The following is a 61922-nucleotide window of genomic DNA, read 5'->3' on the forward strand; positions in this document are numbered from 1 at the left end:
ATAGAACTTTTTTTTTCTAAAACTTCTTTGATTAAGCCCATATTAAAACTTGGGACTTAAGTTTCTCCAAGATTTTGTTGTCAATTAGACGTAATATTCTTCTTTCAACCATGCTCTGTATAAATATACAAACTTTATAATTACAATTCAAGTTCTTTAAATCTTTCTTGATTTAGTATTAATAGATAAGAAACAACAAACATATGAAGATTATAAATACTTGGTCAAAGGAAGAAAAAATAATACTCAAAGATATTATAATAAAAGATCAACATCAAGCAGCAATACTATCATCACGATATAATTTATAGTTATGGAAGTGATATTATAAATGGGAAGCTTTACAACATCATAATCAACCAATTTCCAATTACATATAATTCTTTAAACATTAAAATTCTAAAATCTTTCATCCTTTGCATAGGATGGATTCAAATGTTATATTTGGATTAATCATAATGTCTGAACATGAGGTTAAAAAAATAGATATTGGTATTGTGTTTGAAATTAAAATAAACCTTGTCTATAAATTACACTGGCATTTCATATAATTACACTCAAAGAGACTTTATAGTAATAATTAAAATCTTAAATATATAGCTTAAAAAATTAGTATAAATACTAATTATTAAATATTAAAATAAATTTATTCTAAATTAGGTGATAGCGACTCCCAAAAATATTAGATACTGTGAGTGCTTGGAATATGGAAAGGGCATACAGAAAATATGCATATCAATTAGCCCAAAAACCCTAGCTTATATACAAGAGCGAGTGGTCCAAATTGAAATCAATCTGACAATTACTAAAATCCCATTATGCTAAATTAGTATACGGCATTGTAGCCATACACTCACATCATCCCCTCCTCTCGGAATAATGGAAGACCATCAGGGTTCTCTTGTAAATGGGCCGGGATCTAGAGGAATATCAGGAGGAGGTATTGGTGAATTTGTAGGTGGTATTAACTACTCATAAAACCTTTATATGAAGTATTTCAATTGTTATATATGCATAATCTTTGGAGGATCGACTTACTGAACATTATGCCAAACCTTATAAACTTGTGGTCCAACTTGTCGCAATACCTAATATAGTCCTTTTCTCTGAGCAAGGAGCCTTTTAGATAAACCACGTACCATAAGATGGGGAAAACGAACTAACACCAAGTCATCCACTTTATACTCCGCAGGTGGACAATGATGGGAATTGTAGTGCCATTGTTGTCCCATTTGTATGCGGCCTAAGTGTTCGGCAGACTCTACTCAGACAAGTGGAAGAATGCTCGTCAAATACTTAATATCGGTAGCTCGTGGCAATCACAAAGGTAAACCCATCTTTGTTAGTAATATTGGATCATAACCATATAGGAGTTTATATGGTGAAGCACCAACAAAACTTTGCATCCCTGTGACATATGCATGTCAAAGAGACGGCAAATAACCATCCCAATCCGAATGCTGAAAGTTCACATATTTTGCAATCATCCATTTGAACATTTGAACGAGCCATTCCACCAAACCATTTGATTGTGGACCATAAGCACTAGTGAAAGTGTAGCATATCCCTAACCGAGACGTCAAAACATGAAATACCTCAGAAGACCATTATTTGAAAGAATCTGCTCTAGATAAGAATGCTAGAACACCACTCGATTGACGAGGAAGTATCCAACAGCAGTTGTAGAGGCGCTAGTAAAAGCACTAACTTCCACCCAACGAGTCAAATAGTCAGAAGCAATAATAATATACTCATTGTCAGTAGTCGACTATGGAAAAGGTCCCATAAGATCAAATGCCACCAACTCAAATGGACGGGAAACTGCAATTAACTTTAACTGTCTTTCCGCAGCACGAGAGGGGGGTATTACGAGCTTAATAGCAAACGCAATTACGCACATACTGGATAATATCATGTCGCATCTCTGGCCAATAGAAAGACCTACACAGCTTCTCGGTTATACGACGATGTCCCATATGCCCATCTAGAACAGGAGAATCATGGTAGGCATGGAAAAACTACAAAATAAAGACAAAAGGCACCACCAGCCGTAAATGATCATTAGGATCTGTCTCCACAAAAAAAAAAAACCATCTTCAAGGTGATACTGAAAATGTAAATGCCGGAAAGGCAAGTCATCAGCAAGTGATGCAGGATTTTCAAACCCATTTCGAAGCTTTTAAATCCACGGCTCAATCTTTTGAGCCTCGCGAACCTCATCAAGAGAAGGTAGATCTTGCTCTGTGCCTTATGGACATTGAATGTTAAGTACAGCAACTGCTGATCGCACAGAATCCTTGTTTAGAAAATCCACAGATGTTGGAACAACAGACTTGTCAAAAATATGAGAAAAGAGTGGAGAAGGAAGAGGAACTCGAGAAAGGGCATCAACATCAGCCATAGAATGCCTTGGGCAATGAACAACATCAAAATCATATATTTAAAGCTTCAAAGCCTACCGAACAATACGACCAACCAAGTTCTTTCGCTTCAATAATGAAGTAACAGTAGTATGATTACCTTCAAGTAACGTCTGAGAACCATGTAGATATGCATGAAGTTTCTCAAAACCCCAAACTACTGCTAAACACTCTTTCTTTGTCGTGGAGTAGTTCACCTTTGCTGGTTGTAATATATGGTTTACAATGGGATGGCACTGACCAAACACACTCGAGCTCTCTTGTATCAACACACCTCCAAGACTAATATCAGAAACATCCACGCGTAAAATAAAAGGTTGAGTGTAGTCAGAATATGTCAAAACTGGAGGAGTCATCAATAGCTTTTTGAAATCCACCAACACCCACATTAATGACTTTTGCAACACTCGCAATGGTGTAGTGCGATCAAAAAGATGATCCACAAAGCGACCAAAATATTACATCTTGCCCAGGAAGCATTGCACATCATTCACATACTTCAGAGTAGAGAACTTTAGAACAGCAACAAGTTTGTTAAGATCAACTTGCAAACCTTCACGAGAAATACAGTATCCAAGATAAGTTATGTCTTTGGACCTAAACATGCACTTCGACTGCTTTAACTTTAAACCAATGTCCCATAGCTGATCCAACACTTTACAAACGTCACGAAAGTGTTCCTCCCATGTCCCCTCCGAGTGGATCAAGATATCATCAATAAAGTCAGTAGTCATCTCTAGCATATTGCAAAGAACCTTGAAAAGCAATTTTAGAAATATCTTTTTCGGCTATCGATACTTGTCAATACCCAGAAGCAAGATCTAGCTTAGTGAACCAATGACTTCGCCCCAGACGATGTAAGAGATTAGCAGTGTGAGGAAGAAGGTACACATCTAGGATCATCACTTCGTTTAACGGACAATAGTCGATGCAAAAACGAATACTCCTATTAAGCTTCGTCATAAGATGAGGTTCACATGCCCAAGGACTCTATGACTTCTGAATAACACCCTATTTCAACATCTTCTTGATATTTGCACATAAAATCTTGATCTCTTTAGGTGATTGATGACGAATAGAAACCTTGATTGGACGAGCATCCCCGGTTGGAATCAGATGACATGTGGCAATATTAGCCCTAGAATATAGGTCAAATTCAAATAGATCAAAATACTCCTTTATAAGTTGGTCAACCATTGCAACACAAAGATTGTCAAAGGGATCAGAAAAGAAAATAGTAGAACAAGACAGAAATATAGGAGGAAGTAGTGGGGGACAAAAGTAATGGAAACAAAGGTGGAAGCAAAGGGACGAAGAAGTACAAAAGTGAGAAGAATGGATAAAATATAAGAAAATATGAAATAAAGGAGAGAAGCCTCAAAATCATACTTGGCATGATTGCGTTGCAATAATCCATATCAAGAATGAGCTCAAAAGTTTGACTCGGCACCACCTATAATGATTGCAACCCAAGCTCAAGATCGCCCACACGCACAATTAAGTCCACCTCATCCCATGCACATGTATGTGTACGGCTATTGCCATGAAAAATGAAAATTACCTCCACTGCACGACACAAGTGTAGACGGCAACGTGTAGCAATAAGTCAAGCAATAGAAGATAAACTTAAACCTATATCAACTAACACAAAGAAAATAATAGAAAACTATTTGTTATAAAATTGAGTTTGGAAAGTAAATATTGGATAAACTGGTGCCAAATGAACCCCTTGATGATACTCCCGAAAAAAAGATGGAGGGTCGTTGACTTATTCGCACAAGGTCCCTTTATTACTTGCGTGACTTCTCATTTCCCAGATGCATCTCACTATCCAAACCTTCCACTGCAGCAACACCAACAGGACATTATTGACGCCAAGGTCTTCACCTAGGAAATGGTGGTTGCCAATCTAGAAACCGCTAACAACGTTGATAAGTGTGACCAACTTCATCAACCTCCATTGGAACATGACTATCACCCACAAGAAGTGGAGTTGAAGGACGTGCAGCAAGAAGAGGAAGAGGCGACATCTCATAATGTTGTGCCAAGCGAAGAGCATTATCAAGGGTGGCTAGAGTAAATGCATGCATAAGTCCGAAAAGATCTTGATGAAGTGCTGCCCACAACATTCATTGCTTGATCCGCTCCAACATATTTGACTCCGCACGAAGCCAGAGGCTTCGGAAACGAATGCAAAATTGCATCACTAATTCAAATGGCCCTTAATGAAGATGATGCAATTGTTGGAAAGCATCATCATAATTGTCAGCATATCTGAATACGCGTTTGAAGATGTTCGGAAAAACACTCCAATGCCCACAGGTGGCTGCACTCAAACCATTGTACCATTGTAACATCGTCCCTTGGAGACACATGGGAAAGTCACACAAACGTTGAACATCATCCCAAGAATGATATATGGCAATCACCGTGAAATGATCGAACCAATGGTACATATCATCCCCAAGATTCCTATGAAAGAACTCTGGCCGAACGCAAAGATTGGCACCAAGAGTAGGAGGAATTGTACCATATGCTGTGAATGCCACCATCAATTGAGTTTGGTTGTTCAATTGCAATCGCATGGCATCAAGCAATTGCACCAACTACTGCTCTAAAGTCAGAAGAGGAGATTGTTGCGCTACCATGAAAATGAATGAAAAGGATAAAATAAAAGAAGAGAAATGAGAAAAAACTAAAAGGAAAGGAAGATCTAAACAATAAAAAAGCTAGGTCTAAACCAAAATCTTGAAAAGAAAGAACAAAAGAAAGGAAATGGAAAAAGCTAGATCTAGACAATACAAAAGCTAAATCTAAACCAAAATCCCAAATTCAAGCATTCCTTAGGGACAATAAAAAATGCCCCTCATTTCCACCAATGTGAGTGTTTGGAATATGGAAAGGGAATATAGAAAATGTGTATATCAATTAGCCCAAAAATCCTAGTTTATATACAAAAGCAAGTGGTCTGGATTGAAACCAATCTGATAGCTACCAAAATCCCACTATGCTAATATTAGTATACGGTATCATAGCCATACACTTGGCCCTCACAATACTTAAATTACTAATTTATTTAAATATCTGTTTAATGAAAATATTGCAGCTAAAAATTTAATAGAATATTCTTTAGTGTATCAGATTATTCTTGTCAACTCCCTTATTTACTAGCTCTCTTTATTAGAAAATCCTTTTATAAACATAATTCTTGACGGTGATAGTTATTTTAAAGAAATACTATTTTAAATTCTTTTTTGAACACTACCAAATAATACATACCTAGTTGGAATAACATCTTCAACACTATTAATGCTTTGCAATTTCATGAGTAATAAAGCACAAACTAATTGAGGAGGAATTAGAATTGTCTATAATAACAGTATAGATAAGGTTTTAGTCATCTAAGAAACTCCATTAAGAGTAGAATTTACATGAACACATTAAAAAAATGTATTAAATACTATAATGAGCACAAGTGGTTGTGCTAAAATTTAAAAGGTATAAGCACTTTAAAAGATGCAAAGAAAGAATACAAGCTTAAACATTTATAGTGGGTTGAAGATAATGTTTACACAGAATATATGTATAAAACTATAGACTTAGCTAGCATGGTGGTTTAGTCATTTTCCACATTTAAGGACTTTAATTGTTTCTCAAATAAGGAATTACTTGCATTGATTTCTTTATTAATTCTCTTTCTTTAGTAAATGAGTTTTAAAATACTTGCTACCTGAGTGTTAACAATAAATCTTATTGGAAGTTACTATATAATGTGGCTATCAAAAACAAGTTGCTCTAAATGCATTAATATGAATTTTGCTAGAATGACTTGGTCATCTCTATTTTACAATAGACCTTCATTCACTTTTATATGAAACGCTAAATTATAAAAACAATACATGTAATTTTAAAGATTTGATGAAATGTTTATCTATTACAACATTGACACAACCTCTTGGTCACAACCTCATGAAATGATGAGATTAACTTTTGATTATCTTGGAATTTAATTTGCAACAAAACTAAATTAGAACCTTGAAATTGTTAAAAGAAAATGATGAGTAAGTGAGCCTATACAATTGACAAATTTGCACTATCCCAAACACGAGTATATAGAACAGCCACAAATTTGTCAATATCAACTTGCAAACCCTCACAAGAAATATTATACCCAAGATAATTTGTATCCTTGGACCTAAACACGCACTTTGACCACTTTAGTTTTAAACCAACTTTCTAAAGTCGATCCAACACCTTATGAACATCACAGACGTGTTCCTCCCACATTCCTTCCTAGTGGATCAATACATCATTAATAAAGTCAGTAGTTACTTTCGGCATATCCAAAAAACTTCGTCTAGCATCTGCTAGAAAGTTGTTGGAGCATTGTTCAAATCAAATAGCATCACCAAGAACTCGTACAAACCAAATAGTGTATGAAAAGAACAATGTGAGGAAGAGGGTATAAATTTGGGATTATCAGTTTCTTTAACAAATGATACTTGATGCTAAAACAAATAATCTCATCAAACTTCATCACAAAATGAGGTTCACATGTGACTTTTGAATAACACCCTTTTCTAACATCTCCTTAACGTTTACATGTAAAATATTGATCTCTTTGGGTGACCGATGATGAACAAAAACCTTGATTTGGTGAGCATCCCTAGTTGGAATAGGATGACGTGTTGCAATCTTGACTCTAAATGACAGGTCAAATTCAAAGAGATTAGTATACTCCTTTATGAAGTAGTTAACCACTACAACACAAAGACCATCGAAAGCATCGAAAAAGGGAAGAAAGGAACAAAATGGAAATATAGAAGGATCTAATGAGGAGATAAAAATGATTGAAGTAGAGGGATGAAGAGGAACAAAAGTGAAAGGAATGAAAGAAATATAAAGAAATATTATATAAAGGAGAAAAGTCTCAAAGTCACATTTGACATAGTTGCACCTTAACCAATCCATACTAAGGATGAAGTCAAAAGCTTAACTTGCCACCACTTATAATAATTACAACTCTAAACTCAAGAGCCATTACCATAAAGAATGAAAATTGGCTCTATCACACAACGCAAATGTAGATGGCAATGTGTGGCAATAGGCCGATCAATAGAAAATAAAAATATGTCTATATCAACCAATATGGAAAGAAGAATGAGAAGCCTCAAATGAACCCTTTGATGATACTCCTAAAAGAAATATGGAAGGGTCATTAACTTATTCGCACAAGGTCCCTCTATTATTTATGTGACTTTTTGTTTCTCGGAAACATCTTGGTATCTAAACTTTCCATTGCAGCAGTACCAATAAAACGTTATTGATGCCAAGGTCTCCACATAAAAAATGGAGGTCACCAATCCGGAAAATGCCGACAACACTGATAAGTGTGACTAACTTTATCATACGCCCAACAATAGACATCACAGTCACGATCACGTCCTCGCCCTTATCCTTGAATTCGGGTAGCAGCAGCATCAACCTCCATTGAAATATGACCATCTCCCACAGGAAGTGGAGTTAGAAGGACGTGCAAAGAGAAATGGAAGAAACAACGTCTCATAATGTTATGTCAAGCAAAGAGTATTGTCAAGGGTGGCTAGAGCAAATGCATGCACAAGTCCTACAAGATTTTGACGAAGTGTTGGCCATAATATTCTTAACTTGATCTGCTCTGATATATTTGGCTCCACATGAAGTAAAAGGCTTTAGAAACAAATGCTAAATTGCATTACAAATTCAAATGGCCCTTGGCGAAGATGATGCAATTGTTGAAAAACATTATCACAATCGTTGGCATATCTAAATGCACATTTAAAGATGTCTAGGAGAATGTTTTAATCCTCACAAGTAGTTGCATTCAAACTATTGTATTATTGCAATGTCATCCCTTGAAGACACATGGGAAACTTATGCAAACACCAAATATCATCCCAAAAATGATATGTGACAATCACCTTAAAGTGATCAAACCAATAGTACATATCATTTCCAGATTCTAACAGAAGAACTCCGGTCGGATGCAAGGATTGATAGCAAGACCAAAAGGAGCTATACCATATGCTATGAATGTTACCATCAACTGAATTTAGATTATTCAATTGCAATTACATACCATTGAGTAATTGAATCAATTGTTACTTCAAAGCCAAAGGAAGAAATTACTACTCTACCATAAAGATGAATGAAAAAGAAAGAACAAAAAGAAGAAGTTAAGAAAAAGTATATGAAAATGGAGATTTAAACAATGCAAAAGCTAGATCTAAACAAAAATTCTAAATCCTAACAACAATCAAAGTTGCCCTTTATCTCCACCAATGTGAGTGCATGGAACCTCACAATTAATAAAAAATACAAGATTTATTTCAATATTAAATGGAGAATATCCTAGAATATACAAGCATATTCTATATATATATATGATGTAGTGGTATTATAAAGTTTATAAATTTTAAAGTATTTATAATTTATAAACATTCTATTGTTTGGTTTAAATTTAATTTCTTTTCAATAAGAAGTTCGGATCCCTGAATCATTAGTAAGCAGCAGCAGCAGCTGTGCGACTTTTTTCCATGTTGCACGATCATACATCTGGACGATGTGGCATCCCAAACAAGGCGTTGATCCTTAAAGCCCAGTCATTGTGCCAGCTTGTACTCTTGGCTTTCTTTCCAGCAAAACTATAACTACAGGCCGAGACAAGAGGAGGAGAAGGAAGTTCATCTGTGAAGAACTATCCAGCAAGCGCTACAGCTCTGTGGACAAGTTCATGCTATGGAGGTTTGGAAACAAACGTGGCAACCTCGAAGAGACGAGTACAGTGGTATTGGGGCAAAGCTTTTCAGACTAATGAGGCTAGAAGGTGTCCGAGTTGACAAAATTGCGTTCACATCGTGCCGGCAGCAGCAGCCTCAAGTATGGATTGCTGCTGCATGGCAATCTCAAGTCTACATAACAGCTTCAAGAAAAAAGCTTTGCACCACCTTTCTCAGCCTTGGTCTGTGTCGACGTGGTCCACAAGCAGAGCAACATCCTCTTGACTCAGGCTCTCGGCTCTTGAGCAGCCTCTTGCTCAAGGTCGGGATGGCGCAAACGTTTGACCGGAGCAAGGACGGGCTCCAGAACTGATACATTCCAACCATTAGATTCTGAATGGCGATCACGTAGAAAAAAAAGCATTGTTCTAGAGAATGTAATAGCTTGAAGATGTCAGGGTAACCAGTGTACGCCCCGTTTTGTGTTATAAACTATCATGCTGCACTGCTGCTGCCAACGTTGCAGTCATTCACGACATGACGTGTGGAATTTTCTTTCTCTCTTTTGCCGAATACAGATTTGCTAGCAACACATAAGCGGAACCATTCGATGGGTCCAAGCCCAAGACGTTTTGACTCGCAAAACTTCCTCGCTTCTCATCCCTGTGACTCTTACAGGCTCCTAATAGACACGTCCAGTCTAAATTCTCGGCCGCAAATGGCATGGTGGCTATGAGTTCTTCAGCCTCGCTCAAGTAACCAGCTCGACTGAGCAATCCCAGCAAGCAGCTGTAATGCTGCTTCTTGTGGGCCATTTCAAAATCAAAGCAAATCGATCGAAACAAGCTTCTTCCAGAGAACACGTCTCCTTTGTGTGACCACGCCAGGAGCACACACAAAAATGTGACTTCGTCCGGGGTTTCCACAAGGTTCATCTCGTAAAAGAGCTGGATCGCTTCCCTTGACTCTACATTTTGTGCGAAGCCACCAATAATCGAGTTCCAAAGGATTGCATCTTGGCTTAGCAAGCCTTGAAATGTCCTTTTGGATCGATCGAGATGACCGTTTTTGGCGTATGCAGTAAGCAAGGCAGTCCATGATATTAGATTTCTGATTTCCATTCTATCAAAAATTAGTTTCGCTTCTTTAAGGTAACCATGTTGTGCGAAGCTTGACAGCATTACATTGTAAGAACTTAGGTCTTTTTCTTGCATAGAATCAAATAGGCACTTCAATTCCTCCAAATGCCCGGCTTGGGCGTACATATCTAGCATCACATTCCACGAAATTATGGAATGTTCTTCCATTTGATCAAAGATAAGCTTACTGTGCTTAAGATACCCGTTTTGTGCGTAAGCTGACAACAATGATGTTAACGCGTACAAGTTAATCTCGGGCATTCTCTCAAACAGCTCCTTTGCTTTCTCCACTTGGCCGTGTTGGGCAAATGCCGCAATCATTGCCGTCCACGTGTACGTGTTGGTTTCTTTCATAGCATAGAATATTCTTTCGGCATCTTTAGAATGTCCCGATCGCGCGTAAGCTATTAGCATGGCGGTGCACGACACAAGATTCCATTCCGGCATAGAATCGAACATTCTCTTTGCAAAACCCAGATGCCCGCTTTCGGCATATGTTATCATCATGTCCGTCCACGTATAGATGTTCCGTTCCGGAATGGAATCGAACGTCTTTCTGGCATTCATCAGGTGGCCATTCTGGCCGTACGCCGACATCATGGCCGTCCACGCTACAGTGTCGTGTTCCGGAATGGAATCGAACAGCTCTTTAGCTTCCTGGAGATTCCCCGCCTGGGCAAATGCCCAAAACAACGCAGTCCAGGAGACGAGATCGCGCTCCGGCATTGCATCGAACAGAGATTTTGCGCGCGCTAGCCTCCCACCACGCGCGTGCCAAATCAACACCGTCGTCCAGGCCACTAGATCAGTCTCGGGGAATCGATTGAAGAGCTCCTGGGCCTCGTCCAAGAGCCCCAATCGCGTCAGGGCGTTGAGCAGCAGCGTCCAGGAGACAAGGTCCCTTCCGGGCATCGAATCGAAGAATTGCTTGGCATCGTGGATGCTGCCGATCGACGCCAGTGCGCCCAGCATCGCATTCATCGCAAAGAGCCCCCATTCCTTCATGGCGTTGTAGACCGCCCAGGCTTCTTCCAGGTGCCCATTGCGGGTGTAGGCCGTGAGGATCGAGTCCCAGGAGAATTTGTCCCTGCTCTTCATCGCATCGAAGATCAATCGGGCTTGCTGGGCGCTGCCGCATCGCCCATAGGCCTGGATCATCACATTGCAGGTGTAGCAATCGACGTCCAGGCCGTCGCGACGGATCTGGGCGTGAATTTGATGAGCTTCGGCCAGGGAATTGCAAGACCTAAGCCGCTGGATCAAGGAACCTCCCATGAACGACGGTTGAATATGCCTAGAAGATTCTCTCGGGGCATATACTATTTTTCCCTTGGAAGAAATTTTAGGGTTCCTTAGAGAAAATGAGAGAAACGCGTTACTCCAGAGTCCCGACGAGCGAGGGATTGAGCCGATCGCAGGGCGGGAGGAGAAATTTTGATGATTATGGCCCTGCTGGCGAGGATCTGCGGTTTAGGTATGATATCCCCGATCAAGTGCCTTGGAAATCGATCCTGCTAGCAATCGGCTTGCTGCTCTGTGGGACAATTTTCATCGTAATCTCGCATCTGATATTCACGGCTCACATCGGCGGAGAGACATCGCAGGCGTTTGGGTTCTTGCTGCTGGGAATTCTAGTTTTTCTACCAGGTAAGGAGTTTTTCCCTTCTTTGAGTTTCATATCTTGTGTGGCTGCTCGTGGCAGGGTTCTATGAGACGAGGATCGCGTATTACTCGTGGCGTGGGTTCAAAGGGTACTCTTATTCGCGAATTCCAGCTTATTAGCTAGGAGGTACTTGTGTCTATCCTTTCTCGATTTCTCTTAACTCTGAATCTCAATGTATTTTATGCTTCTTCCATCTAGAGTGCTTTTTCCATTTCATCTAGAGCTTTTCTTCCATCTAAAGTGTGCACTGTGCTACCTTCTCTACAAGGAACCCGGTTTCTTGAGAGCCTTCAGCAGACCATAGGAACATCCCCGGTACTTTGCGTGTCTTTTTTATCTCTTCCACAGCTTTGAAAAATTCCGCTCCTTGCACTCCTCGTCCCGAAGTCCCGTCGATTTCTAGACTGACCATCAGCTTGTTCTCGTCGAATCCCTGGGCTATCCAGTGATAGAGTTGCACGTAGTCGTATGCATTGGTGACGTTGCTGTAGGAGTAGAACTGGAAGTTGATGTAGTCGAACTGGTCGCCATAGTACCGGAGGAGGCTCCGGTAGTAAGGGGCCGAAGCTCCGTAAGGTGCGATGGTGGCAACGCTGATCACTTTGTTCCTCTTGAGAGCCTTGATCAGTTCTCCGATGCAAAACGGGAAGAGACGTAAGTTGCTTGGGTCGTCCATGCTTTCGTAGTCGATGTCGACGCCGTCCAGGTGATACTTTTGCACGAGCGCGCTAATGGACTTGACTGCGTTGTCGATCCACAGGTCGGCGTCGGAGGGGTCATACCAGCGAACGATCCAAGGATCCGACTGACCATCGACTTGTAAGCTGTAGCCAGCCAGACTGAGCAGGACTTTGACGTTTTGGTGCTTGGATTTTATCGCAGAGACGCTCTCTGGCGTGAGACCATCACTCCAGTAGCTGATGAAGCTCCCGTTTTGAACGATTCCGGAACGATTTGCGTCGATGGCGAAGGAGAGGATGAAAAAGTGGTCGACATCTGGTGACACTGGAACGTCGTCGAAGGCGGTGGAGTTTCCCATAGCACCAATGTAATCCATGACCACGGGGCGTTGGCCGTATCTGGGAGAAACCAGTTTTCGGAAGCAGGAAGAAGCACAGATCTCCTCGCCAACGATCAAGCTGCTGCAGTTCGTCTTGGGATTGAGGAGCATGAAGTCTTGGAGTGTCAAGTTAAGAGCTTGACTGAGCGACAGACAAGTGTCTCCCTTCTCGATCTCCCGCAACTTGCCACAGGTATGTGCTCCACCTGCTGATTCATGGCAGGGTAAAACCACAGCTTTGAGACCAGTTGCTAAGAAAAAATGGACTTACAGGTGATGGCGGCAACCAGGAAGCACGCAACGAAGAGCGGTGGCTTCATCTCCATCATCCGTACAAGACAAAAGGTACGAAGTTTTATCTTCCTCTCGTTCTTAAGTCGTGGATTTTATAGAGGTTTGTAAGCGAATGCTGTTTTTTTGCAGGCGGCGGCCGTGAGAATCTGGCAATAGAGTAAGCGAGCTCGCGAAGCTGTTAAGTTGGAGAAGAGGAGAAGAGAGAATCATCTTGCGGAAGCATTGAATCTGGGCAGTGTTTTTTGCGACAAAGGTTCCAAAAACTGGGACGATGGATTGGTAAGATTTTTGGATCCACACTGTCTGTCCGCAGCTGTTCAAACACTGTGGGTTTGACAAGTGTTGGATGTTCGTAGCGCTGCTGCTCAATCCTTTTCTTCCTCCAGGTTTGTTGTATTGTTTGCTTTGCTGAGGAAAAAACAATTCGATGAACTCCAAACTTCTTAATGTTTAATGTATCCAGGAATCCATTTTAACACTAATCAAGTATAACAACACTTAAAAGCAAACTAATCCAGGCTTTAAAAAACTAATTTAAAATCTAGTCATCCATTTAAACAACGCTTAGGTGAAATTAATCTGATTAAAACAGAATTAATCCAGTTTAACTAAATGCGAGCATATACCAGAGCTTGACAGAAAATATTCTTATTTCAAATTTCTCGGTTTTGCGCGCCAGACGCCGCCCAGCGAAGAACCACCGATCGCAGCACCTGGGCAGTCGCGCTCGCCGGATTGGCATCCACGAATTGCTGCGCCGCCGCCACCGCCCTCGTCACTTGCCCATGGATCTGGAAGATGCCCACAAACCCCACCCACGCCACCTCGTCGGGCAAATAGGGCATGGCGGCCATGAGCTCCTCGGCGCGATCCAGCTGCCCCACTCGCCCTAGCGCCTCCATCACGCAGCAGTAGTGCTCCAGCCGCGGCGCGATCGAATAGTCGCTCGCCATCGCCTGGAAGATCGATCGGCTCTCTTCCACGAGCCCGGCGTGGGCGCATCCATTGAGCGCGCCCAGGAAGGAGCCGTCGGACGGGGAGGACGATCCCTCGAGCAGCATCGCGTGGAGCAGCGCGACGGCGTCGGCGCCATTGCCGAATTGCGCGTGCGCGGCGATGATCGCGTTCCAGGCCGCGAGATTGCGGTGTTCTTGGGGTTCTTGGCCCTGTTCTTGGCGATCTTGGAGCGCTAGGGTTTGGAAGATCTCGTGCGCTTGATCCAGGCGGCCGTTCTGCGCGTAGGCGGTGATGATCGCGGCCCAGGTGTTGGAATCCTGCTGTGGCATCGCGTCGAAGATCTGCCTCGCGGTCTCGGTGTTCTTGCCCAGCGACAGGGATGTGATGAGGCAATTCCAGGACGCGATGCTCTGGGCGGGCATTCGATCGAAGATGGCTTTGGATTCCTGGTAGCACTGCGCGTGCGCGGTGATGAGCGCGTTCCAGGCCACGAGATCGCGCTGGGGCATGGCGGAGAAGAGGGATTTCGTGGCGGCCAGGTCGCCGCGCTGCGATCGCGCTAGCAAGATCATCGTCCAGGAGACCACATTCCGGGCGGGCAATCGCTGGAACGCCTCTTCCGCTGTAGCGAAATGATTCGAGGACTGGAGGAGAGTCTGGATGAGCGAGCTCCACGCTACCACATCTCTTCCGGGCATTTGATCGAAAGCTTTCTTCGCCGCGGCCGGATTGGAGCTCGCTCCATGCGCCGTGACGATCGCATTCCAGGCCCAGGCATCGCGAGCAGGCATGAGCTCGAAAATCTCCACCGCGCGGTGGATCTGCCCAGCGGCGATCACCGCCTGGATCACGCTGCTCCACGATGCAATGCTTCGATCGGGGCAGTCGTGGAAGATCCCCTGCGCGGCATCCGGGTTGTCAAGGCAAGCCGAGAGGATCGCGTTCCAAGAGACGCCATCGCGGGCGGGCATGCGATCAAACGCTCTATTGGCGAGATGGGTATCCCCCTTTTGGGCATTTGCTGCGACGAGTGAGTTCCAGGAGCGAAGATCTCTCTCGGGCATGAAATCAAAGGTGTTCTTCACGTCCGAGAGATTGGATCCCAGCGAGAAAGCCCAGATCATGGTGTTGGACGAGACAGAATCGCGGCGCGGCATTCGATCGAAGGTGTTCTTGGCGTGGCCCAGATGCCCATTGCGGGCATACGCGGCGATCATCATGTTCCAGGAGGAAAGGCCTGGATGGCGCATCTGGGAGAAGACGAGCCGGGCGTCCTCCACGCTGCCGCACTTGCCATACATTTGGAGGAGGAGTTCGTCCAGGAGCTTGTCCCCGTTGTGATCGCTGTGGAGGATCTCGAAGTGGAGCGCCCGGCCGGTGGCCAGATCGTTGGCTCTTGCGCATGATTTGAGGAGGGTGGCGAAACTCTCCCTGGTGGATTCAACCTGGAAGAAGCTCTTGCCTCCCGTGGTTGATCGAAGGCAAGTTTGCATCTAGACGAACTCATCTCTTATAAGATATTTGGATACTAAAAGATTTTTAAAGGTTTGCTGTTACAAGCGCTATAAGGAATTTGGAGCCTCGCTAGATTGATTTTTCTCCTCGAACTTTGGGAGTTTAGAAGCTCAAGGCTTTGAACCGAGAGCTTGTGCTCAGGTGATGGAGCTCGACGTTCAGGTGGAGAGGCCTTCTCAGTAGTGGAAGACATGGGGCTCATTCTCAGAAACATGCATGCTCAATTCACTCAAACCACACCAGAAAAAATCTCATTTCTCTTCTTCCTTTCTGTTGGCATTGTTCTAGACACATATAATTCGTATTCTATAGAGACACAAGTGCAAGGAAGCCATGGAAGAAGTTGTGTTCATATTTTTTCTAGGAGCACAACTTAGCCAGCAAAGAATGCTCTGGTTTGCGTTTTCTCCGTGGTGAGAATTCTTGCTTCACATTCTGACTTTCGTTACCTATTCAGCGAATAAAAGGGAACAAGCTGCGACGGACAATATGCTAAACGAGATCCTTTTACTTCAAGTTCAACCAGATTACGTGTCCAAACGAGCTCAGTCATATTCCGTCTGTGACGTATTTGCCTTCATTTCCATCCTCCGGACCAATGCAGAACACAACAGCTAAAGCATAGTATGCTTGTTTCAAAGATGGTGCGTCGTTTCCATAGAAGAGCTCCACCAATCTGTGCCAAAAGATAGAACACCTTTTCTGCAACAAAACAAAAACAATGAAGAGAGAAAAAAAAGAAAAGAAGGAGCAACCTTCTCGAGCTCAAAGCGCGCAAGCTTGAGCACCGGGAAGCGCTGCAATCGCTGCATGTCGATGATCGCCGCTGCAAAGGAGAGAGGAGAATAAATGCCAGGGTTCGATCGGCTAGGGTGAGCTCACCGTGAAGGAATTTGCCCACGATTCGCACGATTCTCCTGCCCTGCTTGTCGCGGCCATGGACGCGAATTAGCTGGAGCGCTTCCAGGTCATCGAATGCGCCGCTCGCATCTGATTCCACGGCTTGAATCTCGGCCCCATCTTCATGAATTTATTTTTTCTTAGATGGCCAGAGATCCTCAGCTATATCAACTGCGGCATTGATGCGATATCTTCCTCTTGCTCTCGGATTATCGGCATACACTGCAGCAAGAACAGCAGCTCACGGGACATGAACGGATATTCGTTTTATATATGACTAAACCTTAAACCCTAGTAGGGCTAGATGCGAAGATTTCCAATGCCGGTATGATCGCTGTAGAGCGCGTGGTCGCTCCCATCGATCGTCGAGTGCGTGTTCCCAGCAGCTGATTGATGATGCTCGCCGCCGATGATCGATCCACAGTCAGGGCACTGCGATGTCTGCATTGGGCCGCCGCATTCTCCCACAACATAGACATGACCGTTTGGACACTGGTACCAGTGCCCTCTGGCTGAGAACTCGGCGCTCACGGCTTCCACTACCTGGTGAGTTAGTCGTTTCTCCGCCATTTCTTTCAAGCGTTTGGCGCTACCGTTGGTGCTGTCGTGCTTGAGAACGATCTCACAGAGTCTCACAGCGTCGGAGAATTCTGTCAGGCTTGTCAGTGCCGATCCCCACTGGATGAGCGCTTGGATCGTGAGAGACCGGCTTGGAGCTGCGACAAAGCTCAAGTCTAAGCTGCTGGGGACCGGAGTGTATGGCCTCTTGAGTCGTGGCACTGGCAAACTTCGGATATCTGCGGCAAGGCTGCTTCTCTTGGCTATAAATCGGAGGTGAGTAACTGCGTACCCGAATTCTTTCAAGCCGCATAGAGCTTGAGCCATTCCAAGGTGTGCTTCGAAGTTCCCGGGCTGGTTTTTGATGACTTCCGCAAAAATTTGGAATGCCTGCCTGTATTCTTTCCTGCTTAGCATGGCCATTCCTGCTCTTGTCTGCTCATGTCCATAAACTTTCATCTTGACGAGCTCTATCTGATGCAGTTTTTTCTTCACTACGTTCGCATAGCGGAAAGACTTCCGAACAGGCGTCTTGCATGCGGGGCTGCAAAGAAACAAAAGAATAGATTAACATCGAATCAAGGTGGTCAACTTACCAGAACTTAAGGACGATTGCTTTGGAAGAAGTTTCCGCACTGTCATCCATATCCATCCATTGATCCAGTCCAGTTACTTCGAAGATGTGGCCGCAGTCCAGAAGCTCCACGAATCTGTCGGAACTCTCGCATTCCTCCAACGTCAGCTGTGTGATTGCATCGAAAGTACCAGGTTGGCAAACGCGGCAGGCACTTGGGCAAGGCTCTCCACACAGGCCGATGCAGGGATGACCACAGACGAGCCGCTTCGTGCATGGTCTGTCACAGCGTGGTCTCTGGCAGATCTCGCAGCAGAGAAGCGTGCAACTGAAGTGCCGGCAGTTCCAGGAACAAGGCTCGAGGCACTGCTTGCATGGTGCTCCACAGATGGCGGCGCATCTGCTGTGCAAGCAGCGTTTCTGGCAAGGCTCCGAGCAAGGTGGACATGAAGCGGAGCACCTCGCTTTGCATTGGTGTCCGCAAAAGAGATCTCTTTTGCACGGCCGCTGGCATGGTATGTGTTCCGTTCCTTGCTTGCATTTACCACATGTTCCTTCACATCTGTGTTCGCAGTCTGGAAGGATATCTCTGCACGGCTTAAGGCAGGAAAACGTCCGTGGATCTTGAGGACACATCATCTTCGTCGCATGGCCGCAGGGCAGTTCTTTGTGGACAACTTGCCTGCACGACTTTGCACACGGCAATCCGCAAGGCTCCGGACAGGCATGGCCGCATGAGAGTAACTTCTTGCATGGACTCCGACAAGTAAGTTTCGCAGGATCAGTCGAACACGGCACTGATTGTTCGTGTCCGCAGGTTGGAAGCGTCTTCAGCACCGGTTCTTTGCATGGCGGACAGGCCGGGTCTTCCCTCCCGTGGCAAGACTTCACGCAACGATGGGTGCATCCGTCATATGGCTTGAGGCACATCTTCGGACATATAAAAGTGTCGTGAGATTCCGGGTGACACCTTCTCGGGCAGGCATGGCCACACTCCAGCTGATATTCACAGGGTCTGCTGCAGCCACCATCGCCAACCTGGAGAAAATCCTCGGGATGCTGCACGCTCGTTTCCACACCTGGATGGTTCTGGCAGCAGAGGACGAGCTTGGAGCCCATAAGTCCGTCTTGGTGGAGACCGTGAAGTATGCCTTTCCAGAGAGGACTTTTGAGCGCCAGCAGCTGTGCATTCCCAAAGATATACAGTCCCTTGCGAGCTCTGGAGAGCGCCACGCAGACGCGGTTGCCAGTTTTGAGGAAACCAATGGTGCCTTCGTCTTCCTTACCAGGTACCAGGTTGCTCCGGACCAGCGACAACAGAATGATATCGTTTTCTTCTCCCTGAAAATCATCCACACTGGACACTCTCGGCATCCAACTATCCGTGGCTTCTGAGTTTTCGGCTTCAGGTCCAAGCGGTCTTCCCGTTACCCGGCGACACTGAAAGCGGTCTTTCAGCCTTCTGCTTATCTCCTGGACCTGTCCCTTGTACATGGTCAGTATCGTTATATCTCCTGGGGCGTATGCTTCTTGTTTGAGGAGATAGCTGCAGAGCTCCACAACAAGCTTGGCCTCCGCAAGGTTGACTTTACTTCCAGCTTCGTGACCGGCTTCTTCAGGTGCATTGTGATCGAGGAAGAACAAACTCGACTTGACTCCCTTCACGTCCTCATACTCGAGTACAGAAGGGTGGTTCCTCAGCTGTGGATAGATGGACGAGATCAGCTTCGCAATGCAAGGCTTCATCCTCCTCTGCGTCTTCAGTATGGTGTGCTCGACTCCGCTCTGTACCAGCCTCTCAAACATGGAAACGTCCAACTTATGCCTCTGAGCCAGCCTGAAGGTGGCGACCGATGGCCGCAGCTGCAAGTGGTCGCCGATGAGGATCAGATGTTTGGTATACGGGCTTATGCAAGCAAGGATGTGGCTCTCCAGTACCTCTGCTGCTTCTTCCACGACCACAATCTCAGGTTTGAGCGCTACGAGAATGTCATGCAAACGAGCAGCGGCGGTCGTGGTCATTCCGATGACTTTCGCCCTCCTCAGCAAACTCAACTGGACCTCACTATCTGCTGCCTTGCACTCAATGCAAGCGGCCTCATACTCCTGTTTGAACCTGGTAAGTTCTTTCTGAGCGTTGGCATGTATCTCATCAAGCCAATACTCGTGCAGCCTCTTTCGTTCCCTCAGAGGAAGGCTCCAAACGTCAGGATAATCTACCAGGAGCTCAAGTGGAACCTCGTCACGGTGTGCATTGTTCACAACTGGATCCTGCTGCTGCTCAACTGCTTCAACCGGACGACTCCGACGCCGAGTCTGGACGTGTACCCAACCACCGCCCCCTGGAGCAGCCAAGCCTTGGGTACGTCTCCCTTCTTCGCGGGGAACATTTACCGTTTGGTCATGCAGGTCCGCTGCTTCGACTTCATCATCCAGAACGACATACCTGTTAGCTACTTGCTCAACTCTTCGAGCTGGAACATCAACGTATCTGAGATTTTCAGCTTCCAGCCAGGCTTCTACCACCTTCTTTCCTGCTAATGCGCTCGTGCGTCCCAGGTAGAATAAATTTGTTATCTGATCTTCTGTCGCTACACCGTGAAGAAGAGTTTCTGACACATAGGGAAGATTCAGCTCATCCACACACCGGCGTATTTCTGCCTCTAGTCGCCTCCGGTCGTCTCTAGCAGCCACTGCCTTTCTCACGTAAGCTCCCTGCACATCCCGGTTCTCCCTTGCCAGCTGTACAAGAGTCTGCAGGTTGCGGCCATCTAGCTGCTTGTTTTTGCTTCGACCTCCTATCCTGATCACATTTTTCTCAGAACGAAAAACTCCTTCCAGGAACTGGTCCAGTGCATGGTTCGTATAGCAGACAATCAAAACAGGTCCAAAGAGGTCGGGAACATCTTCTGCAGTGCTAAAGTGTCCTGTCTTTGTAGCCTCCCTCTTTAGATTTGCAAGCAGCAACTTCACGATAAGCATCCCGACGAACGTCTTTCCAGTGCCGGGTGGTCCTTGAATCAGTGCGAGGTTTTTCGTCAAAGCGTGCTTCAATGCTGCGACCTGGCTCGAGTCCAGGGTTGAGTTCCACTCAGGCCAATCTTGCAGTATATGAAACTTGAACTGACCGAATTCTTTCGTGCCTCCAGGGAAAGCAGAGCTGAAGTCGTATCTATCGCCCTCTGCTCTCTGTGACAAGTACGCTGGCTCCTTCACATGCTTCTCTAACGATATCAAATGCGACTTGAAAGGTATGTTTTCCATGTCCTCTCGTTGCAAGCTTTTCAAAACATGAGAATAAGCTTCGAAGTATGCTGCTGCAGACTCGACCATGACGTATTTGGATGATGCGTCGAGATCACTTCCATCTAAAAGACGAAGGTCCACCATATTCTGAGCCAACTCTTTCCTTCCTGCCACCGTTGCCCAGGTAATGGTCTGAAAGTTATCCCTTGACATGCACAGCAAGGAGCCAAACATCAACCGTTTGCTCTGCTCCCAGTTTATCTCCCTCGTTTTGTTCCTGACTTTCTCTGCAACGAACGACACCTTGTTTTCTATCCCGTTTAGTGTGAAACGTACTCCTTTCAGCTCCACATTGCTATATATCCTCACCTCCGCAAAGTATCCTCCCTGCCTGTTTATGTACTGCTTTATCCCTTGCCTGAGTGGATTGATGAAGTCCTCTCGCAGCAGCCGGAAGTGCGTCTCTAAGTACTCCAGAACTGAGGTGTAACGAAGCCCAACTTTGTTGACCGGAACTGCGGTTGGGATGACGCTGAGGAGCTCGTCCTTGCTGGGAATTATCGGTATCTTGCGGAACTCCGGTCCCTGCATCGTCATTCCACGTAAGTTTTTCGAAAAACAATCTCTTTTCATCAGAACTTGCCTGTAAACTTGCGTCAGGATCTGATGTGGCCATTTGCAGCCAGAGTTTTCTCCTGTGCTCGAGCAGTACGCCCAACCTTTCGGCTAGCTCGTCCCTCAGGGGCGTTTCCGGAAGCTCTGCGATCAGCTTCTCGGCGGCGTCTAGGGGGAGATACTTCCATCCATCGGAAGTTCGCAGCTGCAGCTCTTCAATCAGCAACAGGTATGGCTTCAAACCTTCGTCCGTGCGTGGCATCTGATTGTTCATGTGAGCTTGGAGCTGCATCGCATACCTCGACTCGGCCAGAGATCCATATATCTTATTTGTCTCGTGCCTGAGCATGCTAGACCGCATTTCATCCCTGGTCAGCAGCTTCGCGAGCATATCAGCCGCCTTGCGCGTGAGCTGCAAGCTTGAAGCTACCTTGCATAGCATCTCTAGTCCCGGTGGCGAGCTCAGCTCCTCGATGTTGTCTGCCGGGGATCTTCCTATCAGATTCTCGAGCCACCTCTCAATCGACCACGCAGACAGCAGCACCGGTCTCACGATGCTGGTACTTCCGGTGCTGCTGTTATTGCTCGAGTGTGAAAACTTGCATCTTAATCCATTTCGGCAGTAGCCACGCTGGAAAAACTTGCATGGTCCTGCCTGACTGGAAGGCTCTGCAGGAGCAAGACCCGTCGCCATTGCTTTCTCTCGCACCGAAAACCTTGGCACGGCCTGGCTCGCAGACATGTCCCCGAGTGCTAGTTTCAGGTCCTCGTCCGTCTCGACTGTGATTGTTTCTCCTTCCGAGTCGCCGTAGCTGATGACGATGCCGCTCGCGCTCTTCAGCTCGCTGAAAGTTTTCTTGATGGTTTCCACCAGAGCCTGCATGCTTAGCTGCAACGTAACCATCACTAATCTGATGCTTTCGTTGTGACACAGCTTCAAACGAAAAGCACGACTGCAAGGTTCTTCCTGGATTCACAAGGCGAAAAGAAAAAAAGGAAGGGTATGGATTAGAGAGAGAGTTTTTTCTTGCTTACCATGGTTTCTTGCAGAGCAGCTGCCGCATGTCGATCACTTCCTCTCCTTCCGCTTGCCATGGCGTCTCGATTCCAAAGGCTTCCAAGACTGTGATCACAGCGTTTTATCTCCTAAACGGCCTCCCGCCCGCTTTCATTACGGTTCACTGGCATTTATTTTATAGATGATCACGCTTGAGGCTTTATTCGCTGAATTCTTTATTTGAGGCCAACTCAGTATTCCATTAGAGCCCTTCACTTTAGGTTCTCTTTGCCCAAAGTCCCTCCCAAAGTTAATATGGGCGGCAGATGTGATTCTGGCTTTACATCTGTTTTATTCCAATCCCTGTCCAAGGTACAATGTCGGCTGCATCCCACGATGCTCGGTGTTAGTGCGTGTTCTGGAGTCCAGAATCTAGACCATCTTTGACACAACATGCATTCAACGTTGTTTACAATGTTCGTAGGAGGACACACACTGTGGTTTAGATTGTACTCGTGTCCATGTAGTTAACTCTCTAGATTCAATTACCTTGTGTTTGAACGTTCTTAGAAAGCGTTGCAGCGAATGAGATTGATCAAGCACACTGATTGGAAGGAAAGTCACAAGCTATATCTGTTCCTTCAATTTTCCCAGGAATTTGATTGTTCATGAAGAAGTTCGGTCGATATGAAGATGACGATACAATCAAGTGACACATAAATTCTCACAGTGCGTGTGCACGTGGATTTATACGCGTGTGAAGATTAGAATACGACTGTGTCACTCTGGCCTGGAGAACCATGCAAAAGTAAAGGAAAATTTGAGAAAAAGAGAGTTTTTGTGTGTCGCCGCGAGCTCCATTATCTGGAGCACAATTTCTCGGTTCAAAGCCTTGAGCTCCTCTGAACTCCCAAAGCTCGAAGAATTCACTTGTAAAAAAAGGTCGAGAAGTCCGAAGGCTACTTTCAGGGCAGCTGATGAGAGTGCAGCTAGGAATAAGAATCAGTCGAGCTTGGAACAAATGCCCAAACTGGGCAAATGGCTTGCGCGGAGGGTGAGAAAGAGGAGCTCGACGGGGAGACAGAGTTGCTCCTTGCACGCCGACATTTTGGACAGAAGCCATCGAACTTGCTGCGGGCTGACGGCGGAGATGCTCAACGCGTAGAGCCTTTGGGGCTGCAATACGGCTGGTGCTGAAAGAAGCTGGCGGAGGCCTGCAAAACAAGCGGATGGAGTGCTAGGCGCGCCCACCTGTTGCTTGAGGAACACGACATGATCTGGATGAGCACCTCATCCGGCACAGCAGCACCGCATCAAAACCAAGAAAACGAGAAGATTGAGCTCGAGCTCCGTTGTGACCTCGATGTGCAGAAAAACCTTGTTGCTAAAAAGCTATGAAAAGCTATTACCCTGTCATGGTGAGGATGAGGGCCTGAGCTTTTGTTCAGATCTGGCTCGAGCATTGGAGCTAGGTCAAGTGTGCAAGCAGTGGAGGAGCTACATGCCGAGACTGGAGCTCAACTTTGTTTCCTGATGATCCCGAGGTGATCGAGGCTGCTTTGTGCAGCACCCTGCGTGAAAGGTCGCCGCCTGTCAACATTTCTAGGCTCTTTGAGGCTTTAAAGCAGGTTTCGTTTTGTATCCAACGGCTGCAACCTGCCCGAACTCACACTCTTTCTAGAAATCACGTATCCTAGAGAAGTTGAGCTGGACGGATTGGTTCCCTGCTGCTTGAAGGTGAAGTCAGTTGGTTATGGAAAATCCAAGAAGTTTTCCAAGTTTGTGAGTTCGTGCCCTGCTCTAGAGATGCTTGTGCTCTACTGGTCAGCCGAAATCGTGCTCCAAAGTTCCAGTCTCAAGTTCCTTAAGTGCCTTGGAACTACGTGTTATGACAAAAGCCTCATACTGAATGCTCCCAACCTCGGATATGGGTATGTTTTGGTGGAGTAATGGAAGATTGGACTGCATAGTTTGAGGCAGCTAAGCTCATCTGCTGAGGGAAACTGGTGGTTCATGGCTGGCGTGCAACATCTTTCTGTCGAAAGGCTTCCACACATCGGAGTGTCTCATGTTTGATATTTGTTTATTGACAAGATCGTGGAGGCATTAAACTCTTTTGATTCGTGGTTTTGACTTTCGGCCAGCCGTAACGAACCGAAAATTTGAACTGAGAATGCCGTCTTTGGAAAGGGTGGTCGGAGACTGCCATGCTGCAAAGCAAGCTACCGACATAGAAAGCTTTGTTTCCAGCTTTCTCAACTTAAAACGATGTTGTTTTCAACAGGTACCAAGCCATATATTGTTCATGTAATGCCTGACACTTCCGGCATCAGCTGTGGAGATTTGTGAGTGCAGTAATGCAACATTTGGAAATGGTAAATGCTCTGGATGAGACACTGAGAAACGTATGTTTATGATTCCGAGCTATCGCAAGTCTGTCAAGCTCAATCCTGAAGAGTTCGTGACAGACTTCCATCCAGAAAACTATGGGATTTTGGACATAGTGAGGGACACACTAGTCCCAAACGCAACCAACCTCAGCTGCACAAGCTGAATCTATACCGAGCTGGGGACTACTTCAAAACAGACATAGATACACCTCAGGATGGCCTCGTTGCATCTCTGGTGTAGTGCTTCCGGGCAATCACAGTGGTGGGAAACTTATAGTGCGACATGGAAAAGTGGAGGAGACACTTCAAGTCGAGGAGAACCAGAGCAGCAACAATATCCACTGGGCAACGTTTTATTCTGACTGTGAGCATGAAGTGGAGGAAGTTAAATCGGGATATAGGCTCACGTTGACATTCAAGAAGTGTCACACTCTCATCCCAAGGACTATAGCTTGTTTTTTAGGGTTCTGTATGAATGTAGTATTTTTAACCATTACTTAAGCTTGTTTAAATTTAAGAAATTAATCGCTAAACATGTTTATAGTTTAGAAATATTTATTTAAGCAAACTTGTGAGTGGTAATGGATATATTTAAAATATTCTTAGATATTTTTGGGATATTATACCATCTAATGGTTGTTATTCGTTTAGATTAATCTTATATTTATATCCTAAACACTTCCCAGTATATTCTAGTTTATTTTATGGTTGAAGATTGTTTTTATGAATTATAAATTTTGTTGATAACACTACTAAACGTTATTGCAATTTTAGTTTTTGTATTTATATATTTGAAATTGTTATTTTTTCTCCAACAATATTCAACAGTAACAGCATCATAATCTTTCTGAATGTCTCATGCAGAGCATCTGCCTTTTCCAAATGTTGCATTACTGCACTCACAAGCAAGCTTCTCAATCTCCGCCAGAAGTGTGATAGAAATCAGGCACTACATGAACAATATGGATTAGTACTGGTTGAAAACAGCATTATATCTACTCACCTGCTGCTTTGTTGAGTATACAATTCGTATGTCATCAATTTTGAACTGGTTGGCCTGGAGGAAGCTCAGGTAATGTGCACTCATCCTCAAACGGTGGAACAAACTTGATTGCTTGAACAAGCTTTTTATCAGCTTCGGAACGTGCTATTCTTACTCGTGGATCACACGGCACATTCTTCCTATACCTGGAAGGCAAGTTCATGAGCAGAAGGAGCTCCAACTTAGGTGATGAGTGAGGATAACGGAAACGAAGCTTTCTATGTCAGTAACTTTCTTTGCCGCATGACAGTCTCTGGCCACCCTTTCCAAAGACGGTATTCTCAGAGAACTTGTTTGAGAATTTGGTATAATCTGCCACAAATTAAGAACCATCTAGAAACCAACTGCCAACCAAAAAATGGCTTATACCTCGACAATGTTGCCAATAAACAAATCTCGAACATGAAAGACATGAACAGCGGTAATATCTTTGATGCGTGAAGCGTCTTTGACAGAGAGATGTCGTACGCGAGCCATGAGCCAAACAGATGAGCTAAGCCTCAAGCTATGCAGCTGGTTCAATCCTCCGTTACTACTAACTTCCACATCCAGGACTTCAAGGTTCGGAGCATTCAGTTTAACGCTTTTGTCATGACGTTCAACTCCAAGACACTTGAGAAACTTGAGACTGGAACTGTGGAGCATGAATTCGTAGAGCAGAGAATCTTGGCCAGTAGAGCACAAGCATCTCTAGAGCAGGGCATGAACTCACAAACTAGGACAACTTCTTGGATTTTCCGTAGCCAGCTGATTTCATCTTCAAGCAGCAGCGAACGAATTCGTGAAGCTTGACTTCTCGAGGATACGTACCTACAATCGATTCACAGGAAATCGAGAAAGAGTGTAACTTCGGGCACGCTGCAGCCACCTTACAGCTGAAAGACCATGGTATGCCGCCGTCGGAAATATAAAAGTCTAAAATCTCAAGTGATGCACGAGAGTGTAAATAGTTCAAAAGCTATGAAGGAAAGGGACAGACACAAAACGAAACCTGCTTGAGAGCAGCTTAGAAATACTGAGAGGCGTGTGTTGATGCGGAGACGGTGAAGGCCAGGCCTTTCACGCAGGTGCTGCACAAAGCAGCCGATTCTTTGGATTTGCTCATTAACTAATGAAAAATTGGCCATCAAACCCAGAGGTTCGTTAGCTGCTGTTCGAGTCAGGATCGCAAGCAGTGGAGGAGCTACATGCCTAGACTGGAGCTCAACTTCTTGCGCAAGTTTCCCGACGTTCAAAGGTAAAAGGTAACTCCAAAGTGGTAAAAGAAGGTTTTGTGGCTCTCTTGCACGCAAAGATGTGGCACGGCCAAGTGTGGAGAGTCACACGGCCGGCACCAGCAACCATCACCGTACTTATGGTGGTGCTTGACTGAATCAAAGGTGGTCTGAAAGTTGTGGTAACGTGCAAGATTTTATGGTGGTGGTCGGAGGAGTCGCTGTAAGAATACGAGCAAGAGCATGTTCTTGAAAGGCATCGATCTGCGGTGGTGGTGATCTCCGTTGAAGATCGAGAAGCTCTCCCTTGAAGACTATATAGTTGCTGGAACTATATGTGGCTATTTTGTGTCAGTAACTGGATCTCCACCTCTTACGCCATCAACCCAAGTAGCTGGATCTACCCTCACTTATGCTGACAATTGCCTTGGCTGCCCCTATCCAGCTCCTCTTCCACCAAGAACAAGGCTAGCTCTATCTCAATGAAATTAATTTGATGGCTCATGGGTTGCGATGGAAAGCGGGAACGAGGCGATGACAAGGTATCTATCATCAAAAGTACTATTAAAGCTTTTTCTTGAATATGCTTTCATTTGGATAGGGACCAGAGCAGCCGATCAAGCGTAGTAAAACATGGATGAAAGCAGATTATATGGCCTTGATACGCCTCAAGCACATGAATACTTGCTGTGCTGGGAAGAAAGGAAAAAGTTGTTATTCTATGTTCAATGGCAGCAGATTGCAAACAAGATGGAAGGTGTAACCATTAGCAGATGCAACTGTGCCTGGCAGAATCTGGTTGTCATGTCCAAGGATCTAGGCGGGACCCTACAGACTATTTCCCACTCTCTAAAGAGGTGAATGGTCACAAGCGATCCTTGTGCATTGCATATGGACCAAGAGATCTTTGAAGCAATGACTTGTTTTCAAGCTTTGCTATTTAGTACACATAATTATTAAAGATGTCCCTTGAAAAATCCTTTTTTTTAAATAATGAGGAATTGAACATATAAAATATTTATTGAAATATATGATATAAAATACTTTTAACAAAATAAAATTCTAACAAATTTAAAACACCTTTGGTTTGCTTATTTATTTTAAATAATATTTATTATTATAAATACAGGTTGTGTATCGAGAGAGAGAGAAACAAATGCTTATCGCATTGTAAATTAAGGCTTTCTCAATGAATTAATAAACAAACATCTCAACTAACCAAAACACATGCAAATGAATCAAGATAAAATAGAAACTTATCAATTGAAGGAGTGATGATGTTAATGTATGTGCACAGACAAAAGAGAATCCATTGATGTTCCATTGAAGTGTGAGATGATGTGTAAGTAAGAAATTAAAGAAAAAAGAAAACAATATAATAACATATTTATAATTTTGTAATTTTCCTTCCTCAACTCACAACTAAGCTTTTTGTGGGGCATTATCACATGAGACTATATTGAAGTGTCACACGTGGCAGTCCACATGATTGGCCACATATAACAACAAATTCATTTGCAAGGAAAATGCATTGAAACTGCCAACAGCTTTGCTAACTTTGACATCCACCACCTGAGCATAGGCAAATGTCAATTTCTAGAGAATAAAGGTAGAAAAGAGAACAAGTTTTGTAAGTTCCTCTTGACATCAATAACTTTCTTAAAGTTTTCCTGGAAGGTATTTAATATTTAGAAAATATCTGCAATTTCTTTGTTCTATTGGTTTGTTAACATCCTTTTTCTACTAAGAATGGAGGTTTTCTTATTCATGTTAAACGGTTTACTTCCACCTAACCTTGTATTGAAGAAAAGCATCCATTGCCTCAAAAACATCTTGGTCCATATGTTTGTGGATCCCACAGCCATAATAGTATTCTCTAGAAAGTGGGAAATACTGTTCAGGATGCCTACTGAAGTGACACTTCAGACTCCTGTACATTATAACAAGAATCCTCCATTCACGGGAGCATTGGCTACCGGTTCTGCTTTGGATTTTCTCCGCAATCTCCTCCAATACAGCTTCACGAGACAAATTCCTTCTTTCTTCTGGCCTCCGCAGGTGTTCCTGGCGCTTACGTATCAAGGCCATATGCTCTTGTTTGCTCCATCCTCCACGACGCTTGATCGGCTCCTCTGTTCCCTATCAGAATACATTCAAGTGCATATTACAAATATTTAATTAAAGAAATACCTTGTCATCATCGCCTCGTGCACGCGTTCCATTTCCATCGCACCCCATCAATGAACAAGACCTAAAAGCTAGCCCACAAAACCTAAAAGCTAGCCCCAGTGACACCACAAAACCCTAAAAAGTGTCAAATGCCACGTGGTCAGCGAGATTTTTATAAACCCCGGTATTTTTGGCATCCGCCTATTATGAATAAGAAACACAAAAGTTTATACTTATACATAAAAGCCATATTTTCTTTGATTCATGGCCTTGCGAAGCTGGGTGCGAAGGTGTAGGCCCGAATGTCTGGAAATTCAGATCTCCCATAGTTGAGACTGGCAAAGAAGACCAGTTCCTCGTCCGAGTGGCCACAATACTCCCACTTCTTCTCCACCAAATGAAACGCTAACAAAGGATACATGCGGCTGGAGACAACGATCACATCGCCTGCTAGATGGGCCATCCACTGTTCACCATGAATGTCAATGTCATCAAGTGGCCACTCACCACCAAGTATTTCCCGGATGAGAGTATGGCTGAGTGTGAGCCATTTACCAAGCTCTTCATCCTTTTCTAGCACGCTTAGAGCAGCTCTCCGTATCCCATCTTTGTCACCTTCCCTGTGAACAAGCAAAATCCTTCTTCCTCTGTAAAGAAAACATCAAACAGGCCAGTTCAAGCCCTCCTCACCTGCCTCCAAAATACTCCCGTCCCAGTAGCCGAAGGGATCTTCACTCACCACTTCCCGCTTCCATGACATAGTGTCTAGGTCGTAAAAGCCATCCTCCTTTGCCTCGTTTTGGTTGTAACCCGGATTATACAGGTCTCCAGCAGTCGTGGATCCCCCCAGCGCCCAGCTTCCGGAGCCAGAATTGTACTGGAGAATGTAGGCCACGTCCTCTTCATCAATGATGTTAAGCACTGCAATCCGGTAGATCCCTGTCTCAAGATCCACATCCATCGCCTCGATCAAGAAAACCTTCTCGGGACACTGGAGCACCTTCCAAGAGTTTGTGAGCGGATTGCCCACAGCCAGAGACCGTGAGCGAGGCCATTTCGTCTCCGGCCACCCAGCAAGCGTGCCACAGACGAGCCCATTTGCCGTGACATGGCTCGCAAACATTGTAGAGGGAACTCCAGGCGGACCGAGAGGCAGAGATGTGGGCTCGAGTGGTCGGCCGGAGAAAGGGCGCCAGAGGACTGCGGATTGGGCGCCACGGGAAAGAATCGTCCGTACCACCCAGGGAATGCCATGATGCTGCTGCTTCCCGTGGCGATCTAGAAACGAGCGAGAGGAAAGAATGCGGTACCAGGAGCAGCAGACCACTCGCATCCGGGCGACGCTGCGGAAATCGAGTCGCAGGAGGACGTCCACAAGCAATTCCTGCTCCCGGAGCCGATCGAAGGCAGAGCCGATCGCCATGCTCGCTTATGCCCTAAATGAAATTCTTTTAATTTCTTTTCATTACAAGGGCTAAAGTGTGCCACGTGGCATGTTTTACTATAAGTTATCATGTTGCGATGGAAAGCGGTGCCAAGAAGAAAGGAGAAGCTTGTTGTTCTATGTTCAATAGCAAGACAAGATGGAATGTCTGGTTGTCATGTACAGGGATCTAAAGTCTTACTTCAGTTAGCACATTGTAGATTATTTCCCACTCTCTTGAAGAGCAGCAATTGGGTGAATGGCTACAACACCTTATACGGTCCTTTCCACTGCGCAAAGAACCTCTTAAATAAACTATGTACCATAAGATAGGGAAAATAAACTAATATTAAGTTATCCATTTTATGCTTTGTAGGTGGATGATAATGGGAGTTCTATGGTAGATTTTGCTCGGAAAATGGAAAAATGCTCATCAAATATTAATTTCACAACTTAACATCGGCAATTCATGGCAATTGCGAAAGTAAACCTAGCTCTGTTGGTAATATTAGATTATGACTATATAAGTTTATATGGTGAAACATCAACAAAACTCTACACCTCTGTGACATATGTATATCGAAGATATGGCAAATAACCATCCCAATCTGAATGCTGAAAGTTCATGTACTTTGCGATCATTCCTTTGAATGTCTAAACAAACCGTTTCACCAAACTATTTAATTGTGGATGATAAGCACTCATGAAAGTGTGGCGTATCCCCAACCAAGATGTCAAAACATGAAATGCCTTAGCCATAAATGCGGGACTATTATCCAAACAAATCCACTCTAGACAAAAATGCTGGAACACCACTCGATTGAGGAGGAAGTATTCAACAACAATTACAAAAGCACTAGCAAAAGCACCAACTTTCACCCAACGAGTCAAATAGTCAGAAGCAATAATAACATATTCATTGTTAGCAGTCAATCATGGAAAAGGTCCCATAAGATCAAATGCCACTAACTCAAACAGATAGGAAATTGCAATTGACTCTAACCATCTTTCCACAACACGAGGGGGAGTATTACAAGCTTGGCACCAAATGCAGCTATGCATATACCAGATAATATCACGTTGCATCCGGCCAATAGAAAGACGTGCGTAGCTTCTTGGTCACATGATGATGTCCCATATGCCCACCTAGAACAAGACAATCATGGTAAACATGGAGAAACCGTGGAATAAAGACGGAAGGCACCACTAGCCATAAAGGCATCATCAAGATCCGTCCCCACAAAATAAAGAAGGCCATTTTCAAGGCAATATTGAGAATGTAAATGCTAGAATGGCAAATCATCAACAAATGATGCAAGATTCTCAAACCCATCTCAAAATCTTCAAATCCACAACTCAATCTTTTGAGCTTCGTGAACCTCATCAAGAGAAGGTAGATCTTGCTCTACATCTTGTGGGCATTAAACATCGAGTACAACAACCGCCAATGGCATAAAATCCTTATCTAGAAAAATCCACAAATGTTGGAACAATAGGCTCGTCAGAAACATGAGAAGAGAGTGAAGAAGGAAGACGAGCTCAATAAAGGGCATCAACATCAACTATAGAACTCCCTAGGTGATGAATAACATCAAAATTATATATTTGAAGCTTCAAAACCCACTGAGTAATTCGACCAACCAGGTTCTTCTGCTTCAATAATGAAGTAATGCCAGCATGATCACCTTCAAGTAACATCCAAAAACTATATAAATATGCATGAAGTTTTTCGAAACCCTAAACTGCTTGTAAAGACTCCTTCTCAATCATGGAGTAGTTCACCTCCATTGGTTGTAATGTATGACTTATATACGCAATGGGATGGCACTGACCAAACACACTTGGCCTCTCTTGCATCAACACACCTCTAAGACAAATATTAGAAGTATCCACATGCAAAATGAAAGGTTGAATGTAGTCAAGATATGCCAAAACCGGAGGAGTCGTTAATACCTCTTTGAGATCCACAAATGCCTGCTCACAATCCGGAGACTAGATAAAAGATGATATTGATGACTTCAACAACACTCACAACGGTGCAGTATGATCAGAAAGATGATCCACAAAACAACTGAGATACTACACCTTGCCTAGGAAGTGTTGCAAATCATTCACACACTTTGGAGTAGGGAACTTTAGAATAGCCATAAATCTGTCAAAATCAACTTGTAAACCCTTACGAGAAATATAGTATCCAAGATAAATTGTGTCCTTGAACCCAAACATGCACTTAAACGGCTTCAGCTTTAAACCAACATCCTATAGTCGATCCAACACTTTACAAATATCATAGACGTATTCCTCTCATGTCCCCTCCGAGTGGATCAAGACATCATTAATGAAGTTAGTAGTTACCTCGGCATATCACAAAAAACCTCATCTATCATCTGTTAGAAAGTTGTTGGAGCATTGTTCAAACCAAACAGCATCACTAAAACTCATACAAACCAAATGGTGTACGAAAAGCAATTTTAGGAATATCTTTTTTAGCCATCAGTACTTGCCAATACCCAGAAGCAAGATCGAGCTTGGTGAATCAACGACTTCTTCCTAGACTATCTAAGAGATCAATAATATGAAGAAGAGAGTACGCATCCAAGATCATCACTTTGTTTAACGAATAATAGTCGATGCATAAACAAATACTCCCATAAGATTTTGTCATAAGATGAGGTTCACATGCCTAAGGACTCCACAACTTTTGAATAACACCCTTTTACAACATCCTTTTGACATTTGCATATAAAATCTTGATTTTTAACAGGAACTTTGATTAGACAAGCATCCCTAGTTGGAATCGGATGACATGTGAAAATCTTAGCCCCAGATGATAGGTCAAATTCAAAGATATTGACATACTCTTTCATGAGCTGGTCAACCGCTGCAACACAAAGACTGTCAAAGGGATCGGAAAAGGAAAGAGTGAAATAAGACAGAAACATAAGAAGAAGTATGGGGAGACAAAAGTAATGGAAGCAAAGGTAAAAGTAAAAGGACGAAGAGGTATGGAAGTGAGAGGAATGGATGAAATATAAAGAAGTATGAGATAAAAGGGAGAAACCTCAAAGTCACACTTGGCATGATTATGCTGCAAAAAATCTATACCAAGGATGAGGTCAAAAGTTTAATTCGGCACCCCCCACAATGACTACAACCCAAGCTTGAGATTGCCCACACGCACAACTAGGTTCACCTCATCCCATGCATGTACATGTGTATGGCCGTTGCCATAAAGAATAAAAACTAGCTCTACCACACAACGTAAGTGTTGACGGCAATGTGTGGCAATAGATCGAGCGATAGAAGATAAGCTCAAACTTGTATCAACCAATACGAAGAAAATAATAAAAGACTTCTTGTTATAAAAGCGAGCTTAGAAAGTAAACACTTGATGAATTGGTGTTGAGTGAACCCCTTGATGATACTCCTAAAAGAAAGATGAAGGGGTCACTGACTTATTTGCACAAGATCCCTCCGTTATTTATGTGACTCCTTGTTTCCTGGATGCATCTCAGTGTCTAGACCTTCCATTACAGCAGCACTAACAGTATGTTGTTGACACCAAAGTCTCTACCCAGGAAATGGGGCCTATCAATCTGGAAAACATTGACAATGTTGATAAATGTGACCAACATCACATGCCCAACAGTGAACATCACAGCCATGACCATGTCCTCACCCTTGTCCTTAAACTCGAGTAGTAGTAGCATCAACCTCCATTGGAATAGGACCATCACCCACAGGAAGTGGAGTTGAAGAACGCACAGCAAGAAGTGGAAGAGGTGACATTTTATAACATTGTACCAAGCGAAAAGCATCATCAAGGGTGGCTAGAGCAAGTGCATGTACGAGTCCAACAAGATCTTAACAAAGTGTTGGCCATAACATTCCTAGCTTGATCCACTCCGACATATTTGGCTCTACACGAAGCAAGATGCTTCGGAAACGAACACCAAATTACATCACTGACTTAGATAGCTCTTGACGAAGATGATGCAATTGTTGGAAGGCATTATCACATCATGCAGTTGCTTCCACCGCTACTCCAGTGTCCCAGTGTATCCCACTGACAGCCTCATAAGGCCGGCTCCAACACCAGCCTCGGCCCTCTCTGCCTCGTTCAGCTCACTACTCGTGCTCAAGGGCGAGCATGACATGAGAGTCTCGTGGTAGCCGAGGCTTGGCATGTCCAAATGCGTGTTTAAAAATGTTTGAGAGAACACTCCAATCTCTACAAGTGGTTGCACTTAAACTATTATACCACTGTAGTGCCATCTTTTGAAGACACGTAGGAAATTTATGCAAATATCAAGCATCATCCCAAGAATGATATGTGGCAATCACCATGAAGTGATTAAACCAATGGTTCATATCATCCCCATGATTCCCACGAAAGAACTCCGGCCGAATGTGAGGATTGGCAGCAAAAGTAGGAAGAGCTATACCACGTGCTAGCTATCAACTGAGTTTGGTTGTTCAATTGCAATCATATAGCACTAAGCAATTGCATCAATTGTTGCATTAAAGTCAAAGGAGGAGATTATTGCTCTACCATGAAAATGAATAAAAAGGAAAGAGAAAAATAAGAGAAAAGAAAAAAACCTAGAAGAAAAAGGAAATTTAAACAATGCAAAAATTAGATCTAAACCAAAATCCTAAAAGGAAAGAACAAAAGAAAGGAAATGGAAAAAACTAAATTTAGATGATGCAAAAGTTAGATTTAAACTAAAATTCTAAATCTAAACACTCCTCAAGGACAATCAAAGGTACCCCTCATCTCCACCAATGTGAGTACATGGAATATATAGAAAATATACATATCAATTAACCCAAAAACCCTAGTTTATATGGTTCAGATTGAAACCAATCTGATAGCTACCAAAATCCCACTATGCTAATATTAGTATATGGCATTGTAGCCGTATACTTGGACTTATATATTGAAATAAATATTTTATATGTTCAATTCCTCATTATTTCAATAAAATAGATTTTTCAAGAGACATCTTTAATAATCATGTGTACTAAATAGCAAAGCTTGAAAACAAGTCATTGCCTCAAAAATCTCTTGGTCCATATGCAATGCACAAGGATCACTTGTGACCATTCACCTCTTCAGAGAGTGGGAAATAGTCTGCAAGGTGCCACCTAGATCCCTGGATATGACAACCAGATTTTGCCATGCACAGTTGCATCTGCTAATGGTTACACTTTCCATCTTGTTTGCAATCTGCTGCCATTGAACATAGAATAACAACCTTCTCCTTTCTTCCCAGCGCAGCAAGTATTCATGGTGCTTGAGGTGTATCAAGGCCATATAATCTGCTTTTGTCCACGTTTTACTATGCTTGATCAACTGCTCTGGTCCCTATCCAAATGAAGCACATTCAAGAAAAAGCTTTAATAGTACTTTTGATGATAGATACCTTGTCATCACCTCATTCCCACTTCCCATTGCAACCCATGAGCCATCAAATTAATTTCATTGAGACAGAGCTAGCCTTGTTCTTGGTGGAAGAGGAGCTGGATAGGGGCAGCCAAGGCAATTGTCAGCATAAGTGAGGGTAGATCCATGATGGCATAAGAGGTGGAGATCCAGTTACTGACACAACATAGCCACATATAGTTCCAGCAACTATATAGTCTTCAAGAAAGAGCTTCTCGATCTTCAACGGAGATCACCACCACCACAGATCGATGCCTTTCAAGAACATGCTCCTACTCATCTTCTTACAGCGACTCCTCCGACCACCACCATAAAATCTCGCACGTTACCACAACTTTCAGACCACCTTTGATTCAGTGAAGCTCTTCGGTACCACCTGATGGTTGCTGGTGCCAGCCGTGTGACTCTCCACACTTGGCCGTGCCACATCTTTGCGTGCAAGAGAGCCACAAAAACCCTAGAAGTTCTTTTACCCCTTTGGAGTTACCTTTTACCCTGACGCGCTTTTCAGCAATGCGCGGCGAGGTGATTCTTTGGATTTGTTCATTAACTAACCCAGAGGTTCGTTGCCGCATGAACTGCTGTTCAGGAGTCAGGATCGAGCATTGGAGCTAGGTCAAGTGTGCAAGCAGTGGAGCAGCTACATGCCTAGACTGGAGCTCAACTTTTTGCGCAAGTTTCCCGACGTTCCCGAGGTGATCGAGGCTGCTTTGTGCAGCACCCTGCGTGAAAGGCCTGGCCTTCGCCGTCTCCGCATCAACACACCGCCTGTCAGTATTTCTAAGCTGCTTTCAAGCAGGTTTCGTTTTGTGTCTGTTCCTTTCCTTCATAGCTTTTGAACAATTTACACTCTCGTGCATCACTTGAGATTTTAGACTTTTATATTTCCGACGGCGGCATACCATGGTCTTTCAGCTGTAAGGTGGCTGCAGCGTGCCCGAAGTTACACTCTTTCTCGATTTCCTGTGAATCGATTGTAGGTACGTATCCTCGAGAAGTCAAGCTTCACGGATTCGTTCGCTGCTGCTTGAAGGTGAAATCAGCTGGCTACGGAAAATCCAAGAAGTTGTCCTAGTTTGTGAGTTCATGCCCTGCTCTAGAGATGCTTGTGCTCTACTGGCCAAGATTCTCTGCTCTACGAATTCATGCTCCACAGTTCCAGTCTCAAGTTTCTCAAGTGTCTTGGAGTTGAACGTCATGACAAAAGCGTTAAACTGAATGCTCCGAACCTTGAAGTCCTGGATGTGGATGTTAGTAGTAATGGAGGATTGAACCAGCTGCATAGCTTGAGGCTAAGCTCATCTGTTCGGCTCATGGCTCGCGTACGACATCCCTCTGTCAAAGACGCTTCACGCATCAAAGATATTACTGCTGTTCATGTCTTTCATGTTCGAGATTTGTTTATTGGCAACATTGTCGAGGTATAAGCCATTTTTTGGTTGGCAGTTGGTTTCTAAGATGGTTCTTAATTTGTGGCAGATTATACCAAATTCTCAAACAAGTTCTCTGAGAATGCCGTCTTTGGAAAGGGTGGCCAGAGACTGTCATGCGGCAAAGAAAGCTACCGACATAGAAAGCTTCGTTTCCATTATCCTCACTCATCGAAGTTGGAGCTCCTTCTGCTCATGAACTTACCTTCCAGGTATAGGAAGAATGTGCCTTCTGATCCACGAGTAAGAATAGCACGTTCCGAAGCTGATAAAAAGCTTGTTCAAGCAATCAAGTTTGTTCCACCGTTTGAGGATGAGTCCACATTACCTGAGCTTCCTCCAGGCCAACCAGTTCGAAATTAATGACATACGAATTGTATACTCAACAAAGCAGCAGGTGAGTAGATATAATGCTGTTTTCAACCAGTACTATCCATATTGTTCATGTAGTGCCTGATTTCTATCACACTTCCGGCGGAGATTGAGAAGCTTGCTTGTGAGTGCAGTAATGCACCATTTGGAAAAGGCAGATGCTCTGCATGAGACATTGAATTATGTTAAGAGAACTTCATGACTTTCAGGTGATTCGGATGTTTATGATCCGAGCTATCGCAAGTCAGTCAAGCTCAATCCTGAAGAGTTTGTGACAGACTTCCATCCAGCAAACTACGAGATTTTGGACATAGTGAGGGACACACTAGTCCCAAACGCAACCAGCCTCAGGGCTGAGCTGCACAAGCTGACTCTGTACCGAGCTGGGGACTATTTTAAAACACACGTATATATACCGCGGGATGGCCTCGTTGCATCTTTGGTCCTGAGCTGGGAAGAAGCCGCGACAGAAGAATGGTTCTAACAAGCGGGATGCTAAACGAGATGCTTTCACCTTGAAAATGTCGACTTCATGCAGATTACATTTCCAGTCAGCCTCCAGGTAATCACAGTGGTGGGAGACTTGTAGTGCGACATGGAAAGGTGGAGGAGACACTTCAAATCGACGAGAACAAGAGCAGTATCAATATCCACTGACTGCAAGCATGAAGTGGAGGAAGTTAAAACAGGCCCACGTTGACATACAATCTTTACAGCAACGGGGTAAAATCCCTATCGTTGTCCAGTTTAGCTGATCATACTGGCTCTACAATCTACTAAGAGTTTCTGAAGCTCAAGTCTAAAAGGAGTAGCAGATGGCTGCTGGTGGGATTCCCCTGTGGGCACAGATATCCTCTCAACGAAGGTGAAAGGAGGACGTGTGAGGAAATGGCTTACATGTTGACAGGGGGTCCTCTTTTGGGCTGCTAAACTTAATCCACTTGTGGTTCAATTATGGGAAGAAAAACCAAAAGAAAAGAAGGATATCTATGTTAGCCAGAATTGTCTGGGATTTATGCTATCTTTGGAGGTGCAAGAGTGGAGTTCAATTCTATGTTTCCGGCATTTGATGAACCAAACAGGAAATTGATTACGTGGTTGGTCATTTTTTTCTTTTTGATCTCTACATTGTTTTGTTGCTCTAACTTTCTAGTTTCCCAACAGATTGGTGGAGCTGGCCTCTTTTATGGAAACGATGTTCACCGTATGCTTTAGCTGTTGTGGTCCGGAGGATGAAAATGACGGCACAGTCCCCTACTGCAATGGTCCGGAGGGCAACTACACAGATTACAAGGATGACTGAGGTTCGAGCGGCTCGTTTGGATGTTGTCTAACAGTTGATATAAAATTACATTAATCTATCTGGATGGATCGAAAATGAAAACAATTAGGAAAGAGCCCAGTTGCTTTGTGGTGCTCTCTCCAGGATCATCAAGTGCACAATCCATGAACACCACGGAGAAAACAGCTCACAGCATTCTTTGCTGGGTAATATTTCTAGTGTGGCAGCTAGGATTAATCTTGCCCTCCTGACAGAATCAAAGAGAAAGAAATATGAACACGAAAAGATGAATCCAAATGCTCACTTGCGAGCTTCTTCGTTTATGCATTTGAGTGTCGCTCTAGCCTGGAGAACAAGAAAAAAAAGGAAAAATTGAGGGATTTTGTTGCCAAACCTGGTGTGTTCTGAGTGAATTGAGCAAGTGATGCATGTTTCTGAGAATGAGGCCCCACTCTTCGAGCATACTGAGAAGGCCTCTCCACCAAAGCGTCGGCGAGCTTGGAGCACAAGTTATCGGTTCAAAGCCTTGAGCTCCTTGTTTTCTAAACTCCCAAACTCTGAGAGAAAGATCAATCCACTCAAGCAATGTTCCTGTAAGTTTGATAGTTACTAAAAGTTGATATGATATGATCAATCTACCAGTAGTCCCTGCAAGAACAGCTACCATTCTCAAACAAATGAAACCGCGCAGCGTCCCTCACAACGATCTTCCTCCCGGTAATCCTCGACATAAACTTGGTAGCGGTGTGACAATCCAAGCACACCCTCAAGTTCTTCACGATCCTCAGCATCGACTTCCCAGGCACCACCATATTCCCATAGACAATCGCCAGCTTCTCGCTGTGGCAAACCAGCAAATCCTCCTTCTCCTCCTCCTCTAAGTCGTGAAATACGCTGCTCGTATCGGGCACGTATCCCAGCCCTTTCATCTCCTCCACCATCTTTCCCAGCTCCACGTAAATCTCCTCCCCCTGTGGATGTGACCTATCCCCGGACACGAACTCATGCACCACGTCCCCGATCTCTATCCAGCTCTTCCCGGGGCTCTTCTTCACGCCCCGCGCAGCCATGATCTTCCGGATCTTCTCCACGTCCTTCCACCGCCCGGCCGCGGCGTAGATGTTGGAGAGCAAGACGTATCCCCCGGAAGTCCACGGCACCCTGTCCACCACTTGATCCGCGGCTCTCACCCCTCGCTTGAGATCTCCGTGCGTCTTGCAAGCCCCGAGCAGCGACATCCACTGCACGGCGTTGGCTTGTATCGGCATCGACTTGAGCACCAGCTCGGCCTCCGCCAGCCTCCCTCCTCGTCCGAGGAGATCGATGATGCAGCCGAAGTGTGGGACGCTCGGTTTGATCCGGTGGTCGTCTTGCATGCGGTAGAAGTAGTCGAGGCCGTCGGCGACGAGGCCGCCATGGCTGCAAGCCGAGAGAAGCCCGACGAAGGTCACCTCGGTCGGCTTCACACCTTGGAGATCCATCTCCTGGTAGAGCAGCAGCGCTTGATCGCTGTGGCCGTGGTAAGCGTACGAGGAGATGATGGTGTTCCACGAGATCTCGTCCTTGAGCTTCATGGAGTGGAAGACGTCGAGAGCTTCGTCCAGACAGCCACACTTCCCGTACATGTGAACGAGTGCGTTGGAGACGAGCAAGTTGGCGTCGAAGTTCGTGGCTCGGACCCTGGCGTGGATGGCGCGGCCTTGCTTGAGCGCCGAGAGCTCCGCGCAGACGTCGATCACCGTGACGAAAGTGCCCTGCTTCGGTGCTAGATCGGTGGTGTCGTGCATGGATCTGTAGAGGTCGAGTGCTTGCTTGCCTCGGCCGTGCTGCGCGTAGGCGGCGATCATCGCGTTCCAGCAGACTGAATCGGCGTCGTGCCTGATCGAGTCGAAGACTTTGCGGGCTTCTTCCAGATCTCCACACTTGCTGTACATGTTGAGCAATGCGGTGCCAACCACCACGTCCTGGAAGTGGAAGTTGTCATTGAAGATTACAAAAGAGAAAGAAGAAAACTAGAAGAACAAGAGAAAGACGAGAACAAGAGAACAAGAGAAAGAAGAAAACTAGAACAAACGAGAACTTAGAAGAAACTAAGCGAGAACTTGGAAGAAAACTAGAAGAGCAAACGAGAACTTAGAAGTAAACAAACGAGAACTTGAAAGAAACAAACGAGAACTTAGAAGAAAACTAGAAGAACAAACGAAAACAAAAGAGAACTTGCAAGAAAACTAGAAGAACAACGAGATCTTGGAAGGAAACTAGAACTTAGAACTTCGAAGAAAACTAGAAAAGAATTTATAAAAAAACTAGAAGAACAAGAGAAAGAAGAAAACTCTACCTTGTGGAGCTCCTTTCCCTCCCTGCGAAGCATCTCATGGATCTCCCTCCCCTGTTCCAAGTCCTCCAAGTTAGAACAAGCCTCGATCGCGATGCTAAAGCTAAACTTATCTGGCCTCGCGCTCCTCGAGCGCTCGCACATCTCCCGGAAGAGCTCCAGGGCCTCGCGATCCCTCCCATCCAGCTTGTAGTTCGTCATCATCGCGTTCCAAGTCACCGAGTTCTTCCACTGGAGCTCCTCGAAGGCCGCCCTCGCGTCGTCCAATCGGCCACACTTGCCATACATGCTGATCACCGCAGTGCCCACCACCACATTGGGCAGCAGCCCACTGATCCGCGCGTACCGATGGATCTCCCTCCCCTGATCGATCGCGGCCGCGCCCATCTGCGCGATCGCTGCTAAGATCACGCTGAAAGTCACTCGATCGGGCCTCTCCCCGGACTGGTACATCCGCCGGAAGAAGACGAGCGCCTCGCTGTGGCAGCCATTGTGGGAGAAGGCTGCCATCGCCACGGTCCAGGTGTGGACGTTCCTGGAAGGCATGGATTCGAAGAGCTCGCGCGCGTACGGCAGCCGGCCACACTTGCCGTACATCTCGATGAGGAGATTGGCGAGAAATGGGGGCTGCGAATTGCTGTGCGGGAGGGAGAGAATGTGAGAATGGAGGCGGCGCGCGGCGGAGATGGCATTGGCGGCGCCGCAGCGGCGGATGAGCGCAGCATAGCCGACGGGATCGAGTTCCAATTCGCGCGACTCTAGGAGCTGAATGGATTTGTGCAAGCTCTCACGCTCACCGAAGGAATTCGCTCGATTGCTTGAAGAATTCTGCTGCTGCTGCTGCCATTTCGTGAGAGGATGCGATGGCGGCGTGGATTTCTTCAGAGGAAGTGGAGATTCAATCGTTCCCATTCATCCTTGCCGCAAGAACCCTAAACCTCAAGAGCCCTAAAAAAGTTAAAAGTTCTTTTACCCCTTCGGATTTACTAATTTTACCCTGACGCGCTTTTCTCCCAGAATCGCAAGGAAATCTCTTCCAGTTTAGTATGTCCGCCATAGCCAGATGGGAGCCAAGTGTGGAAGCTACTGCCACGTGGCGGTGGACGAGCTCACAGTGCGCGGTGATTTTGGGCGAGTTTTGGAGCGATTCTTTGGCATTGGCGAGAGGATTCGTTCTTGCGCTGTGATCCAATCGATTCTATCATCAATCTCTTGTGAATTTGGACATGGGGCGGGCCAAGATCGAGATCAAGAAGATCGAGAATCGCAGCGCCCGCCAGGTTTGCTTCTCCAAGCGCCGCATGGGTCTGATCAAGAAGGCGAGCGAGCTGTCCATCCTCTGTGGCTCCGAGGTGGGGATCATCGTCTTCTCGCAGGCGGGCAAGGCCTTCTCTTTCGGGCATCCCTGCATCGATTACGTGATCGACAAGACGCTCAAGCGGCCCGTGCAGGTGAATTGCGAGAAGATCGAGAGGATCCGACAGCTAGAGAAGCAGTACAACGAATTGCTCCAGGAGCTGGAGAATGAGAATGAGAAGCACGCCATCTTGCAGAGGGAGTTCGCGGGAGGAGGAGGAGGAGGGCGGGGATTGCAGTGGTGGGAGGAGGATGTGAGCGGCATGGGAATCGAGGAGCTCAAGCAGCATGCCGAGTCGCTGGAAGCGATGTACAGGGTTGTGATTGAGCGCGCCAAGTTCTTGCAAGTCCAGGCATCGCTCGTGTCCTATCAATTGCCATCACATTTCTTAGGCGATGATAACTTCCAGCACGAACAAGATCAAGAAAAGCATCAGCTCTCACTACTATTACCCCCAATTCCAGATGATTTGTGTGAGAATGAGAATGGCAAGAGAGTGTAAATAGAGGATTCTAGCAGAGCATTGGGTGATGATCATAGTGTTTTGTGTATGTTACATTGGAATTTAGGGTTCTTTTCCGTGAGGGCTCGGGCGCAGCGGCGATTAAATGTTAGTTATGTGAATAACTTGTTCCAAAGCTACTCTTCCTCTATTCCTCTTTGACTCTTCAATACAATCGTGATTCTTGCTCGTCTTGATGCAAAGTATGGTTGGTGTTGAACTGGAGCTTCTTCAAGACGATTTGCACAACTGTGAGACAAAGTTTGTGAACGGTTTGTAGAGTTTTCATATCTTTGTTACAGTTCGTAAAGAATTGTTTCCTGCATTTTAGACAGCGGTGATGTTAGATGCTTTGAGCTCGTCGTGGCTGGCGGAATGGAAAAGCATGGCGAATCCACGCCAGAATCCTTCACAGAAGCTCCTGGAGGATTTGACTATGAAGGACAGCATGTTTTGTGATGGGCCTTCACAAACAACACGATGGGAGCTTATGCCGAATCTTGCGCTCGGGAAATGGGAATCTCAAAGGAAGAACAGATCTCTGTAGTCAGTATCATTGAAGAGTGTTCCCGGGTATTTTGCTTTTCAATTCATTGATGTGTTTCAAGTGAACGCTTTTTTCTGTTTGTTTAATGCCAGTTTGATCCGGATAAAATGCCGGTCTTGAAAACCGGTAACTGATGGCCAACTCGTCCAAGATAAGCGATGGAGCCGCGACGCTTCCGCTGGCGTCGAGAGTTTGCGGAAAAGAATAAGCTGCCGGTGATTGCTCGCCTCCAGGGCTTTGCGAGACGCAGCTCAGGTAAGAAGCTGGTATCGAATTGCTGTTTTCAGTGCTGATGGAGTCTCTGCTTTTCTCTTTTCCGTCTGCCTCCAGAACGAGCCCAGCCGTGGCAATTCTCGAGCTCTAGGGCATGCACGTCGGAAGATCAGCGATGTTGACGTGTTTGAGAGTTTCTTGTACCATCCCCTTGTTTTAATACGAGTTGTTTTGTTGCATTGTGGCTCTAGCAAATCTCAAGCTGCTTGGGATATCCAGCGACTTTGCGGCGGTGCCGTTGCATTGAGTTGGTGCGTTCGCTCATAAACAATCTGAGGAACAGGGACAAACAAGGACCCAAGATGTGGCAGACAAGCAGCAAAGTGCATCAACAAACAGCCAAAAGTCATGAAAGAAAAGTTGGATCATATGCTTGTTTAATATCTTGAAATTATAAGCTGATAAAAATAAACTTATTTTGGAAATGTGGTAGCAAAAGAAGAGATAGAGATTCAACTGAAAAAACAGCCAACTGTTCATCTGGACACACGTTTTGACCAGGTACAATCCCGTTTGGATGACCAGGTACAGTTCCGTTTGCTACCAACCCACTAAAAAGTCCATTTGTGTGTTGATTTTCTTCTGACACCGGACTGGCAGGCAGGCGGCAACCTGCGCTGGCTTGAAAGTTGCCTGCGTTAAACACGTCGTCCTTCTCTTGCTTTGAATGGAAGAATGTGGAGAAAAAGTGGCCAACAAATGTAGATAAAATCACACACAGATATCTAGGTAGGAAAGAAAAAGAAGGATTGATAGATCTAGGCAGGCTGGAAGAAGCTCTAGAGCCCTAGAGAAGAGAATAGATAGACAATGGGGTCTGATGCGAGGCCTGGCGGCTTCGATTGCTTGGAAGAGCTAGTGCGGCACAAGGGATGCGTTGTCAAGGATGGCGGATTTGCAACGCAGCTGGAGAAGCACGGCGCTCTCCTCAACGATCCGTTGTGGAGCGCGCTCTGCCTCATCACCAATCCGGGCCTCATCGCTAAGGTTTTTTTCGTTCTTGCGGTTTTTGTTTGAATGGATGGGTGGAAAGATCTTTGCTTTGCTTTGGCTGGAGTTTTGGGAGTGATTGTCTTCTTTTGGATTGGATAGGTGCATTGGGAGTACTTGGAATCGGGAGCGGAAGTTCTTGTCACATCCTCGTATCAGGTAAATCTCAAGTTTCCCTTCTAATCTCTTTCCTACGGCATTTTCTCTTATCTTGAGTTTATACGAGCCTGTTTCTTGTTTGATTCGTTCAGAGCTTACTTTGTTTTCTATCGATTTCTAAAAGTTCGATTCTGTTTTTTTCTTGACGAAGTAGTTCCTTGTTTTTGTCCACGGCTTTAGATGATTGAGTTATTGTTTGACTTTCTAGTGTTAAGTTAGCTTGCTCCAAAGCTTCAACTCCGTGATGCATGCCAAGTATTTTGGTTAAAGTGATAGCGTTGGTGTTGTTTCGTCCAGGCCACACTTCAAGGATTTCAGTCTCGTGGGATCAGTCTGGAAGAAAGCGAAGCTCTTCTCCGCAAAAGCGTGACGCTGGCTTGCGAAGCTCGGGATCGGTTCTGGAGGACAAAGAGAGCTCAAAAAGCTGAGAGATTTAATCGTCCTCTAGTCGCAGCTTCGATTGGAAGCTATGGAGCGTTTCTAGCAGATGGTTCCGAGTATAGGTACTCTAAAAGTTCTTCCACCTCTTTTTTTTCGGAAGCATTAAACTTGTTCTTTGTTTCAGCGGTGACTATGGTCCAGGAATGACTCTAAAAAAGCTCAAAGATTTCCATCGACGAAGGCTTCAAATTCTTAGCAGCTGCGGCCCAGACTTACTTGCCATCGAAACAATTCCCAGCAAACTCGAAGCTCAGGTTTGATAATTTATGAATAAAAAACTGCTAAGGAAAAAACACGGTTTTTTTTTGCTCAGGCTTTTATCGAGTTGCTCGGAGAGGAGGATATTGACGTACCAGCATGGATAGCATTTAGCTCCAAAGACGGGAAAAATGTGGTGTCTGGAGACAACTTCTCGGAATCCATAGCCATGCTCGATAAGTGTGACAAAGTTGTGGCTGTGGGAATCAACTGCTGTCCTCCACATTTTGTGGAAGGACTTATTCACGAAGCTCGCAAGGTACCTTAAAATCTTTGACTTGATTTCATGCCTGAAACTTTTACCAGGCTACCTCAAAAACAATCGTGGTTTATCCTAACAGTGGAGAGCAATATGACCCGAAGACCAAACTTTGGAAGGTACAAGAAAGAGTTTCTATAGTTTCCTAGTATTTGCTTCTTTTTTCCTATTTCAGCATGAAGAGAATTGTGAAAAGGATTTTATGGCGTTTGTCAAAAACTGGAAGCGAGCTGGGGCTAATGTGATTGGTGGCTGCTGCCGAACGACTCCAGACACAGTGAGAGGTATTTGCTCGGCAATTTTTTGAAACATAAACCCAGCCAGCTCTCAATTTTGTATAACTCATAAAAAATATGTTCACTCAAACGCAAATCTCAGAGGCTCTAGATAAGAGCGGGGTGCAAAGGTTGCCCCATTTAGTCTATTCTTGAAGAAAAAGAAGAGTTGCTCAAGGCTGCTCGGAGGCAAGAAAATCAAGGTGAAGCGGCAGCAGAAGACGAAGAAGACCGTGGCGGAAGTTCAACAAGAGCCGCATGGATCCAGGTGCTGCAATAGAAAGGGCTATCGTGGAGTGAAGGTAAGGTGGACGCTCTCTTGCTGCTGGCCATGGCCTCAGGGATGCTGTGAAGATGACGATTGCAAAGTGAGGAGAAGCAGACAGGGTATGCCAAGGCATGGCATTAATAACAGCTATATTAATCCTTCCTTTGAGATTAGGCAAAGTGCCTATAATTTCTAAACTTTCTTAAATGCAAACATGTTTATAGTAAACACTGCGATGTGATATGTGAAATTGCATTTACTTTGAGTAATAAATCCGCTTTTTATTTGAGTAATAAATACGCTTTTTATTAGCTCGGCTCATGGATTCAAAAACACCTCTCCCTTTTCTGCCGAGCATCCTCCTCATGGATCCATCTCTTCTGACAAGAAAAGCAACCACATTACATGGTATGCCACCAAAAAAGGAAAAACGAAAGATATCTTGCCTCAATTGACAGTTCCTCTGGAGCTTCCTTCTTAGCTTGCAATAGCAGCTGTGAGGGCCACTGGTTGTGGCTTCCAGGGCATGGCTATTCATAGTCGTGGCTGCTGCACTAGTCCTAGCCATGGCTCGGCCATGGCTCGGCCATGGCCATGGCTTCCCCTGCTGGTTGTGCTTCATTGGAAAGGAAAGCCCTTGAGCCAGTGCTGGTACTTGGGTCGCCATAATCCCTCCCTATCCTTTGGAATCCTTGGCAGCACCATAGCTGTGAGGCACCATAGACCCTAAATGGGGGAAGAGGTGCCATTTCAGCTTTCCATCAAAAGCTTAAATGAAACCCTAAATGAAATGAACAAAGAAATGGTTTTATATCAACAACTAATATAATTGAACATGTTAAAAATTGAAATAAATTCAAGTGTACAACTACGATACCATATATTATTATTAGTATAATGAGATTTTGGTAACTATTGAATTAGTTTTAATTCATTTATATATATAAACTAAGTTTTTCAAGCTAATTAAATATGCATATTTTTCAATATAGTCAAATTAGTAGAGGTGAGGAGCAATTTTCATTGTCCATAAAAAGTGCTTAAATTATTTAGATTTAATTTAATATCTAGATCTCTTTTATTCTTGTAGCTTTTCCACTTTTTCTATTTTATCTTTCTCATTATTTTCATTCATTTTCATAATAAAGTAATATACTTCTCTTTTGCAATAGCCTTTTTCTCCTTTGATTTTGGAGTAACAATTGGTATAGTTGTTTGATGTTATGTGGCTACAACTAAATAATCAAACTTAGTTGATGAGAGTGTTATGGTTTCTACTTTTGCTAGAGTAAGGCTTTATCTACCTATACTCATGTTCTCACCCTTGCCTACAAAAAAGTGATAAACAAACAAAAACAAGAATGTAGAAGGAGAAAAGAGAAGAAGAATGTAAATGATTAAATTTTTCATTTTATTTTAGCCACTTAACTACACTTTTGACCATTTGGAAGAGTTTCACTCACAACCTCTATAAGTTTTATTCAGAACTTAAAGACAAAGAAGAGAATAAAAGAATAGAAGATAACTTAGCTTTAAACCCTAAAGGCGTAAGTAAGGATAAATATATGTCACTTTCTCAACTTTATTTTTCACAAATAGTCATAAGTGGGAGAAAAGATAGTTAATTCAATACAAATGTATACAATAGTGAATGGGGGTTATTTTCCAACACATCTAAATGCTACTTATATACACATGATTTTATAATTGTTCCTAATTGCTTCTCGTTTGTCTAAAACAAAGCATTGCTTATGTTAGGTTTTTCTTTTTTGGATGCCTCAGCTTAGGCATAACTCTATTTTGCTTAATCTTCCTTCTTTTGCTTTACTTGGGAAGATATATAAAACAAAATATTTACCTCTTTATCACTCCCCCACAACAAAGTTATTACTTGTCCTCAAGCAGTTAGATTCTCCAAATTTTGCTCTAAGTTGTTAAACTTGGTCTTCATAGTGACAAGCTTGATGCTTTGGCGTAGATCGTCAAGTTCTTGATGCATGATCTGATTCTTTTGGTCGAGCATGGCAATATGGGTCCTGATAGCTAATGCACTTTGCATCGATGGATGTAGAAGTCGAGATTGCATTCTTGAGCTCATGGATTATGTGGCACTGATGATTCTATTCACCCATGACTCTATCCATTTTCTTGGTGATTGTTTTGAGGTAGCTTAAGACTTATGGTACTTTGTAGTTTCTTCATCTTCTACCACTTGCCTCAACTTGTCAACTAGCTACTTGCCTCCCTTAATGTGTTGAGTCAACTCCTCCATGAAGTTTCAGATTGCTAGCTCGCTAGGCTGACTCACGGACTTGTGAGCGAAGGCATAGCTAGCCTTGACTTTATGTTGCTACAATGTTTATTGCTGTTGTGGCTGCCTCATCTCACTAGACTTGTCGGCTAAAGGTGTGTCACTATCAAATGCATAAGTGGTCTAGAGAAAACTTAACCCATACTCCTCTAATTCACCTAGACCCTCTTTTGTAACCTCATCCCATTAAGTTTCTTGGCCGTAATATTCTTAGCCTAAACGCACCTCATTGGCTGTATCTACGGCCAATGATTTTGCAACATCTGTAGACACATCATGTATTGGACCTTGTGGCCTAAATTTTGGAATTGTTTCCACAACTTTGGCATCCATTGTTTGCTTAATGTTATTTATTTATGTACTTGTCACTTTTCTGATGCTTAGGGAGATTTGTATAGGCATCAGTGTTGTCTTTGTAGACATTGTTCCTGATCCAGGTGTGGCGTTTTATCACCATACTTGCCACCTCCAGCTTTTTTGCGGCATAATCGGCCACTGGATTTCTGCAGAATGAACCCTAGAGGTCTCGTAGCTTGGATTTTTAGATCTAGACAGAGTTTCTTTTTAAGGGGAGAATTTTCCTCCCTTGAATCTATATTCTCCTCCACTTTCACATCCCTTGCTATCTCCCTTGGAGGAGGTACTGGAGGTGGTGGCTCAATGGCAAAGTGAGGCATGGGATTCATTTGAGCGGTGTAATGCTTATAGATGCACCACAAAAATATAAAGATTCTCATCTTCATTTGCCTTCCCTTGCCTACTTATAAGGTAACATTTTTCATTTTAGCTAGTAATCCGTTGTAGGTAAAATGAGTTATGATTATTTGCCATCCAATCACGTTAGCTTCCAACATGTAGGCTATCTTGATGCTAGCATTTTGCGCAATCATCCTCTTGTTGATGATGGCCTATAACACTTTAAACCTAACATGATAGTCAGGTTTCAAGTAGGTGAAGTTGCTTCCTTGTCTAGATGTGTAGTTTTGGGAGGACATATTATTTGGGCATGCAATCCTTCTTGCTTATCGTGATTATTTCACCCTTGTTGTCTAAATGAAAAATCCGAGTAAACTGAGTGAGTCCAAAGGGATGAACTCGCCCACAAAAAAGAAAAATATGCTCCTTTGAGTACCACTTCTATATAAGCTTGATCCCTTGCATAAGTGAGTAACCCAAAGGCATTAAGCAAAAATTTATCTTAGGGAGAAGCATAAGTTGCCTAGATAGCTTTACTTGGTTATAATTCGGCTCCTCGTTGCCGAATGAGATTTCCTCCATATATTTATCTTGTCTAGGCATTTTTGCCATCCATGGAGATTTGTAGGTGAACCATTTGGCATTAAACAACTAGGAGACAGTGTAGTTTGCCAATCGTGGTGCTTTTGCATTAACGATGCAAGAGTGGAGTTGATGGCTTGTGGCGGTGGCATGAGGACAAATTCATTTTGCCCAATTAAAAATGCACTTAACTTAGTAGGTGGTGACAATGGCATTTGCTCTTGCGTGGCCATAGACAACATTTAAGCTGCCATACATTGTTTTGGAACTATAGAGTGTCGGTGCATCTTGGCAAAGGTATAGGCATAAAGTTGGTGAGAGGGAAAGAGCGAGAGAGAAAAAAAAATTCCTTAGTTACCTCCAAGTTACTTAAGTTGCTCTATCTTACTATGTTAGCCTTAAGCTTTATTTTCTTGCCTTTGTTTGCTTTTGTATGCAAATGTATTGTGGAATTTTTTTTTCTTTATTAGCTTAGTAATTTCTACTTATTAATCCTCATGGTTTGTTGGTAGAGTTTATAAAATATAGCAAGAAAAATATAGATATTACTCTTAGAGTATCCGCCCCTTCTTTTGTTTTCTTTTACGTTTTGTATTGCCTAGAGAAAATTTGTATAGACCATACTAGCAAGATTTTGAGGGAAAACTTGCTCTAGAGAAAGAAATATATGTCCAATGTATCCTTTGATTTTTTTTTTTTTTGGAACTTCTTCATAAAACAAAGCACTCAGGGTTTTTCTAGCATGAAGACGAGTCTTTTCTAAGGGATATATATTTTCCCTCTATTCTAAATGAACAGATCTTTATCTGAGCTTATCAGGAAAGATTATTCCTATCCAATTCCACTGATCTAACTCTATAAGGAGATAGAAAAACTTGGAAATAAGATCTTAAATGATTTTAATATCCCCTTCATCCATTTCTGAAAATTAATTTTACAAATCCTATAATTGAAGAACTAATCTACCTTCCTATGGTTTTACAAAATTTGATGTCACTTTGTAAAATTTTTCTAGACCCCTATACTTCATTCAATTGGGTACCCTATTTGTGCATTTAAATAGCTCATCATAATGAATCTCTGTGAGGGTTTCATCCGCATGTTTATCCAAAGATATAGATAATATTTATACTTATATCTTCGTGATACTTCCTTAAATGGTTTAAATTTATTATTGCAATATTATCTCCATTTAAGGTGTGCACTTCAGCCGTTCCTAAAGCTGGTATCTTAGACTAAATAAATGAACCATTTTATTTTCTCTCGAATTTATTTCTAAGAGCATTTATTTTGCCTTGATACTAAAGGATTTTATCTCTTGGTTTAAGCTCACAAGAGATTTTCAAATTCTGGTTTTTTGAATTGCATGCAAAGTTTAGACTGCTCTAAGCTAAAGCTCATATAAATTTTCTATTTTGGCAAGTCTTTGTTTAAGAGTTTATTTTTTGTCTAAGCCATTTTTTACACAAAGAGGAAATTATAAATTCCATAGTTGTTAAAGCTTTCTAACCATATGTGAGACGAAATAGTGTTATATTTGTAGATACTTTATATGCAATCCTATAAGTTTATAAAGCATTTAGGATTTTCTTATCTCAATCTTTTTTATTGTCCTTTACAATCTTTTTTAAGATACTTTTAAGCACTTTGTTAGTAGATTTAGCCCAATCATTCCCTTGTGGGTAATATGGTGTGAACTTTTTGTGCTTAAAGATAAATTTTTGTATAAAAATTTATTGTTTCATTGATGAAATGGTTGTCTTTATCTGTGATGATTTCGTTAGGCAAACCAAATCTTACAATAATGTTTTATAAAGGAATTTGACAATGTTAGTAGCTGATGCTTGTTTCATACACATAGTTTCTACCCATTTAGTCATATAATCAGTGGTAATTAAAATGTATTTGTTCTTTTTACTATTTGTGACTATAAGACCTACAAAATCCAATTCTCATTTATGAAATGCTTTATATGGATAAGTAGGATTTAATTCATGAATTTTCTTTTTAAGCGGTAATTTATACATTTAACAAATATCATAATTTTCACAAAAAAATGTTCTATATTTTCATAGTGTAGGCCACTATAGCCTAATCATTCCTTTGTGGGCAATATAGTGTGACATAATTTCTATCAGGACAGTGGAGGGTAATTAATCCTCAATCTCTCCACCTAAATGCATAAAAAGTCTTTCCCTTTTTGCTTGTGCGTAGTGTGATTAAGATTAATTAAATGTAAAAATTTTGGCATATGATAAGAGTAGTTTGTTTGCTTCATAGTGGGTCTTACCTTCTAATTTATATCCAACCTTGCCCTTATAACTATGGAATTAGAAAAAGTGGCTTATTGCTTTTAGCAAATTATAGGCAAACTGGATCAACACTAAAGATTAATTTAAACGAGGTATAGAAATCATTCCATGAAATTGCCTTATGGAATTAATACAAGAGTCAAATTATTTAGCATATGATAGTCTATTCTATATCAATTTACTTATGGAATGACATTAGATAGTTTTTTAAACATGTAATAACTAATTCATGGAAGATTTTACTTCAAATCTAGACAAAACTTGTTTTTCAAGGTAAATTTATCTTTAGCCATAAGTGGTAATGGTCAATACAAATCTTTGTTCAAGCTTGTATAACAAATTCTTGAGCTTTGCATAATCTCAAAATTTTTGGGAGTGTCTGAGGTTATTTCACCTTTTTAGACAAAATCCTTTTTATAATTAATTCACCTAGATGTATTATGGGTAAAGCGGTTTGAACAGTTCAAACAATTAGAGTGGTTCGTAATAATTATTTTTGAATTTTTGATTTGTGAGTTTTGTTCGAGTCTCATAAGCTTTTACAATATGTATAGTAAACTCAGAACAAGTCTACATTTAAATTGTGTTTAAATAGTAGTCCAAGCTAAAGGACTTTAGATCAGCATAATATACTTTATAGCACAATGTTTTAATCATAAATTTGCCTCTATCAAAGCTTTGTAAGATTTAGATGAATAATTCCTCAATTTATTCTTCGCTAATATTGGTTATAACTTTTTTTAAGCTGGAGTCAAATACAAGAGTTATAAATATCCAATTTTCCTGCTTGTGTATGTCTTGTGACATGCTATTAAAAAATGTGTCATCTAAAAACCCAAGTAAGAACTTGCTCAAAAGGAAAAAAATTTAGAGTAATTGATTATGTTTTCCACAGCAAATAAACTCCATTCCTTCTTCTTTAAGATTTTTTTCAAGAAATTACTGGCAAAACAATTTAAATTTGAGTTTCTTGGCAATATATACCATACTCCAATTTTAAACTTGTCCCATGTTCTATGAATTTAATGATGGATGAGAAACTATCTTTTTTGTATTGTCTAGAAATGTGGATTATGAAGAGAATATAGTTTTTTCTATTGATGAAAACTTAAAATATAATCTATTACAATCTTCCTAAATTTAAATCTAGAAATACTTCTAGCAACATTGCTTTCTTGAGTATCATATCCTAAATCATAGTCTTTACCATCCCACTCATCCTAAAACCTGGCACCACTAATTATCATTATGTTATGCATAGTAACACAAGCTGTGATGTAATTAAACTATGTGTAAGGAGGGGCTAGGTTAGTGGTGAGATCCTTTATTGTTAGTTTGATGAAAACACCAAAACTAGTTGAAATATGTATAAAAAAGAAATGAGATAGAAAAAACTAAAAGTTTTAAATTGAAAAACTAATATTGCTTAGCTTTTATGTTTCAAAAGAAGTCCTAGGGGTAGTTGAGAGAGTGATTGTTACATAGATTACACAATACTTATATGTTTAAAATCACATAAAATATTTACTTGTGGAGTTTCTACAATGTCTAAATCCAAATTTTCCTTAAAAATGTTTTTTAGCTTGAATGCATTGAAACATTGAACTTACCATGGCATCCCCCACATTCTGCTTGGAGAAAAAAATGTGGATTCTGAATGTCCCAATAAGCAAAAATGTGGATTCTGAATGTCCCAATAAGGGTATTCCCGGGTGGACCCACACTGTGGGGTAATATGGCTATGAGGGGCATGACATGTACAATAGTTGGGACTCAATATAAAAAGAAGCCAAAACTTCTTCGTTTGCAAAGAGGAGTGGAGGGAAGTTTTACTGATCAAAATGCAGCGATCCAAATTCCAGGCTCCAGTCGTCTCTGCAGCATTACTGCTGGTGCTAGCACTGCTGCGGCGCTATGCATTTTGCCAGGGATCACCAACAATGTCATTGGAGCTCTCAACTTCTTTCTATGCTAACACTTGTCCCGATCTCCCTCAGATCGTGAGAAGTGTGATTCGCTCTGAATTTTCCAACGAAAGTCGATCTGCTGCGTCGATCCTCAAGCTCCACTTCCGAGATTGCTTCTCTCGAGTAAGTCAGAAATTAAAATAGCGTTACTCATTTATGGCTGCCAGGGCTGCGACGGATCGCTGCTCCTCCAGCGAGGAGATGGGCGCTCCGCCAAGGGACTCAAAATCATCAACAACGTCAAGCGCGCCGTGGAGACTTCATGCCCGGCAACAGTATCGTGCGCGGACATTCTTGCGCTGAGCGCCCGGGAATCCGTCATAGCCGTGAGTGAGAATCTCCATCGCGGCTTGAGTTGATCATTCTCTTTCGACTTTGCAGCTGGGCGGCCCTTCATGGACAGTAGAATTTGGCCGACGGGACAGTCCTGCGACCGTCGCCGCCGCAATGGAGGCCATTCCCAGCCCAAACCTCACTGCAACGCAGCTCATCCAGAGCTTCCAAAGGCGGGGTCTTTCCAAGCGTGATCTCGTAGCGCTTTCAGGAGGCCATTCCATCGGCCAGGCCCAGTGCTCTGCATTTAGCGCACGCCTCTTCAATGGAACCCCAGGAGATAGCATCGATCGGGCCTTCAAATCTCGACTCGAGAAGAATTGCCCTCCAACAGCCCCAGACAGATTGACCAATTTGGATCCATCCCCCACCACCTTCGACAACTTGTACTTTCGAGCTCTCCTGGCGAATCAGTCGCTCCTCTTTTCAGACCAGCAGCTCTTGGAGATTGATCTGGTGGGCTTTGTCAAGGAGTTTGCGGCCAACCAGCAGACATTCTTTACCGCCTTCGCCAATGGCATGATCAAAATGGGCAAGCTCTCGCCAATCACAGCAGGGCATGGTGAAATTCGATCCTCGTGCTAGTTTTTTTCCTATACATGTAAATCTATTCCTCACATAAAAATATACACCACAGCCTTGACTAGAGAAAGGAATGTTGGCATATCCCGTAGCATGATGATGGTGGTGGAAATTTTCTCGTCCTGCTAAATCACTCTGGTGAGAGATTCCATTCTTCCCAATCAAGATCCCCCTTAAGCTCGGCCAAGGTTCTAATCACTTGGCCAATGAGCCAAGATTTTCGCCGCGAGCCAGGGCACGTCATCGGAGCCGCATCGGCGAAATTTCAATTGCCACGGTTCGGAATCTTCAACTCTTAAACCCTAACGTTAATATATATAAACCTTAGGTTTTAGACGTATTGCCACGCAATGGCGAATATTCACTGACATATACTTGCTTGCTGTGGAGAAAATTTTGTGCTGCCTAGGGCTAGCTAGGCGCTGCGATCGGTAGGAGTGATGCGCTTGGGCGCTCGGTGTCGTCATGTTTGAGGCTCATGTGAGTGATCGATCGCTAGTTTGGGGATTGGAGAGATGGATTGCATTGGCGGACTGGATTGAGCTCGCGATTTTCTCCATTTCTTGTTTCTGCAGGTCTTGTATCTTCTTCGCAGATACCTGGGCAATATGTGCGGGGTCTCTCAGCGGAGGCGCTCCAGATCAGTGTGTGGAAAGGTGAGAGCTAGATTTTTTGCTCGGGGGGTGTTGAAATTTTGGTGTTTTTTGGACAGGCGATGTAGTGCTCAAGGACTTGCAGCTCAAGGCTGAAGCTCTGAATGCTCTGAGGCTTCCTCTCACTGTCAAAGCTGGATTCCTTGGGTCTGTCACGTTGAAGGCAAGGCATTGATCAAGAAAAGTGTACCTTTGATTCTTATGCTTTCGTTTTTCTTAGATTCCTTGGAACAAGCTTGGAAAAGATCCGGTGATTGTACTTCTCGACCGGGTTTTTGTTTTGGCGGAGCCTGTTGAAGATGAACAGCTTTTCAAGGTAAGATTTGGTTTTTAGCTTCAAGCGTTACGGAAACTTTCGTGAAATGCGGTTGCAGAACGAGAACATGGAAGCCTGGCTTGACGCTAAGCGGAGCCAGATTGAGGTTAGTACATACTTGCCTGTCAAGTTTATTCTCAAACGCTTTTTGTGTCTTAAGGAGCTGGAGATGGCATTGCTTGATGCGAAGGCAGGAAGATCCGGTGATGATGCGGTATGTGCCGCAAAATGCTGTTTGAGGTTTCGTGTTAAATTTTCTGTTTTTTGCAGTCGCCGGAAAGTAAGTCCTGGTTAGGCTCGCTCGTTGCGACGATCATTGGCAATCTTAAAGTCTCCGTGACTAATCTTCATATTCGTTACGAAGACACCCTCAGGTCGCGTTCATCTCTATCAAGCTAAATGCTGGTACTGATACTGGCTTCATTTTTCAGCAACCCCTCCCATCCATTTTGTTTTGGCGTTACTTTAGCCAAACTTGCCGCTGTGACCATTGACGAGAATGATGTAGAAACCTTCGTAACTAGTGGAGCTCTTGACAAGCTTCACAAGGTATTTTGATCAATTTCGTAACGTGTACTTCAGTTTCTTTTTTCCTGCTTGCTGTGCAGTCGCTCCAGCTGGATAGTTTTTCTATCTACCATGACTCGGATACTGGGCCGTGGACTCTGGAGAAACGGTGGGATGAGATGACATCCAAAGAATGGAGCGAGGTTTGTGTTTTCTTCAATGAAAACAGCATTTAAAATTATTATGGTTTCAGATGTTTGAACCGAGTATTAAAGGGAAAATACAACACAAGTACCTGCTTCATCCGGTTGCTGGCCTGATGAAGTATCACCAGTGTGGAAAGAGAGAGAAAAGGGATTCTAAAACACCTTTTCAGAAGGCTTCTCTCGTTTTGGATCAAGTGTCTATTGCTGTGTCTGAGGTTGGTTTCTCTAAATGCTACACTTGGGTTAACTTTCATTCTGTTTTAGGATCAATATCGGGATGGTATTCAACTGTTGGAGGGTGTTTCACGGTACAGGATACGAATGGAGTTCTCTCTCTTCAGACCTATGATACCCGTGTTGGTAGATGCTAAGGCATGGTGGCGCTATGCTGGTCGTGCGGTAACGCAGCAGCAGAGAAAGTCAAGGTTCGTTTTCATTAATAACCGAGTATGAGCAAATGTTTGCAGGTGTAACTTCTCTTGGGAACATCTGTCTCGAGCATCAGGGTTACGAAAGAAATATGTGGATCTTTATGTTAGCGGGCTCCAGCAGGGCAAGTTTGACAATTTTGAAATAAGGCAAATCGACCGGGAGCTAGACGTAGAAGCTATTCTACTTTGGAGGTCGGTAGTTTGTTTATGCTTTCTGTTAGTTGATGGAGAAGTGGTGGCTGCAGAATGCTTGCCCATGCAAAAGTTGAGACGGCAAAGTTAAAAGAGGCAGCCGCGGCACGCGAAAAGTCCAGGAAAAGCACCTGGTGGCCATTTGGCGGGTATTGTGGCATATGTTTTCATTTGTTTTACATTAATCGCTTGCTATGCAGGAGCGGCGCTGGTCCAAGGGCCTCAGTTGCCCAAGGCCCTGAAACGGAAGCGGCCCCAGCGCAACTTACAAAGGAAGAATGGAATAAGATTAACGAGCTTCTAAGCTATCAACCGGGGCAAGACTATCCGCTGCTTTCTACTCAAGAGCCACAGAACATGCTGCAAACAATGCTCGACGTGACCATAAAACAGAGCTTGGCGTGCATAAAAGACAGCACCGATTTGGTCATATTATGTGGGACTTTCTCCAATTTAAACGTTTCTCTCAAGCTGTTCCCGAAAACGTTCTTCTGCGACACTAAGTTGACGTACTATGGCCTTTCATCTCCAGAGGGGCCTCTCATTTCGGTAAGCTGAATGGAATTTGCATGTCTTAAGATGATAATATCTGTATGGTTTGACAGAGCGTGAGTAGAGAGGGAAAAGCGCAAGCGTTGGATTTGACGTTTGCGTATGTTCCTTTCGAAGAACATTTGGATTGGAAGCTGTCTGTCGCGATGTCATCATGCTATGTGACGGTAACGTTTTGTGTTGAAAGAGTTCATCCCAGCTTACATAATGCGTGCAGGTTTGTAGATCCAGTTTTGACAGGTCATGCACTTTATGAAATCTGGCCAAGCCATGAGCCCGACAGTGGCTTTGGAAACTGCTGTGACTTTGCAGGTATGAAGCTCCGTAGCAAAAATATATGTTACTCATTTCACAGTCCATGCATGCCAGACAAAGGCAGAAGAGGTAACAAGGCGTGCTCAAGAACAGATACTATCTCAACTAGAGAAACAGAGAAGGTATTCAAAAGTTTTTGCTACTCTTTTTGGCTTGACTTTTTCTTGCATGCAGGTTCTCTATAGATATTGATCTTGACGCTCCAAAAGTCTTAATTCCTGCACTCAAAGATGAAGGAATTGGAAAGAAAAGCCAATTGTTGGTAGACTTGGGACATTTTAATCTTCGAACACTGGTACGTGCATAAGATGCATATAAAACTTACAACATCCTTCTTCAGGGGAATGACGACGTTGAGTTCCTGAAACGAAGTCGCTACACTAAACTTTATGTATCTGGACGGGATATATCGGCTTTCTTTGTTGATGGTGATTTCGAATGGGCTCACTTTCCTGCGCTGGCCACAGATGCTGGTGACAATGCATATTCAATCTTTCCTGTACTTGACCGTTGTGGGATGTCGATTATGCTGCATATGGTGAAGCTAGTTACGACATAGTTTGTGGTTATTATGTTCCAGGCTCAATATGAAGATTTGAATTGGCCTTCAACATGCGTTGCAATTGAAGTTCCTCGCCTTGGTATCCATTTTTCTCCTGCAAGATACCTTAGGCTGCTCTATCTTCTGCACGCTCTGGAGTCGGCTGACCGTTCCAGCTCCCAGCCGAACGCTTTATCTTGGGAACCATCAGAGGCAGCTGGAGATGCACGAGTGCTTTTGTGGGGGGTAAATTGTTACTTTCCTCGTTCATCAGCATCTAAGCATCACTCATTCTGCAGGGAATTGGTAATATTACTGCAGAATGGCAGCCTTGTTGGATTGCATTGGCAGGGCCATACCTGTACGTTCTAGAGGCATAAGACTCAAAGAACAGCCCACATCAATGCATAAGCTCTCCTCAAAGGACAGGAGGAAAGCCTCCTCTACCCTGGAAATCCCAAGCTTTTTTGGAGAATATCACACTCTAGAGTCTCTACTGCAATGAAAGGCCCATGACATATTTGAAACTCTCGCTTAAGCATCTTGCATTGGAGATTTCCCTTGTGGCCAGAGATGAGTGCAGTGATGTTGTGAGGTTTATTTATGATGCACTTGCACTGGACACACTTCTTCCAGTAAAATCTGAACCACATGACGTACTCTAGTCTAGATTCACATGCTTCTTGTCGAAAAATGAACAAGGTTATGAGTAAGTGATTTGCTAGTCATTATTGATCAAAGTGATTTTGAAAAAATGCTTTGAATGTGGAGTAGTTAACTATGTTTGCCTCCAAAAGAGTTTTTTTCCATGTTACTTGGCCAATGAGTGATTGCAAAAAGTTGTAAAGCTTGTAATCATCCTTGCCAATGCTATTTGATGGACAATATTGTTCAAAGTGAGTGATATATGTTTTGGCAAAGATGTCACCATTGCTAAATAAGTATGGCAAGTTAATGCCTTGCTATAAAATATGGATGTGCATGGGGAGAACCATCAATGGTATACTCTTTCACTTAGTATCTATGGTAAACAATGTTTCTTTCTTGCTAGAAAGAGCATTTTGGTAATCTAGCTTGCATAGAAGGTGTGAAAACATCCCTATATCCTATGCATTATATGAAAGATTACTAGCTGCCATCTCTGGCTTAAACAAGTTTGAACTAGCATAAAGTGTCTAATATGTAGTAAATGCATTAAAGAATTTTAATTTGTGTGAGAATAAAATGTCCAAAATGGGATAGTTCCAAATAAATAAGCAAACTACTGTGGATTTCCCCTAACCAAGATTGTTGTCCTTTTGCAAATCTCAATTCCTCATAAAGAAAAGAGAAATTTAGCTATAAAATTGAAGAAAGATATGAAAGATATCATGAAAGAATATAGATATAGGATATCACCTAAAAACAATGGAATAAAAAACAAAGAAAACAAGCTATAACACTCAAAATGTCTCAAAGTGAATATAATTTGATAGAAATCTCTCAAACTCTGGCTACAAAATTTGATATAGACTCATTAAAAAAACTTATATTTAAACAAAGAGAATGAGATTAAAAAGATGGAGCTAAAACACCAAAATGCCTATAGAAAACTAATTTAAACATTAAATTTATAACTCATGTAATTATGGGATAAGATTTGGATATATTATTATTATGAATCTTTGGAACCTTGAGGATCCATTTAGACACTTTCCCCATCTCAACACACACATTTTGAGTCTTCAAGTGATAAATATGTTAAAGGCTATATTATCAAATAATTTCCCCTTTTTTAATTGGTTGGTGAAATTTTTTTTGCTACCTTGGAGTTAGAAAATATATGGTGCTTGCTTCACTTAGATTAGGATCAACTTATTGTAGTTAGTGATGAAGCACAAGTGAAAGATCATGAGAGGGAGACAAGTGGGAGATTATTTCAAGCTTAGATAGAAAGTTTGATGATTTACAAATGAAAAAAGTCTATATTAATGGGAATAATAGTATATAGATCCTTGAATTAAATTTATTTTTATTAAATAATTGCCTTTTCTCCAGTAGACTTAAATAAAATATGTTACATTTGGTTAGCATGTGTTGAAAGAAGGGGCACAACATTCATACATAGAAGAAAAAATATTTAAAAAAAGAGGGGCACATAGGAGAAATATAAAGTGGAAAAAAAATATTAAAAAAAAGAGATAAAAAGAGAGGAAGATGTTACCAAGAAGAGAGAAAAAATATTAAAAAAAGAGGAGGAAGACTTTTAAAGAGGATAAAAAATATTAAAAACGAAGGAGAGAGGAAAAGGCCTATGGC

The 61922-nt window shown here is 43.3% G+C and overlaps 9 protein-coding genes and 1 pseudogene across 9 annotated transcripts; 4 read left to right on the top strand and 6 right to left on the bottom strand.

Annotated features, from left to right (window-relative positions):
* Positions 1-8880: 8880 nt before the first annotated feature.
* Positions 8881-11592, bottom strand: LOC112350458 (pentatricopeptide repeat-containing protein At4g02750-like). The gene has a single exon (XM_024686685.1). The coding sequence runs from the start codon at positions 11590-11592 to the stop codon at positions 9709-9711; it is 1884 nt and encodes a 627-aa protein (XP_024542453.1). The 3' UTR covers positions 8881-9708.
* Positions 11593-12215: 623 nt separating this feature from the next.
* On the bottom strand, positions 12216-13380 carry LOC112350459 (chitinase 2-like). The gene is made up of 2 exons (XM_024686686.1): positions 13312-13380; positions 12216-13246 (listed from the first exon to the last, which is right to left on the bottom strand). The coding sequence occupies exons 1-2, from the start codon at positions 13367-13369 to the stop codon at positions 12216-12218; spliced, it is 1089 nt and encodes a 362-aa protein (XP_024542454.1). The 5' UTR covers positions 13370-13380.
* Positions 13381-13987: 607 nt separating this feature from the next.
* Positions 13988-15784, bottom strand: LOC9633901 (pentatricopeptide repeat-containing protein At4g02750). Its single transcript, XM_024686687.1, has one exon. The coding sequence runs from the start codon at positions 15782-15784 to the stop codon at positions 13988-13990; it is 1797 nt and encodes a 598-aa protein (XP_024542455.1).
* A 1105-nt stretch (positions 15785-16889) lies between these two features.
* On the bottom strand, positions 16890-21681 carry LOC9633902 (NFX1-type zinc finger-containing protein 1). Its single transcript, XM_024686783.1, has 2 exons — positions 17861-21681; positions 16890-17808 (listed from the first exon to the last, which is right to left on the bottom strand). Exons 1-2 carry the CDS (start codon positions 21679-21681, stop codon positions 17007-17009), a joined length of 4623 nt encoding a protein of 1540 aa, XP_024542551.1. The 3' UTR covers positions 16890-17006.
* A 7999-nt stretch (positions 21682-29680) lies between these two features.
* LOC9633904 lies at positions 29681-30934 on the bottom strand. The gene is made up of 2 exons (XM_024686745.1): positions 30202-30934; positions 29681-30131 (listed from the first exon to the last, which is right to left on the bottom strand). Exons 1-2 carry the CDS (start codon positions 30932-30934, stop codon positions 30094-30096), a joined length of 771 nt encoding a protein of 256 aa, XP_024542513.1. The 3' UTR covers positions 29681-30093.
* A 9099-nt stretch (positions 30935-40033) lies between these two features.
* On the bottom strand, positions 40034-42780 carry LOC9648273 (pentatricopeptide repeat-containing protein At4g21065). The gene is made up of 2 exons (XM_002981744.2): positions 41803-42780; positions 40034-41428 (listed from the first exon to the last, which is right to left on the bottom strand). The coding sequence occupies exons 1-2, from the start codon at positions 42709-42711 to the stop codon at positions 40100-40102; spliced, it is 2238 nt and encodes a 745-aa protein (XP_002981790.2). The 5' UTR covers positions 42712-42780; the 3' UTR covers positions 40034-40099.
* Positions 42781-42895: 115 nt separating this feature from the next.
* On the top strand, positions 42896-43676 carry LOC9633906 (agamous-like MADS-box protein AGL62). Its single transcript, XM_002981654.2, has one exon. The coding sequence runs from the start codon at positions 43026-43028 to the stop codon at positions 43656-43658; it is 633 nt and encodes a 210-aa protein (XP_002981700.1). The 5' UTR covers positions 42896-43025; the 3' UTR covers positions 43659-43676.
* Positions 43677-45164: 1488 nt separating this feature from the next.
* Positions 45165-46976, top strand: LOC9648274 (homocysteine S-methyltransferase 1). The gene is made up of 7 exons (XM_024686788.1): positions 45165-45465; positions 45571-45627; positions 45925-46130; positions 46193-46322; positions 46382-46585; positions 46633-46704; positions 46761-46976. Exons 1-7 carry the CDS (start codon positions 45289-45291, stop codon positions 46890-46892), a joined length of 978 nt encoding a protein of 325 aa, XP_024542556.1. The 5' UTR covers positions 45165-45288; the 3' UTR covers positions 46893-46976.
* Positions 46977-47716: 740 nt separating this feature from the next.
* LOC9648275 (peroxidase P7) lies at positions 47717-55914 on the top strand. Its single transcript, XM_002981656.2, has 4 exons — positions 47717-47779; positions 54892-55119; positions 55164-55322; positions 55378-55914. Exons 1-4 carry the CDS (start codon positions 47717-47719, stop codon positions 55912-55914), a joined length of 987 nt encoding a protein of 328 aa, XP_002981702.2.
* A 368-nt stretch (positions 55915-56282) lies between these two features.
* The window catches only part of LOC9648276, a 10711-nt pseudogene continuing 5071 nt past the window's right edge, over positions 56283-61922 (top strand).

Source organism: Selaginella moellendorffii, unplaced genomic scaffold, assembly GCF_000143415.4.
Source record: "Selaginella moellendorffii unplaced genomic scaffold, v1.0 SELMOscaffold_50, whole genome shotgun sequence".
NCBI classification, from domain to species: domain Eukaryota; kingdom Viridiplantae; phylum Streptophyta; class Lycopodiopsida; order Selaginellales; family Selaginellaceae; genus Selaginella; species Selaginella moellendorffii.

Coding starts and splice junctions, on each gene's coding strand:
- LOC112350458 (XM_024686685.1), bottom strand. CDS start 11,592: ATGGGAGGTTCCTTGATCCAGCGGCTTAGGTCTTGCAATTCCCTGGCC.
- LOC112350459 (XM_024686686.1), bottom strand. CDS start 13,369: ATGATGGAGATGAAGCCACCGCTCTTCGTTGCGTGCTTCCTGGTTGCC. Junction 13,247..13,311: donor CCTGGTTGCCGCCATCACCT/GTAAGTCCATTT, acceptor ATGAATCAGCAG/GTGGAGCACATACCTGTGGC.
- LOC9633901 (XM_024686687.1), bottom strand. CDS start 15,784: ATGCAAACTTGCCTTCGATCAACCACGGGAGGCAAGAGCTTCTTCCAG.
- LOC9633902 (XM_024686783.1), bottom strand. CDS start 21,681: ATGACGATGCAGGGACCGGAGTTCCGCAAGATACCGATAATTCCCAGC. Junction 17,809..17,860: donor GCAATCGTCCTTAAGTTCTG/GTAAGTTGACCA, acceptor GTTTCTTTGCAG/CCCCGCATGCAAGACGCCTG.
- LOC9633904 (XM_024686745.1), bottom strand. CDS start 30,934: ATGGCGATCGGCTCTGCCTTCGATCGGCTCCGGGAGCAGGAATTGCTT. Junction 30,132..30,201: donor CGGGAGTATTTTGGAGGCAG/GTGAGGAGGGCT, acceptor GCTTGTTCACAG/GGAAGGTGACAAAGATGGGA.
- LOC9648273 (XM_002981744.2), bottom strand. CDS start 42,711: ATGGGAACGATTGAATCTCCACTTCCTCTGAAGAAATCCACGCCGCCA. Junction 41,429..41,802: donor AGGGAAAGGAGCTCCACAAG/GTAGAGTTTTCT, acceptor TTCCACTTCCAG/GACGTGGTGGTTGGCACCGC.
- LOC9633906 (XM_002981654.2), top strand. CDS start 43,026: ATGGGGCGGGCCAAGATCGAGATCAAGAAGATCGAGAATCGCAGCGCC.
- LOC9648274 (XM_024686788.1), top strand. CDS start 45,289: ATGGGGTCTGATGCGAGGCCTGGCGGCTTCGATTGCTTGGAAGAGCTA. Junction 45,466..45,570: donor ATCCGGGCCTCATCGCTAAG/GTTTTTTTCGTT, acceptor TGGATTGGATAG/GTGCATTGGGAGTACTTGGA. Junction 46,131..46,192: donor GCAGATGGTTCCGAGTATAG/GTACTCTAAAAG, acceptor TCTTTGTTTCAG/CGGTGACTATGGTCCAGGAA.
- LOC9648275 (XM_002981656.2), top strand. CDS start 47,717: ATGGCCATGGCTTCCCCTGCTGGTTGTGCTTCATTGGAAAGGAAAGCC. Junction 55,120..55,163: donor TCCGAGATTGCTTCTCTCGA/GTAAGTCAGAAA, acceptor TATGGCTGCCAG/GGCTGCGACGGATCGCTGCT. Junction 55,323..55,377: donor CCCGGGAATCCGTCATAGCC/GTGAGTGAGAAT, acceptor TCGACTTTGCAG/CTGGGCGGCCCTTCATGGAC.